Source organism: Canis aureus, chromosome X, assembly GCF_053574225.1.
Source record: "Canis aureus isolate CA01 chromosome X, VMU_Caureus_v.1.0, whole genome shotgun sequence".
Lineage (NCBI taxonomy): Eukaryota > Metazoa > Chordata > Mammalia > Carnivora > Canidae > Canis > Canis aureus.
Window position 1 is genome coordinate 86,031,194 of NC_135649.1, and position 67,240 is coordinate 86,098,433.

At 39.2% G+C, this 67,240-nt stretch overlaps 1 non-coding gene and 1 pseudogene across 1 annotated transcript; one reads left to right on the forward strand and one right to left on the reverse strand.

The window, feature by feature from the left end:
* Positions 1 to 9,439: 9,439 nt before the first annotated feature.
* LOC144309255 (U6 spliceosomal RNA) lies at positions 9,440 to 9,548 on the reverse strand. Its single transcript, XR_013375314.1, has one exon. It is a non-coding gene; the product is annotated as a U6 spliceosomal RNA (small nuclear RNA).
* A 22,695-nt stretch (positions 9,549 to 32,243) lies between these two features.
* LOC144308932 (ragulator complex protein LAMTOR5 pseudogene) lies at positions 32,244 to 55,946 on the forward strand (annotated as a pseudogene).
* The last annotated feature ends 11,294 nt before the right edge of the window (positions 55,947 to 67,240 follow it).

Consider the following 67,240-nt stretch of genomic DNA (forward strand, 5'->3'; position numbering starts at 1 on the left):
GAATTTTGAAGCATGGCTCCATTGTTTGCTTGATTTCATTGCTGCTATGAAGGATAAAGCCATTCTGATAGCTGATCCTTTGTATAAAACCTTTTTTTTTCTGTTCTAGAAGCTTCCATTAGTTCCCATTGTTTTGAAGTTACCTTGATGTAGGTGTATTTTCTTCAATTGTGCTTTGCTTTAAGTGGGTCTTTTTATCTGACAATTCATGTCCTTGACTTTGGAGAAATTCTCTTTAATTCTTTCAGTGATGATTTTCTCACCCCTGCTTTCAATATGTTTTCTTTTTGTAACTCGTATTTTCCAGATGTCATACCTCTTGGTATGGTCCTTTCATTTTCTTACATTTCTTTCCTGACCATCATTCTTTTTTTGTCTTTCAATATCACTATTGCGTGTTTCATTTCTGCTACCATCTTACTATGTTTTTACTTGCCAAGAGTTCATTTTCGTTTTCTATTTTAAAAATAGAACTATGGGATCCCTGGGTGGCGCAGCGGTTTGGCGCCTGCCTTTGGCCCAGGGCGCGATCCTGGAGACCCGGGATCGAATCCCACATCGGGCTCCCGGTGCATGGAGCCTGCTTCTCCCTCTGCCTGTGTCTCTGCCTCTCTCTCTCTCTCTCTGTGACTATCATGAATAAATAAATAAAATCTTTAAAAAAAATAAAAATAAAAATAAAAATAAAAATAGAACTATATTCTTGTTTCATAGATACAATATATTTTCCAATCTCTTTTAATATATTAAGGATAATTATTTTTAAAGTTTTCTTTTCCTTGCATAGATTATATTTCCTTTAGGTTGCTTTCATCCCTTTGTGTGTTTACAGGTCTGTTTGTTTTGGACTCCATCTTCTGTATTAGAGGTTTTCCTGTGATGTTTGTTTGACCTTGTTTGAGTGCCTATGATTAAAAGTCTAGGATTAAAAGTTGATTGAAAGCTCTGACCCCATGAATGGGACTTGTTGACTTTGAGCTTTACTGTAGAGTAATTTGAGTGCATCATTTGGGGGGTAATCCCTAAGGTCAGTATCTTTAAGTCTTTCTTCATAGATTGGCTGAATTCCCCAGAGGGAATTAGAGGAGGATCATCTAATTGGAAGGTAAGTGTTTGGCTGTCAGAATTTTGTGATCCAACCAGAGAGGAGGACTTGGGAGAGACGGGGTGGACTCTCAGTATTTAGCATTTAGGGATTTGGTCACCTATCTCCTTGGTTTGTACCAAGTACTTCTGTCTTCCGATGTACCTATTGTCTGCAGTGCAGAGGCCTCTTGTTGATTTGTATAGGGAATAAACCTCCATATTTCTGTCATTTTAGGGAAGAACAGTTGCTTTAGCTTTCAGGAAAGCTTCATAACTTTCTCTATAAATGTTATGGATATAGGGATGCCTGGGTGGCTGGCTCAGTGGTTGAGTGTCTGCCTTCAGCTCAGGGCATGATCCCGGGGTCCTGGGATCGAGTCCCACATTAGGGCCCCTGCATGGAGCCTACTTCTCCCTCTGCCTGTGTCTCTGCCTCTCTCTGTGTCTCTCATGAATACATAAATAAAATCTTTACCAAAAAAATGTAATGAATATATTGGATTTATTTCTATATATCTTTTCTTGCTTTTCTTAGTGGTATATTTTGAAACATGTTTTCTATCTGTTACTATTGTATAGAAATGAAATTAATTTAATTTAACTTTAAAGATTTATTTATTTATTTGAGAATGAGAGAGAGCATGAGCAGAGGGTAGGGGGAGAAGCATGCTACCCACCTGAGCAGAAAGCCTGTCACGGCTCTCAGTCCCAGGACATTGGGATCATGACCTGAGCCAAAGGCAGACCTTAACTGACTGAGCCACCCAGGCACCCTGAAATGGAATTAATTTTAGATCTCTCCATTTTAACCAACCATCCTCAATTATTCTATTAACTCTAATTATTTGTCAGCTAATCTCCTTGGATTTTCTGTGTTAGCAATCCACTACTTTTCAAATAATGATTATTTTTCCCCCTTTTCAATCGTTATAACCTATAAACGTTATAAGTTCTCTTTCTCCTTTTACTTAAACAGGATCCTTAGTTTGGTGTTAACATAAGGTGGTAATAGTCCTTGAGTTCTTTCTGATCTGATTTTAAAGGTGAAGTTCTTATGTTTCAGATTTAGGTATTTGGTTGGTTTTTGGGTTTTGGTAAATAATTTTATTAAGTTATCTTTTAATCCTAGATCATTAGGCAATTTTATTCCAAATAGGTATTGAATTACATTGAATGCTTTTACTGCATTTAGTAAGATAATTTTTTTCTCTCTTAATCAGTGAATAAAAATCATGAATTTTCTAATATTAAACCAACTTTGCCTTGCTGAGATAAGCATAGCTTAGTTATGATGTTTATCTGTTCTGTTCATTGGTAGTTCATTGGCATATGATTTGTTTAGGGTTTTTATATCTGTGTTGGTAAGTGAAATTATGCTGCTTGTAGTATTCCTTTCTTGTACTCTTTTTTTTTTTAAGATTTTATTTATTGATTCGAGAGACAGGGTATGAGGGGGGAGAGAGAGAGCATGAGCAGGGGGGAGGGGCAGGGGGAGAGGGACGAGCAGACTCCCCGCTGAGCAGAGAGCCTGATGCAGGATTCAGTCCCAGGACACTGGGATCATGACCTGAGCGGAAGGCAGATGCTCAATCACTGAGCCACCCAGGCATCCCCTCTTTCTTGTACTCTTATCTGTGTTTGTTATCAAGGTTATACTAACCTCGTAACATTGGAAAGCTGGAGTGTTTCATATTTCTGTTCCGTGGAAGAATTGTCATGATTTTGGAAAGAGATTTTTTTTTAAGATTTTTATTTATTTATTTGAGAGAGCTTATAATTTTCTTATTTATTTATTTATTTATTTATTTATTCGTTTATTTATTTAAATTCAATTTGCCAGCATATAGTATAACACCCAGTGCTCATCTCATCGCATGCCTTCCTTAATGCCCATCACCCAGTTACCGCATTCTCCCCCAACCCCCTTCTGCAATCCTCTGTTTCCCAGAGTTAGGATCTCTCATGGTTTGTTTCCTCTCTAATTTTTCCCCACTTAGTTTTCCTCCTTTCCCTTATGGTCCCTTTCACTATTTCTTATATTCCACATATGAATGAGACCATATAATAATTGTCTTATACTTTTCAATATATCTTGCCTGCTAGTCTTTTATGGTCATACTTTCCTCCAACTCACCATTGCTAACTCCTGGTAGTTACAAACCTGTTCACCATTTCTATAATTTTATCATTTTGAGAATGTTATATAAATGGACTCGAATAGTACATCATCTTTAAGACTGACCTTTTTCTTTTTTTTCTTTTTTAAAGATTTTATTTATTTATTCATGAGAGACACAGACAGAGAGAGAGGCAGAGACACAGGCAGAGGGAGAAGCAGGCTCCATGCAGGGAGCCCATGATGATGGGACTCCATCCGGGGACTCCAGGATCACGCCCCAGGATCATGTCCCAGGCCGCGCTAAACTGCTGAGCCACCCAGGGATCCCCCGAGACTGATCTTTTTCACTTGGCCTAATGCCCTTCAATCCATTAGCATTGTTGTGTGTATTGATAGTTTGTTCTTTTGTATGGCTGAGGAGTAGTCCATGGTATTGATGTACCAGAGGGTTTTTTTTTTAAACTATTTATCTATTAAAGGACATTTTAGTTGGCTCAAGTTTTGACTATTACAAATAAAGCTGCTATGAACATTTGTGTATATATTTTCTTAAAAGATTTATTTATTTTAGAGAGAGAGAAAGGGAAGGGGCAGAGGGAAAGGGAGAGAGAATCCTCAAGCTGAGTATCTGCTGAGCACAGAGCTTGACATGGGGCTTGATTCTCAGACCCTGAGATAATGACCTGAGCTAAAATTAAGAGTCAACTGCTTAACAGACTGAACCGCCCAGGCTCCACTTGTGTACACATTTTTGTGCAGACATAAGTTATCATTTCCCTGAGATAAATGCCCAGGAGTCCTTTTGCTGGATGATATGGTAAGTATATGTTTAGTTTTCTAAGGAAATTGCAAACTATTTTCCAGAATGGTTGTACCATTTTATAATTTGATGGTAAAAAGCAAACAATCCACTTAGAAGATAAAGAAAAGCAATGAAGTGATATTTCATTGAAGAGGATGTACAGATATAAGCACATAAAAAGATGTTCAACATCACTAGCCAATAGCACTGTTAGAAAAGTAAAATATGGGGCAGCTGGGTGGCTCAAGGGTTTGAGCGTCTGCCTTCCACTCAGGTTGTGATCCCAGGGTTCTGGGATCAAGTCCCACGTCAGGCTCCCTGAGAGGGGCCTGCTTCTGCCTCTGCCTATGTGTCTGCCTCTCTCTGTGTGTGTCTCATGAATAAATAAATAAAATCTTAAAAATAAATAAATAAATAAATAAATAAATAAACAAAATCTTAAAAAAAAGAAAAAGAAAAGAAAAGCTAAAATATAAACAATCAAAGACAGTATCAAATGCTGGCAAGGATGTGGAGAACCTGGATCTCTAAACATTGCTGGTGAGAATGTAAAATTATATATATTCTATATACAATTCCATTATTAGATATATTTTACAATTATTTTATCCAGGTATATATCTTAGTTTTCCATTCTTATAATAGTCTCTCAGAGTTTTAAATTTCGATGAAGTCCAATTTATTGACTTTTTTCTTTTTTTATTTACTTTTTAAAAAAATTTTTTTTTATTTATTCATGAGATACATGCAGAGAAAGGCAGCGACATAGGCAGAGGGAGAAGCAGGCTTCCTATGGGGAGCCTGACTCAGGACACTATTCCAGGACCCGGGATCATGACCTGAGTCAAAGGCAGATAGATGTTCAACCACTGAGTCGCCCCAGTGCCCCCCCCCCATTTTTTTTACATGTTTTAAAACTTTTTTCTATTTAGAACTGTGCTTTTGGTTTCACGTTTGCCTAGCCTCAGATCCAAGGATTGTTCCCATGCTCTCTTCTAAAGTTTTATAGTTTTGTCTTTTGCATATAAATATATCATTGATTTTGAGTTGATTTCTATAGAATTTATGAAGCTTAAGTCGAGGTTCATTTCATGGATTGATTGATTATCTATGGATGTTCAATTGCTTTAGCACCATTTATTAAAAAGATGATCTTTTCTCCATCAAATTGCTTTTGCATCTTTGTCAAAAAAAAAATCAGCCAGTCTTGCTTACCCGTTCTATTTTGGGGTTCTGTATTCTGTTTCATTGATTTATGTGTATATTCCTCTGCCCATATTATACTGTCTTGATTACTGTAGCTATATAATAATAATTATATAGAGTGCTCCTTTCCAATTTTCTATTTCCCAACTCTATTTCAAAATCCTTTTAGCTCTTCCAGTTCCATTACCTTTCCAAATACATTTTAGAAAATTTTGTTTATATCTACAAAAAGTCTTACTGGGATATTAATAAGAATTGCATGAAACCTGTGTATCAGTTTGGGGAGAAATGAAACTTTTATTATGTTGAATTTTCCAATCCATGGATATGCTGGCTTTCCATTTATTTAAATATTTTATTTCTGTCATCAATGTTTTGTAGTTTTTAACATAAAAGTATAGTATATATTTTGTTATATTTATCCCAAAGTATTTCTCTTTTATTTTTGAGTGGTTGTAATGGTATTGCTTTTCCTTTTGTTGTCCACATGTTCATTGACAGTACATAGGAATACTATTGATTTTTATATGTTGATCTTGTTTCCTATGACCTTGCTAAATTCACTTATTAGTTCTAGGAGTTTTTATGTAGATTTCTTGGCATTTCCTATGTAGATCATCATGTCATCTGAAAATAGGGATGCTTTGGTTTCATCCTTCTTGATCTGTATGGTTTGTATTGCCTGATCGTTCTGGCAAGGATTCCAGTATTATGCTGAATAACAGCAAAAAGAGCAGACATCTTTGCCTTGTTCTGGATCTTAAAAGGAAATCATTGTCTTTCACCATGTGTTTCACGGCAGCTATAGGATTTTTGAAGGCATTCTTTATCAATTGAGGAAGCTACTCTCTATTCCTAATTTTTTTTAACATTTTATTGATTTATTTGACAGAGAGAGAGAGGGAGCACAAGCAGGGGGAACAGCAGAGAGGAAGAAGCAGCTCCCTGCTGAGAGGGAGCCAGACATGGGATTCAATCCCAGGACCTTGAGATCATGACCTGAGCCTAGGGCAGATATATGCTTAACCGACTGAGCCACCCAGGAGCCACTCTATTCCGAATTTTCTGAGCATTTTTATCATTAATATGTGTTGAATGTTTTTTGCATTATTTTTATTGAGATAAAATTAAAATTTTATTGAGATAAAACATAACAAAGAATTAATTATTTAAACCATTCAAAGTGTACAATTCAAGGTTCTTTTTAGTATATTCACAATGCTGTGTAACTATCACCACCATCCAACTTCTCAACTCTCTTAATACCTTAAATAGAAATCCATACACATTAAGCAATCACTCTCCATTCCTCCTTCCCCTCAGCCCCTCGCAATCACCGATCTACTTTCTCTGTATATAGATGTATCTAATATGGATGTTTTATAAAAATGGATCCACACAATATGTGACTTTTGTGTCTTTCACTTAGCATAATGTTTTCAATTTCATTCATGTTGTAGCACGTGTCAATATTTCATTCCTTTTCATGACTGAATAATTTTCCATTGTATGGATATCTCAAAGTTTGTTTATTCATTCACCAGTCGATGGACATTTGAGTTGTTTCCACTTTTTGGCTATTATGAATAGTACCGTTATGAACACTCGTGTTTTTATGTGAACATAGGTTTTCACTTCTCTTGGGTATATATCTAGGAATGGAATTGCGGGGTCATGCAGTAACTCTGTGTTTAACTTGTTCATAAACAGGGTGAGTTTTGAGGTAGGCAAGATTAAGGCAAACTTTGTGAGCTGATCTTCCAAGGAGCTACCAGGTGAGTCAAAGCAATTAATTACAATTCTTTGTAAATGAAGTCTGTTTTGCCCCCCTCCACGCCACTACCAGGAAAGTGGGGTGTTATTTTCAGGCTGCCACTGGGCTTGGATTGGGGGATGTAACCATGATCTGTTAAAATTCCACAAAGCTGGGCAGCCCCTGTGGCTCAGCGGTTTAGCACCACCTGCAGCCCAGGGTGTGATCCTGGAGACCCTGGATCGAGTCCCACGTCAGGCTCCCTGCATGAAGCCTGCATCTCCCTCTGCCTGTGTCTCTGCCTCTCTCTCTCCTCTCTGTGTATTCTCTTGAATAAATAAATAAAATCTTTTTAAAAAATTCCACAAAGCCACTATTCTTACTGAGATTTGGCTTTTTTGTTTGTTTTTTGTTTTTGTTTTTGTTTTTGATTAAACACTCTCCTTGTCACTGTAAGCTTTTAGTTAGTTTCCAGAATTCTGAAAAAGTTGCTTTTGCCAGTTTTTAATTGCTTTTATGGAAGGGCAGATTTGTGAAATTCCTCTCTTCAACATTTTTGCTGATATCCTCGAATGATAAATTTTGTCAAGTGCTTTTTCTGCATCAGTTGATATGATCATTTCACTTTTCTTCTCTAGACCATTTATATGGTGGTTCACATAGATTGATTTTCAAATATGGAACCAGCTTTGCATCTCTGGAATAAATCCTCATCATTCATGATGTATGACTATTTTTATATGTTGCTCAATTCTATTTGATAATACTTCATTAAGTACTTTTCTGCCTATATTCATGAGAGCTGTTTGTCTGCAGTTGTCTTTTTTGGGACTGACTTTGGTGTCAGGATGATACTACCTCATAAAATAAGTTCAGAAAGGTTCTCCTTTCTATTTTTTGGAAAAGATTTTACAAATTTGGTGTTCTTTTAAAAATGTTTGATAGATTTCACCTAGAATTCATGTTTGCTAGAATTTATGTGAGCCTGGGGATTCTTTTCTTGGGAGTTTTAAAGTTATAAATTTCTATAGTTGTTAGAGGGCTACTCAAATTATTTATTTCATATTGGGTGAGTTGTGGTACTTCGTGTTTTTTGAAAAATTGCTCTATTTCATCTAATTCACCAAATTTATGTGTAGAGTTGTTCATACTATTTCCTTATCATCCTTTTGATGTTTGCAAGATCTCCAGTGATATCCTATGTTTCATTTCTGGTATTAGTAATTTGTGCCTTCTCTCCTTTGGTGTTTGCCAGTCTTGCTAGAGATGTGTCACTATTATTGTTCTTTTCAAAGAATCAGCAACTTGTTTTATTGATTTTCTATATTGTTTTTTCTGTTTTCAATTTTATTGATTTATGCTCTTATTATTGTTGTTTATTTATTTTTTTATTCTTTGGACTTATTTTGTATTCCTTTATGAAGTTTCTTAATATTAGGTGACGGTTTTGAGATTTTTTTTCCTTTTTTTTAATGTAAGCATTTAGTGGTAAAAAAAAAAAAAAAAGCACTGGTATAGCAGCATCTCAAAAATTTTGATATGCTAGATTTTTATTTCCATCCAATTCAATGTATTTCTTATTTTCTTGAGATTTCCTTTTTGATCCCTGGATTATTTAAAAGTATACTATTTGTTCTCAAGTGCTTAGATATTTTCTGTTATCTTTCTGCTATTGGTTTCTAGTTTGATTCTTTGGTAATCAGAGAACACACTCTGATTTCCATTCTTTTAATTTTGTTGAGATTTATGGTTCAGAATATGAATGGTCTTGTTCTATGTTCCACAGATAATTTGTTATTTTTTGCGTATATGATAAAATGTTTCTATTTAGAATTAGCCTGCTGGACTCAGTTTAGATGATCCCGATTTTGTTGGCAATATCCAAAGTGTCAGAGTCAGAAGCCAGGTGAACATATGCCTTCTTCCCTTTATCAGGCTTGATTGGATGTTGACCTTGGAAACCTCAATGTTGTAGAGCTTCTTCACAGCCTGTTTGATTTGGTGCTTATTGGCTCTGACATCCACAATGAACATTGTGTGCTGTTGTCTTCTATCATTTTCAAGGCTGACTGTGGTCAGGGGGAAGTTGATGATGGTACAATAGTCAAATCTGTTTCTTTTGAGGGTGCTCTTCTAAGGATATATTGGCTGCTTTTAGAACTATAGTGGCTTGGGCCACTAGAAGTTGAGTGTTGTGTGAATATCCTCCACCCATTCCTTCTTCTTTTCTGGATACCTTTCAGCACTGCTCTCTTGGCCTTCAAAACCTTGGCTTTAGCTTTGGAAGGGGCAGGGGCTTCCTTCTTCACTGTCACTGCCATCTTTTTGCCATGGACACTTTAAAAGAATGTTTATTCTGCTGTTATTGGGTGGAATGTTATATAAATGTTAATTAGATCCTGTTGGTTGATGATGTGTTAAGTTCTTATATATCCTTGTTGATTGCCTAGAAGTTTTATCAGTTGTTTATAAGAGAGGTGTTGAAGTCTCCAAATGTAATTGCATGTCATCCTTGTGTGGGGGCCATGCTAATCTTCTCTGTACCATTCCAATTTTAGCATATGTGCTGCTGAAGTGAGCACTCTCCAACTGTAATTGCATTAATTTTTGCTTTACATGTTTTCCAGCTCTGTTGGTTTATGCGTACAAATTTGGGATTCCTATGTCTTCTTGGTAGACTGGCTCTTTTATCATTTTCTAAAATTCCGGGATCCCTGGCTGGCGCAGCGGTTTGGCGCCTGCCTTTGGCCCAGGGCACGATCCTGGAGACCCGAGATCGAATCCCACGTCGGGCTCCCGGTGCATGGAGCCTGCTTCTCCCTCTGCCTGTGTCTCTGCCTCTGTGTGTGTGTGTGTGTGTGTGTGTGAGACTATCATAAATAAAAATTTAAAAAAAAATAAAATAAAATAAAAAATTAAAAAATAAATAAATAAAATAAAATAAAATTCCTTTCAGGCAGGTAATTTTTTTGCTCTGAGGATGATTTTGTCTGATAATAACATAGCCACTCCTGCTTTCTTCTAATTGATGTTTGCATAGTGTATATATTTTTATTCTTTTAATTTTAACCTATCTATATGGTATTTGAAGTGAGTTTCATGGTTGTGTTTTATGTTTGACTCTACTCTGTCAATCTTTGCCTTTCAATTGCTGTAATTATACCATTTACATTTAATGTAAATAATGATATGTTAAGGCTTTAGTTTGCCATTTTAATTTTTGTTTTCTGTGGATTGTTTGTTTCTGTTTCTTTTACCTGTCTTCCTTGGGTTATTTGAACATATTTTAGAATCTCATTTTGATTTATTTGTACTTTTTAAAAATCTTTAATAGCTTGTCAAAAAAATTATAAAAATAATACAGGTTCATTATAAAAAATTCAAATAATACCTAAAATAAGAAGTAAAAACAGCTCCATTCTTCTGAAGAGGTGCAAAATAAAATAAGGTATCATTTTCCAAACTACAGGATAGGTAAGATTAAAAGAATGATGAAGCAATGATGATTGTGGAAAACCAATTATCCCTGCCTACATAGAGACCAGGTAAAAGGAAACATAAACACAAACTTCAAAAAATGTTATTAAAAAGAATGATAATATCCAGCACTGGTAAGCATGTAAGCCAGGGCTTCTCAGCCTTAGTACTATTGACATAAATCTTTGTCGTGAAGGACTGTACTGTGTGTTGTAGGGCATTTCACAGCATCTCTGGCCTGTAACACTAGATACCAGTAGCATCTCTAACCCTGTCCCCCTGACCCTAGAGTATTTTTTGAGTATATCTCTTTCTACAGAGTTTTAATGGTTGCCCTAAGTATTACATACTTATACATAGATGAGTTTTCATACTCTACTGATGGCTACATTTTACCAATATATAAATCTTATCTTCCTGTGAATTCCTTTCCTCCCTCCCATTTGTAATTATTTTAAGTATTTTGTGTACATACACTGAGAACCATATCACATAATGTAATTTTTTTTTTTTTTTGCTCCAAAAGTAAAAATTCAGAAAATTCAAGAGAAGGAAACTATTTTATTTGCCTATATTTTTACTATTCTTATTTTTTTATTCCTTGTTGATATTTTAAATTCTTATTTTTTATCATTCCTCTTCTTTTTCAAGAATTTCCACTAGCTATTTTTTTAGAGTAAGTCTGCTGGTGACAAATTCTCTTAGTTTTTCTTTATTTGAAAATATCTTGATTTCCCCTTCATTCCTAGGAGTATTTTAACTGGTTATAGAATTCTAAGTTGACAGTTATTTTCTTATAGCACATAAAAAATTTTGTGCCACTTTCTTATGACCTACACAATTTCTTTTTTTTTTTTAATTTTTATTTATTTATGATAGTCACACACACACACACACACACAGAGAGGCAGAGACACAGGCAGAGGGAGAAGCAGGCTCCATGCACCGGGAGCCCGACGTGGGATTCGATCTCGGGTCTCCAGGATCGTGCCCTGGGCCAAAGGCAGGCGCCAAACCGCTGCGCCATCCAGGGATCCCCCACAATTTCTGATAATAAATCCATTGCCAAAAAAAAAAAGAAAAGAAAAAAATCCACTGCCGTTTGAATGATTTTCCCTATAGATAAGGTATCATTGCTCTTTCATTGATGTCAAGATTTTTCTTTATTTTTAGTTTTTTGAATTTTGATTATCATGTGCTGTGGCATGAATTTCTTTGAGTTTATTCTGTTTAGAATTCATTAAGCTCCTTGAATTTGTAGGCTTATGCCTTTTGCCAAATTTGAGGAAATCAGCCATGATTTTTTCAAATGCTTTTTCAATCTTACATTTTTCCTCTTCTCATAACTCTAAAGACGTGAATGTTAGATCTTTTGTTATAGTTTTACAGTTCCCTGAGGCTCTATTTATTTTTTCCCTTTCCTTTGTATAGACTGGGTAATTCCTATTGTTCTTTCTGTTTATCAATTCCCTTCTCTATCCCCTCCATTCTGATGTTCAGCCTATCAAGTGAGGTTTGTTTTTTTTTTTTTTTAACCTTGGTTACTGTATATTTCAGTTCCAATGTTTCTGTTGGATTCTTCTTTTTATTTCTTTATTGACACCATTTCTTTGCTTAAACTTTCTATTTTTTCATTTGTTTTAATCATGTTCATAATTGTGTTTTGAAGTAATTTTGAAACGGCTACTTTAAAATCCTTCTTAGATAATTTTAGTTTACCTATTGGCACCTCATTGTTGGCATCGGCTGACTGTCTTCTTATTCCAGTTGAGATTTTCCTGGCTGTTGGATCATTAGTCATTTTAGATTGTAGCCTGAACATTTTTAGTGTTATGTTAGGACACACTGGATCTTACTTAATTCTTGTCTTAGTAGACTTCCTCTGACACCATGCTTTAAGAGGAATATGGACACAACCTCTTTCCGGCCAGGTTGTGAGCAGAAGTCCAGATGTCCCCCCTCCGCCTCTATTGACACCCTGGGGTTGGAAGTGGGACTTTGTTGCCACCAGGTGGTGGTGAAAGTCATGATTCTCTACTAGGCCTTCTTTGAAACCATTCCAGCAAGGAGAGACAGGGTAGGGTTCTTTCTTACCACCAGGTGGGAGTGGAAGTTCTAGTTCCTCATGTGATTTCCACTGGCATTATGGGAGATACTTCATTGTTGTCTGCCTGGGACGAAAGTCTAACCACTTGATCTTACATTTTACCAACCTGGCAGAGGCGTTGAGTCACTTCATTAAAGCTTGGCGAGAGTGTTGAGTGGTGGGACCACTCAACTCTCCCCTTGGCCTTTTCTGGTGTGTTGAGTAGTGGGATGAAAATCTTTTCCAAGGTGTTTGGATGGAACAGAGTGGTTGTTGCCCAAAAGTTTTCTTGCTAGGTCGCCCCTTTCCTGGTTCTATGGTTAGAGAGAGAAAGCTTTTTTAGGGTTTTTTTTTTTTTTTTTTTTTTTTGGCCTGTGTCTGCTGGCATTTCTGTGTTGATAGACACAGGCAAAAAGTATGCCTAGGGAGCTCATTACTGTGTCATTCCTTGAGTCCCTAGGTTCCTAACTGGTCCCCATTTGAAAGTCATATATATATATATAGTATCCAGGCTATACTTTGTGGGAGAAATAGGGGGAAGGGTGTTTGCTCTTTTTGATCAAGACCAAAAGTGTTTATTTAACATTATTATTTTTTTTAAGATTTTGTTTATTTAGTCATGAGAGACACAAAAAGAGAGAGGCAGAGACACAGGCAGAGGGAGAAGCAGGCTCCATGCAGGGAGCCCAACGGGGGACTTCATCCCAGGTCTCCAGGATCACACCCTGGCCTAAGGTGACACTAAACCACTGAGCCACCTGGGCTGCCCTCTAATTAACATTATTAAATATATAACATTTTCATTGATTTTCAGTTTAAGAATTTTATAATTTTCTTATGATTTTTTTTTAACCAATGGGTTCTTAATTTCCAAATACACGGGATATACTCTTTTGCCTGTTTTTTTTTAAACCTATTTGCTTCTGGGTAAGAAAGTTATTTAAAGGACTGTGCTTCAGTTTTTCTCCGATAAAGTGGAGGTAATAATAGTTCTAATCTCATAAACTGTGCAGATTAAATGAATCTGTCCATGAACTTTCCTAAGAAATCATAGATGTGCTCCCCTTATCACTTTTTTTCCTGATTCTTCTTCCATATAATTCCTTGGGTTAAGATGCTGGATTGTTTCTTTTTAATAAAAGTTTTATTGAAATATAAATGATATACCATGCAAATCACCTATTTAAAGTATAAAATTCAATAGCTTTTAGCATATTCACAGAGTTGTGCAAACATCACACAGTCAATTTTAGAACATTTTCATCATCCCCCAGCAAAACTCATTAGCATTCACTCTCCTCTCCCAAGTATCTAGACCTAGGCAATTACTAATCTACTTTATGTCTCTATGTATTTGCCTATCCTGGACATTTCAAATACACAGAATTATACAACATGTAGTCTCTTGTGGCTGTCTTCTTTCACTTAGCATCAAGATCCATCCATGTTGTACTGTGTATTAGTGTTTCTTTTTAAAATACCAAATGATATTCCATTGTATGGTTATGCTACATTTTATTTACCCATTCATCAGTTTATGGCCATTTGGGTTTGTTCCACTTTGGGGCTATTATGAATAATGGTGCTATGAACATCCAAGTACAAGTTTTTGTATGGACATATGTTTTCTTTTATCTTGGGTAAATTCCAAGGGGTGGAATTGCAGGGTCTTGGTAAATCTATGTTTAAACCTTTGAGGAACTGCCAGACTTTTCCATAGCAGCTATATCATTTCACATTCCCATCAATAACATATGAAGGTTATAATTTCTTCTAATCCTCACAAACACTTGTATTTTATCTTTTCATTAGAGCCATCCTAGTGAGTATGAAATGTGATCTCATTTTGGTTTTGAGTTTTATTTCTCTGATGGTTAATGATGTTAGTATCTTTTCATGTGATTTTTGGCCATTTGTGTATTTTTTTGGAGGAATGTTTATGGAAGTCTTTTGCCATTTAAAAAACTGAGGAGAAAAATAAATAATAAATAAATAAAAATTAAAAACTTGGGGGAGGGGTGCCTGGGTAGCTCAGTGAATGGGCATCTGCCTTCAGCTCAGGGTGCCATCCGCAGGTCCTAGGATCAAGTCCCACGACAGGCTCCCCACAGGGAGTCTGCTTCTCCCTCTGCCTATGTCTCTGCCTCTCGCACATTCTTTTTTTTTTTTTAAGTTTTATTTATTTATGATAGTCACAGAGAGAGAAAGAGAGGCAGAGACATAGGCAGAGGGAGAAGCAGGCTCCATGCACCGGGAGCCCGATGTGGGATTCGATCCCGGGTCTCCAGGATCGCGCCCTGGGTCAAAGTCAGGCGCCAAACCGCTGCGCCACCCAGGGATCCCTGGAAGAGTTCTTTGTATATTATTTTGAACACAAAATCTTTATTAGAGATATGATTTGTAAATCTTTTCTCCCATTCTGTTTGATTGCCTCTTCACTTTCTCAATAATGTCCTTTGATACGCAAGTTTTTAATTTTGATGAAGACCCATTCACCTATTTTTCCTTTTGTTACTTTTGCTTTTGGTGTCATGTCTAAATCTAAGGTCATGAAAGAATTACTCCTACATTTCCATTGAAGAGTTTTATAGTTTTAGCTATTAGATTTAGATCTAATAATTTTTGTATATGGTGAGAGGTAGAGGTAGAGGTGCAACTTAACCCTTTGCATGTGGATATCAACACCATTTACTGAAAAGAATATTCTTTCCAACTGAATCATCATGGTACACTTATCAAAAATCAATTCATTGTAAATGTGAATGTTTATTTTTAACTCTTAATTCCACTGGTCTATCCTTCTGTTAGTACCACATTGTCTTGATTACTGTAGCTCTGAAGCAAATATTGAAATTTGGAAGTTTGAGTCTGCAAAATTCGGTCTTCTTTTTAAAGATTGTTCTTTTTAGAGATTTTAAAAAGATTCTTCTTTTTTTAAAAAAAAAATTACAGTGGCTATTCTATATCTCTTGAATTCCTGTATGAATTTTAGGACCAGCCTGTCAATCTCTGCCAAGAAGTCAGCTAGAATTTAGATAGGGATTACACTGACTCTGTAGATCAATTTGGGGAACTATTTTGATCTTATCAATATTAAGTCTTCTGATACATGAATATAAGTTGTCTTTCCATTAGTTAAATCTTCTCTAATTTCTTCCAGTGGAATTTTATAGTTGTCAGTGTACAAGTTGTGTACTTTCTTTGCTAAATATATTCTTAAATATTTCATTCATTTTGATACTGTTAAAATATTCCCTTGAACCCTAAGCATGAGGGCCATATCCTAGGAATGGCAGGCAAAAGGTGGAAGGAGTCAAGGCACCCTACACACCTGAGTACCCAAAGAGCTCTGTGCCTATTACAAAGAGGTGAGAGAAATTATGAGGAAAAAAAGATGTCTATCTTGTACAAACATTTGTTATTTTGGGTGAGCTGTCACTCACAGATGAACTTGTTTTAATAAATCTAACCTATAAGTACAGGGGCAAGATGGCAGAGGAGTAGGGTCCCCAAGTCACCAGGTCTCACCAACTTACCTAGATAACTTTTAAATCATCTGAAACACCTATGAATTTGATCTGAGATTTAAAGAGAAAACAGTTGGAATGTTACAGAGAGAAGAGTTTGCGCTTCTAACAAGGTAGGAAGGCTGAAAAATAAATAAAAAAGAATCCAGTGGGGGAGGGGCCCTGCGAGGAGCTGGGCTAAAGGGGGTGGCGAGAGCCCGGGACAGGAGAGCCCAGGCCAGGAGAAGCAGGAACTTTAACAATCTGCCCCAGATTCTTCCCAGATGGAGAGGCGCTCAGCAGGGAAATCAGGCAGGATCCAAGACGGGCCAATGGAGCCTCCAATCTCCCGGGGTCACTAACAGAGGAGGGGTGCCTGGGGGAGAGCACACCGCACACTGCGAGCCCATCTTGGTAAAGGGCTGGAGTATGCCCGGTGGGGCCTCGGGGTCATTTGGGGGGGCTCCCGGTGGAGGGGGCTCAGTGCAGAGTGGCTCCCGGTGGGCTCCCGGTGGAGGGGGCTCCCGGTGGAGGGGGCTGCACCCTGCTGCCTTTGGGGGCTGCGGCCGTGGGAGCAAGATTCCAGCAGCACAGGCCCCGGATCCCAGAGCACCAGGGGACACAGCCCAGGATCCTGTGCTCCCCCTGGGACAGGCGGAGGCAGGGAAGCCACAGGACAGTGAGGACTCTCCTGCCACCAGGCACCCCTGAGCTGTGCAGATCAGTGCCTCCTGCCGCCCTGGGAGCACCCAGGCCAGTGTGGACTGGGAGACTGCAGTAGTTACTGCAGGACCTGACTCCAGAGATGGAGAGCTGGCCACCGCCAGTGTTGTTGTTCCTCCCAGTGTCACCCTGTGCCTGGGATGGAGAGGGGCTGCCAGTGGACAGAGGCCTCATGGGGTCAACAACTACCACTGAGCCGTGCACCTAGCAGGGGGCGGGGCAGCTCCCCCAGGTGCACACACCTGAGAATCAGCAGAGCAACCCCTCCCCCAGAAGACCCGCTGGAAGGACAGAGGAAGAGGAAGTTCTTGACCCAGAAGCACTGGAAAGCTCCAGGGGAAGTCGAGGAATTCAAGTATATAGAACCAGAGGGAACCTCAACTTTTTTTTTTTTTTGCTTTACTTTTTTTTCCTTCTTTTTCCAGTACAACTCGCTTTTAGCCACTCTGCACTGAGCAAAATGACTAGAAAAAAGAACTCACCACAAAAGAAGAATCAGAAACAGTCCTCTCTGCCACAGAGTTACAGAATTTGGATTACAATTCGATGTCAGAAAGCCAATTCAGAATCACAATTATAAAGCTACTGGTGGCTTTGGAAAAAAAAGCATAAAGGAGTCAAGAGACTTCATGAATGCAGAATGTAGATCTAATCAAGCTGAAATCAATTGAATGAGATGCAATCCAAACTGGAGGTCCTAATGACAAAGGTTAATGAGGTAGAAGAAAGAGTGAGTGACAAGGAAGGCAAGTTGATGGCAAGGAAGGAAGCTAAGGAAAAAAGAGAAAAACAAAAGACCATGAGGAAAGGTTAAGGGAAATAAATGACAGCCTCAGAAGGAAAAATCTGCATTTAATTGGGGTTCCAGAGGGTGCCGAGAGGGACAGAGGACCAGAAAGCATATTTTAACAAATCACAGCTGAGAACTTTCCTAATTTGAGGAGGGAAACAGGCATTCAGATCCAGTAGATAGAGAGGTCACCCCCTAAAATCAATAAAAACCGTTCAATACCTCAACATTTAATAGTGAAACTTGCAAATTCCAAAGATAAGAGAAAATCCTTGAAGCAGCAAGAAACAAGAGATCCCTAACTTATATGGGGAGAAATATTAGATTAAGAGCAGACCTCTCCACAGAGACCTGGCAGGCCAGAAAGGGCTGGCAGGATATATTCAGGGTCCTAAATGAGAAGAACATGCAGCAAAGAATACTTTATCCAGCAAGGATCTCATTCAGAATAGAAGGAGAGAGAAAGAGCTTCCAAGATAGGCAAAAACTGAAAGAATATGTGACCACCAAACCAGCTCTGCAAGAAATATTAAGGGGAACCCTGTAAAATAAAGAGGAAGCCCAAAGAAATAATCCAAAAAAATAGGGACTGAATAGATATTATTCAGTCACTAAATTCATATCTTTCGATAGTAACTCTGAATGTGAATGGGCTTAATGATCCCAACAAAACACGCAGGGTTTCAGACTGGATAAAAAAGCAGGACCCATCTATTTGCTGTCTACAAGAGACTCATTTTAGACCTAACGACACCTCAAGCCTGAAAATGAAAGGTTGGAGAATCATTTACCATTCAAATGGCCCTCAGGGATCCCTGGGTGGCGCAGCGGTTTGGCGCCTGCCTTTGGCCCAGGGCGCGATCCTGGAGACCCGGGATCGAATCCCACGTCGGGCTCCCGGTGCATGGAGCCTGCTTCTCTCTCTGCCTGTGTCTCTGCCTCTCTCTCTCTCTCTCTCTGAGTGTGACTATCGTAAATAAAAAAAAAAAAATGGCCCTCAAAAGAAAACAGGGATAGCAATCCTCATATCAGATAAACTAATGTTTATCCCAAAGACTATAGGAAGAGATGAAGAGGACACTATATCATAGCTAAAGGGTCTATCCAACAAGAAGACCTAACAATCATGGATATTTATGCCCCTAATGTGAGAGCTGCTAAGTATATCAATTAATAACCAAAGTAAAGACATACTTAGATAATAATAAATACACTAACTGGGAAGCTTCAACACGGCACTTTCTGCACATGAAAGATCTTCTAAGCACAACATCACCAAAGAAACAAGGGCTTTAAATGATACACTGGACCATATGGATTTCACAGATATTTACAGAACTTTTCATCTGCATGCAACTGAATACACATTCTTCTCAAGTGCACATTGAACTTTCTCCAGAATAGACCACATACTGGGTCACAAATCAGATCTCAACTGATACCAAAATATTGGGATTGTCCCCTGCATATTTTCAGACCATAATGCTTTGAAACTTGAGCTCAATCACAAGAAGAAATTTGGAAGAAACTCAAACACATGGAGGTTAAAGAGCATCATGGTAAAAGATGAATGAGTCAACCAGGAAATTAGAGAAGAATTAAAAAGATTCATGGAATCTAATGAGAATGAGGGAGGATACAACCATTCAAAATTCTTGGGATACAACAAAAGCAGTCCTAAGAGGGAAATACACTGCAATACAAGCATCCCTCAAAAAATCGGAAAAAACTCAAATACACAAGCTAACCTTGCACCTAAAGGAACTGGAGAAAGAACAGCAAATAAAACCTACACCCAGCAGAAGAAGAGAATTAATAAAGATTCGAGAAGAACTCAATGAAATAGAGACCAGAAGAACTGTAGAACAGATCAACAAAACCAGGAGTTGGTTCTTTGAAAGAATTAGTAAAATAGATAAACCATTAGCCAGCCTTATTAAAAACAAAAGAGAAAACTCAAAAAAATAAAATCATGAATGAAAAAGGAGAGATCACAACCAATACCAAGGAAATACAAACGATTTGAAAAATGTATTATGAGCAGCTATACACCAATAAATTAGGCAACCTAGGGAAGCCCCGGTGGCACAGCGGTTTAGAGCCGCCTGCAGCCCAAGGTGTGATCCTGGAGACCCGGGATCGAGTCCCATGTCGGGCTCCCTGCATGGAGCCTGCTTCTCCCTCTGCCTGTGACTCTGCCTCTGTCTCTCTGTCTCTCTCTCTCTCTGAATAAATAAATAAAATCTTTAAATAAATAAATAAATAAATAAATAAATAAATAAATAAATAAAGCAACCTAGAAGAAATGGACACATTTCTGGAAAACCACAAGCTACCAAAATTGGAACAGGAAGAAATAGAAAACCTGAACAGGCCAATAACCAGGGAGGAAATTGAAGCAGTCAACAAAAACCTCCCAAGACACAAAATCCAGGGCCAGATGGCTTCCCGGGGGAATTCTATCAAACATTTAAAGAAGAATCAATACCTATTCTACTAAAGCTGTTCCGAAAGACAGAAAGAGATGGAATACTTTCAAACTCGTTCTATGAGGCCAGCATCACCTTAATTCCAAAACCAGACAAAGACCCAACCAAAAGGGAAAATTATAGACCAATATCCCTGATGAACACAGACGCAAAAATTCTCAACAAGATACTAGCCAATAGGATCCTACAGTATATGAAGAAGATTATTCACCGTGACCAAGTGGGATTTATCCCCTGGATACGAGGCTGATTCAACACTCATAAAGCAATCAACATGATAGATCACATCGACAAGAGAAAAAACAAGAACCAATATGATGCTCTCAATAGATGCAGAGAAAGCGTTTGAAAAAATAAAAACATCCATTCCTGATTAAAACTCTTCAGAGTGTAGGGATAGAGGGAACATTCCTCAGCATCTTCAAAGCCATCTATGAAAAGCCCACAGCAAATATCATTCTCAATGTGGAAACACTGGGAGCCTTTCCCCTAAGATCAGGAACACGACAGGGATGTCCACTCTCATCACTGCTATTCAACATAGTACTGGAAGTCCTAGCCTCAGCAATCAGGCAACAAAAAGAAATAAAAGGCATTCAAATTGGCAAAGAGGAAGTCAAACTCTCCCTCTTTGCAGATGACGTGATCCTGTAGTAGAAAACCCAAAAGACTCCACCCCAAGAATGCTAGAACTCATACAGCAACTCGGCAGTGTGGCAGGATACAAAATCAATGCCCAGAAACCAGTGGCATTTCTATACACTAACAATGAGACTGAAGAAAGAGAAAATAAGGAGTCAATCCCATTTACAATTGCACCCAAAAGCATAAGATACCTAGGAATAAACCTAACCAAAGAGGTAAAGGATCTATACCCTAAAAACTACAGAAGACTTCTGAAAGAAATTGAGGAAGACACAGAGATGGAAAAATATTCCATGCTCATGGATTGGAAGAATTAATATTGTGGAAATGTCAATGTTACCCAGGGCAATTTACACGTTTAATGCAATCCCTATCAAAATACCATGGGCTTTCTTCAGAGAGACAGAACAAATCATCTTAAGATTTGTGTGGAATCAGAAAAGACCACGAACAGCCAGGGGAATATTGAAAAAGAAAACCAGAGCCGGGGGCATCACAATGCCGGATTTCAAGTTGTACTACAAAGCTGTGATCATCAAGACAGTGTGATACTGGCACAAAAACAGACACATAGATCAATGGAACAGAATAGAGAACCCAGAAATGGGCCCTCAACTCTATGGTCAACTAATATTCGACGAAGCAGGAAAGACTATCCACTGGAAAAAGTACAGTCTCTTCAATAAATGGCACTGGGAAAATTGGACAGCCATGTGCAGAAGAATGAAACTAGACCATTCTCTTACACCAGACACAAAGATAAACTCAAAATAGATGAAAGATCTAAATGTGAGACAAGAATCCATCAAAATCCTAGAAGAGAACACAGGCAACACCCTTTTTGAACTTGGCCACAGCAACTTCTTGTAAGATACATCTATGAAGGCAAGGGAAACAAAAGCAAAAATGAACTATTGGGGCTCAATCAAGATAAAAAGCTTCTGCACAGCAAAAGAAACAGTCAACAAAACTAAAAGACAACCTACAGAATGGGAGAAGATATTTGCAAATGACGCATCAGATAAAGGACTAGTGTCCAAGATCATAAAGAACTTATTAAACTCAACAGCAAAGATACAAACAATCCAATCATGAAATGGGCAAAAGACATGAACAGAAATCTCACAGAGGAAGACATAGACATGGCCAAAAAGCACATGAGAAAATGCTCCGCATCACTTGCCATCAGGGAAATACAAATCAAAACCACAATGAGATACCACCTCACACCAGTGAGAATGGGGAAAATTAACAAGACAGGAAACAACAAATGTTGGAGAGGATGTGGAGAAAGGGGAACCCTCTTGTCCTGTTGGTGGGAATGTGAACTGGTGCAGCCACTCTGGAAAACTGTGTGGAGGTTCCTCAAAGAGTTAAAAATAGACCTGCCCTACGACCCAGCAATTGCACTGCTGGGGATTTACCCCAAAGGTACAGATGAAGTGAAACGCCAGGACACCTGCACCCCGATGTTTATGGCAGCAATGGCCACAATAGCCAAACTGTGGAAAGAGCCTCAGTGTCCATCGAAAGATGAATGAAAAAAAGAAGATGTGGTCCATATATACAATGGAATATTACTCAGCCATTAGAAATGACAAATACCCACCATTTGCTTCAACGTGGATGGAACTGGAGGGGATTATGCTGAGTGAAGTAAGTCAATAGGAGAAGGACAAACATTATATGGTCTCATTCATCCGGGGAATATAAAAAATAGTGAACGGGAATAAAGGGGAAAGGAGTGAAAATGAGTGGGAAATATCAGAGAGGGAGACAGAACATGAGAGACTCCTAACTCTGGGAGACAAACAGGAGGTAGTCGAAAGGGAGGTGGGCAGGGGGATGGGGTGACTGGGTGATGGGCACTGAGGGGGGCACTTGACAGGATGAGCACTGGGTGTTATGCTATATGTTAGCAAATTGAACGCCAATAAAAAATATACAAAAAATAAATAAAAAATAAAATAAATCTAACCAATGATGCCAATCATTCATTTATTTATTCACTCATTCAACAATTATCTATTGAACATATAAAATGTCATAACATTGTGTTAGGTCCTGAATGAGACGAAAAAGACATTTAAATTCTAGCTATTTGGGATGCCTGGGTGGCTCAGTGGTTAAGCATCTATCTTTTGCTCAGAGTGTGATCCTGGAGTCCTGGGATCAAGTTCCATATTGGGCTCCCTGCAGGGAGCCTGCTTCTCTTTCTGCCTCTCTCTCTGTGTCTCTCATGAATAAATAAATAAAATCTTTTTAAAAAATTCTAGCTATTTAAGAACCTCTCAGTGAACATACACACTAATAAAAACTTTTAAGCAATGACAAAATGCCATTTGTCCATTCAAATGGGTAGTATGGACCAGACTTGTCTCAACAAGTTAGAGAACACAGGAGAGAAATTGGAAAAAGAATAGATCCCTGAGGACTGGAGTCTTAGAGGAAGATTTGAGGGAGGAGCCTTGAACTGGAAAAAAGCAGTGGAATTTCAACAAGCAGAAGAGATAGATGCTTAAATATTTCAGATAGAATATTTGGTGAGAAAGAACAATGTTAATGATACCTAGAAGTGGGAGTGAGGAGGGCAGAAAAATTGAGGGGACAGTGGAAAATGAGAGGACAGCAAATGCTCAACTGAGTAGTCTGTGATCTGGGGGAGGACCCTTCCGTAGTGTGAGCTTGACTGATCTGATTTAGTGGCATATCAAGTAGTTAGGGGCACTGGGCCTTGAGTGCAAGCAGTAAGTGGATACATTGGCAATAGAGATTTTTTTTTTAAGATTTTATTTATTTATTCATGAGACACACACACAGAGAGAGGGAGAGAGAAAGAGAGAGAGAGAGAGGCAGAGACACAGGCAGAGGGAGAAGCAGGCTCCATGCAGGGAGCCCCACGTGGGGCTCGATCCTGGGACTCCAGGACCAGGCCCTGGGACTGAAGGCAGCGCTAAACCGCTGAGCCACCCGGGCTGCCCGGCAATAGAGAATTTTAAAACAATATTAAAGCTGACAAGAATTCATTCTGCTTTTTATTTTCACCTTGCACCGACAATTCTAAAAAATGTCAGTGGTAAAATACCCTCCCCACTCTCCTGAAATCTTTTCTGGGTCTGGGGGCAGTGCTGTCCAAAAGAAATATAATCCAAGCCTCATATGTTATTTTAAATTTCCCAGTAGGCACATTAAAAAAGTAAAAAGAAAAGGGCAAAATTAATTTTTTAAAAGATTTTATTTGAGAGAGAGAGACCATGAGACAGAGCAAAAGCTGTAGGGAGGGGCAGAGGGAAAGAGAGAAGCAGACTCCCCACTGAGCAGGGAGCTTGATGCAGGGCTCAACCTCAAGATCCCAGGATCATGACCTGAGTCAAAGGCAGATCCTTAACTGAGCCATCCAGGTGCCCTGGTAAAATGAATTTTAATAATATATCTAATCCAGTATATCCAAATACTACCATTCCAATATGTAATCAATATAAAAATTGTTAAATGTTTTGTATAATTTTTTCATACTAAGTCCCTGGAATTTGGTGTATATTTTCCACTTACAGCACATCTCCATTTGGACTAGCTACATTGCAAGTGCTCATTAGTCACATGGTTAATGGCTACTATGTTGAACAGAGCTTGCTTAAGGTCTAAACAGAAACTGTGGTTATGGTTATGTTTTAATAATAAGTCAAAAGCCTCAAATTAGCACGGTTTTATTACTTACCATCTAATAAATATTGTATTCTACATGGAAGTCAGTTCGGAGAACTCCCAGTTACATGGTCAGACCCCAAAACCTATGGATTCAGGTAGTATATGCATTTGTATGGAGAGTAAGTTTTTTTCCTCCCACTAATAATTTGTATTAGAAAAAATAAAGTTACATGAGAAGTATAAACTTTAACAATAATTATCTGTTAACATAACAATTAAGAATAAGAGTAAGCTTATCCTGATCTATCGTGCATGTATGTCTTCTTTATATTCATATGAAACATTTTGTATCTTGCTGTTCCTTTTTTTTTTTTTTTTAATTTATGATAGTCACACAGAGAGAGAGGCAGAGACATAGGCAGAGGGAGAAGCAGGCTCCATGCACCGGGAGCCCGACGTGGGATTCGATCCCGGGTCTCCAGGATCACGCCCTGGGCCAAAGGCAGGCGCTAAACCACTGCGCCACCCAGGGATCCCTTGCTGTTCCTTTTTTTTTTTTTTTTTAATTTTTTTTTAATTTTTTTTTATGATAGTCACAGAGAGAGAGAGGCAGAGACATAGGCAGAGGGAGAAGCAGGCTCCATGCACCGGGAGCCTGATGTGGGATTCGATCCCGGGTCTCCAGGATCGCGCCCTGGGCCAAAGGCAGGCGCCAAACCACTGCGCCACCCAGGGATCCCTCCTTTTGATTTGAGATTCTTTTTCAGTAATTTCTGCTCCTCCCTTTTAAAGTTTATTTTTTTCCCTACTTGTTGTTTTCTAACTTCTTGAACTACTTTTAGCCTTTCATCTTTTCTTTTTTTTCCCAGGTTTATTGAGATATAACTTACACATAACATTGTGTAAGTTTAAGATGTACAGCATTTTGCAAATCAATCAACGTGATACACCACATTAACAAAATAAAAGGGGGCAGCCCCAGTGGCTTAGCGGTTTAGCGCTGCCTGCGGCCTGGGGGTGCGATCCTGGAGACCAGGGATTGAGTCCCACATCTGGCTCCCTGCATGGAACCTGCTTCTCCCTCTGCCTCTCTCTCTCTCTTTCTCTGTGTGTGTGTGTGTGTGTCTCATGAATAAATAAATAAAATCTTTAAAAAAAAAAAGAAAGAATAAGAACCATATCATCCTCTCAATATAAGCAGAAAGAGCATTTGACAAAATACAGCATCCATTCTTAATAGAAACCCTCAATAAAGTAGTAATAGATGGAACGAACATACCTCAACTTCATAAAGGCCATATATGAAGAACCCACAGCTAATATCATCCTCAATGGGGAAAAACTGAGAGCTTTTCCTCTATGACCAGGAACAAGACAGGGATGTCCACTCTCACCATTACTATTTAACGTAGTACTAGAAGTCTTAGCCTCAGCAATCAGACAACAAAAAGAAATAAAAGGCATCTAAGTTGGCAAGGAAAAAGTCAAGCTTTCAATATTTGCAGACAACATGATACTCTATGTAGAAAACCCAAGAGTCTCCACCAAAAAATTGCTAGAACTAATATATGAATTCAGCAAAGTTGCAAGATATAAAATCAATGTACAGAAATCTGTTGCATTTCTCTACACCAATAATGAAGCAATGGAAAAAGAAATCAAGGAATTGATCCCATTTACAATTGCACCCAAACCCATGAGATACCTAGAAGTAAACTTAACCAAAGAGGTAAAAGATCTGTACTCTGAAAACTAGAACACTTATGAAGAAAATTGAAGATGACACAAAGAAATGGAAACATATTCCATGGTCATGGATTGGAAGAACAAACATTGTTAAAATGTTTGTGCTACCCAAAGTAATCAACATATTTAATGCAATCCCTATCAAAATACCACCAGAATTTTTCATAGAGCTAAAATAAACAATCCTAAAATGTGTATGGAACCACAAAAGACCCTGAATAGCCAAAGCATTCCTGAAAAAGAAAAGAAAAGCTGGAGGGATCATGATTCCTGATTTCAAGCTATATTACGAAGCTATAGTGATCAAGATAGTACGTTACTGGTGCAGAAACAGACACATAGATCAATGGAATGTAATAGAGAACCCAGGAATGGGCCCTCAACTCAATGGTCAACTAATCTTCAACAAAGCAAGAAAGAATATCCAATGGAAAGAAAAAGACTGTCTCTTCAACAAATGGTGTTGGGAAAACTGGACAGCAACATGCAGAAGAATGTAGCTGGACCATTTCCTTGCACCATACACAAAAATATATTCAAAATGGATAAAAGACCCAAATGTGATACAGGAATCCATTAAAATCCTAGAGGAGAATACAGGCAGCAACCTCTTTGACCTTAGCCAGAGTAACTTCTTACTAGACACTATGCTGGAGGAAAGGGAAACAAAAGCAAAAATGAGCAACTGGTACTGCAGCAAGATAAAAAGCTTCTGCACTGCAAAGGAAACAATCAACAAAATTAAAAGGCAGCCTATGGAATGGGAGAAGATATTTGCAAATGACATATGTGATAAAAGGTTAGTATCCAAAGTTTATGAAGAACTTATCAAACTTAACACCCAAAAAACAAATAATCCAGTTAAGAAATGGGCAGAAGACATGAATAGATATTTTTCTAAAGGAGAAATCCAGATGGCCAACAAACACATGAAAAGATGCTCAGCATCACTCATCATCAGAGAAATGCAGATCAAAACCACAATGAGATACCACCTCACACCTGTCAGAACGGCTAAGATTAACAACACAAGAAACAATAGCTATTGGTGCAAATGTGGGGAAAGGGGAACCCTCTTGCACAGTTGGTGGGAATGCAAACTGGTGCAGCCACTCTGGAAAACAGTATGGAGGTTCCTCAAAAAAGTTAAAAACAGAAGTAACCTACAACCCAGCAATTGCACTACTAGGTATTTACCCAAAGGATACAAAAATACAGATTCAAAGGGGCACATGCACCCCAATGTTTAAAAGCAGCATTATCAACAATAGCCAAACTATGGAAAGAGCACAAATGTCCATCGAGTAATGAATGGATAAAGAAGATGTGAAATACATATACAATGGAATAGTACTCAGCCATCAAAAAGAGTGAAATCTTGCCATTTTCAATGACATGGATGGAACTACAGGGTATTATGCTAAGCAGAATAAGTCAGAGAAAGACAAATGCAATATGATTTTACTTATATATGGAATTTATTAAACAAAACAGATGAACATACAGGAGGCAGAAAAAAAAGAAAATCCTAAACATTCTCCTTTGGACCTTCATTAACAGATGAAAGGACTCCTGGAGTAGGGTAAAGAGGATGGGATTCATAATTAGAGAATCTGGGTTTGAATCTCACCTTTTCTTTTTATTTATTTATTTTTTTAAATTTATTTATGATAGTCACACACAGAGAGAGAGAGAGAGAGGGAGAGGCAGAGACACAGGCAGAGGGAGAAGCAGGCTCCATGCACCAGGAGCCCGACGTGGGATTCTATCCTGGGTCTCCAGGATTGCGCCCTGGGCCAAAGGCAGGCGCTAAACCGCTGTGCCACCCAGGGTTCCCTCACCTTTTCTTTTTAAATTGAATTTCTTGACAGCTTCAATAAACAGGATTTTATATGATGTAACCACAATAGGGAATCCCTGCGTGACGCAGCGGTTTGGCGCCTGCCTTTGGCCCAGGGCGCAATCCTGGAGACCCGGGATCGAATCCCACATCGGGCTCCCGGTGCATGGAGCCTGCTTCTCCCTCTGCCTGTGTCTCTGCCTCTCTCTCTCTCTCTCTGTGACTATCATAAATAAATAAAAAAAAAAAAAGGAAAACAGTGTGTTGATGCATTTATAGGTTGCAGATTACCACAATAGCATTAGCTAACACCGCCATGCTGTCACATAGTTACCATTCCTTTTTGGTGCTGAGAACATTTAAGATTCATTGGCTTAGCAACATTCAAGTATATAATACAGTATTATTAGCTAAAATCACCATGCTGTACATCACCAGAATTTATTAATCTAATAACTGGAATCTTATACCCTTTGCCCAATATCTCTCAATTCCCCCACCCTTCAGCATCTGGAAGCCACCATTCTAATCTCTGGTTCTGTGAGTTCACCTTTTTTATATTCCACATATAAGTGAGATCCTACAATATTTATCTTCTGTCTGATTGGAGAGTAAGAATGTAATAGTTCGGGGATCCCTGGGTGGCTCAGCAGTTTGGCACCTGCCTTTGGCCTGGGGTGCGATCCTGGAGTCCCGGGATCGAGACCCAGGATCGAGTCCTGTGTCTGGCTCCCAGCATGGAGCCTGCTTCTCCCTCTGCCTGTGTCTCTGCCTCTCTCTCTCTCTCTCTCTCTCTCTGTCATGAATAAATAAATAAATAAATTTTTTTAATGTAATAGTTCATAATTATCAGAATTTAGGCACAGTTTTTGTCTCTAATTACTATGATAATGCATATTCCTGAGATTAAAGAGTTGATTAGCAATAAGCAATGAGGGGCACCTGGGTGGCTCAGTGGTTGAACATCCGCCTTTGGCTCAGGTCATGATCCCAGAGTCCTGGGATCGAGTCGCTCATCAGGCTTCCTGTGGGGAGCCTGCTTCTCCCTCTGCCTATGTCTCTGCCTCTTTCTCTCTCTGTCTCTCGTGAATAAATAAATAAAATCTTCAAAACAAAAAAGAAATAAACAATGATAGGCGCATCAATAATAGGCACTCACAACCTGAGTGGCATAGTTGGTTAGGTGTCCAACTCTTGGTTTTGGCTCAGGTCATGATCTCAGGCTCATGAGATCAAGGTCTGTGTGGTACTCAGTGTTCAGCATAGAGTCTTGCTTAAGTTTCTCTCTCCTTCTCCCTCTGCCCCCCTCCCCACCCTCTCACTATCTCTCTCTAAAATAAATAAGTTTTTCAAAAAAGGAAAAAAAAAGAGACATAAGCAATGATAGCACAGTAATTATGAACCAGAAGAAGATGAGATGGTTCAATTTGATCCTTCTGGGTTTATCACTTGGAGTCTGTATTTGTTTTTAAAATTTAAAACAAAAAAACCAATAAAATAAAATAAAATAAAATTTAAAACAGTGAAGCAAAGTGCAAACTGTGGTATTTAACATTTGCTAGTAAGTGAAAATATTAATTCCTACATGAAATATTTTAGTTATTTGAATCATGTTGCTAAAGTCGAACTGTATTTTATTTATTTATTTGTTTATTTATTTTTAAAAGATTTTATTTATGGGATCCCTGGGTGGCGCAGCGGTTTGGCGCCTGCCTTTGGCCCAGGGCGCAATCCTGGAGACCCAGGATCGAATCCCACGTCGGGCTCCTGGTGCATGGAGCCTGCTTCTCCCTCTGCCTGTGTCTCTGCCTCTCTCTCTCTCTCTCTGTATGACTATCATAAAAAAAAAAGATTTTATTTATTTATTCATGAAAGACACAGAGAGAGAGAGAGAGAGAGAGAGAGGCAGGGACACAGGCAAAGGGAGAAGCAGGCTCCCTGCAAGGATCCTGACATGGGACTTGATTCTGGGTTTCAAGGATCATACCCTGGGCTGAAGGCAGTGCTAAACCGGTGAGCCACCCAGGCTGCCCGAACTGTATTCTTTTTAATCATTAGTTGTTTATCTTAAAATGAAAGAAAGACTCAAGTAAATCATGACATATTTTCTCAGAGACAGATGGGTATGCTAAAAAATTATGTACTCTAGCTGTCAGGTTCAGCACGTAGGTGACTTCATCTGGGTTCCCCAGAGAAACAAAAATAGAATATACATTTTATTATAAGGAATTGTATTATGTGATTATGGAGGTTAAGAAGTCCCAAGACCTGCAGTTGGCCAGCTGGAGACCCAGATGTACCAGTGGTATAGTTCCGGGCTATCTCAAGGCCTAAGAACCAGGAGAGTTGATGGTGTGTTCCAGTCTGAGTCTGAGTTTGAAGATAGGAGAAGACTGACATCCCAGCTTAAAGATGGGCAGAGAAAAAATTCTCCTTACTCAGCCTTTTGTTCTATTCACACCTTCAATGGATTAGATATGGCCCACCCACATTAGGAAGGGCAATCTGCTTTACTCAGTCTACCAACTGAAATGCTAATCTCATCCAGAAATACCGTCACAGATACCCAAAAGAATATTTAACCGGGTATCTGGGCACCCAGTCAAATTAATACATAAAATTAGCCACCAGAAGTGTAGGTTACTGGTTTGACCAGAGAACATTTCTTTATGCATCCCTTCTCTCTGCTCCATACATATTCCTTTTTTATGATTATTATTAACAAAACTCTGGCCTCCACCCACATACTTTAAAGTAGTTCAAATCATCAGCTGTGTCCAAGTTAGCACGGAAAATTTCTCATTATTGCCTCCTAAAGCAAAACGCCCACAGCCTCTGAGAACATTACTCTTGATGAACTCATCCTTAGCCACTGCAATTGTGAAAACACTCATTCATACATAAAGAGAAGACTTAATCAGAGCAAAAGCATGTACTTCGGTGCCCTACAAAAAATGCACTGTCTCAGTGCAAATGTGTTCAAGTAAATAATTGTAGCCTAGAGAACCCTTGTACTGAAGCTAAGAAATTGAGAAATAAATCAGACCATGTGTAAATTCTGTGACTTGAAGGACAAATATCATTTTTAGAATCAGAAGTTTGACATAAGACATTCTAATTATGTGACCTTGGCTATTTTATAGGATAAATCCTTCAGCCTAAAACCAGAGTATATAAAACTGGTATAACATGATTAGTTTATAGGATGGATGTCACAGTTATCCTGTATCTCTATTAATACAGAGAAGGTCCTACTGTATGCCCGGCTGAATAAGCATATTCCCTCTGAAGCATACATAGTGAAGCCCATATGCTTCCTTGGGGAATTTCCTTTCCATTTATGAATGTTTCTTGGCTCTCAATAAACAACACAGGCTACATTTTGTTTGTGTATGTGTCTGACCTTACTAGCTTCTTTTTCTCTTTTTTTCATTTAGTTTTCTTGCTCTATCATTTATTGTAGTAGTATATGTTTACTTCAGTGGCATTTATTATAGTCTCTAACTTAGAGATCTTTATATAGATCTTTCTCAAAGTCGTTGAAACCATAAAAAGCATCAGACTGTAGGTACTCATATCAAACCATAAATCTTTATTTTTTATTCCTAGGCAGATAGACTTCCAAACGATTCTAGATGACAGGTTGGGCTCTGAAATGATTAATCTACCCATTCTTTCACACATAGCTATTTGTATGAAACATAGTCTTTAAATAGACATATTATCAATAGGTGCAACCTTTAAATGCATGAAGAAGCCATTGCAACGTGACTCTCTTTTTTGGATCTGTGATCTTATGATCTTTCAGACACCACTCTCCTCATCCAGAAAAGAATTGTTCACTTGCAAGAGGCCCTTGGGCATAACATGACATTTACAATACATAGAGTGTGCATTTTATGTTTATTTCTCATGTATTTCCTTTGGTTAAAAACTAATGTGCAATCTACAACATCCAAATAAGTGATTTGACATATTTTATACAGCACATGTTCAAGTAATTAATTTTCTCATGGAAATGTCATACCATTTAACTCATAGTTATGAGCCAAATATTTGTGCAGTAGTTTGTAATGAATATATGCATAATCACAGATTGCCCTATTTTCTTTGTACTCAAATGTAATTTAAAGGGACAGAATCAGGGTGTAGCACACTTCTCATTACTTAATGCTTGATGCATATTAGGTTCTCAATAATTCCTTGTTGGATGAGTAAATAAATGACTGACCATTTTGGCAGATTTTATCAAGCCCTATGAGTTTACAATCTTGGTTAGACTTATTGGAGCTTTATTACTAATGACTGACACAATTAACTGCGCGTGATGGATTTTGAAAATACTTGGTTGCTACAGAGTGCAGCCAAGGTAATTATTGATCTATATGAGCAAAAAAAATGCCGTAGAAACCAACATATACTCCTCAAGTAGGGAAAACCTGTATCAGATTATTTCCTGTTGCAGGTAACAGAAATAAGGCTTAAACCGGCTTAAAAATGTCAAAATGCCCAATGGTAATGCAAGCTCAAGGCACCATTTGAGCAGCACTCTGCTTTCCTTCTTTCAGTTCTCTTAGCTCTGCCTTCCTTCATGTGTTTTTGTTTGTTTTCTTTGTTGTCCTCAGTCTGACCTCTTTCATGGTCGCAAAGTGGCTGCCAGTACCAGCATGCTCATCATGTTCAGTGGGAGATGACAAGAAAGCATCTCCCCGAACCATGGCCAAAAAGTCCTTTCCTACAGTGTGATCAGGTGGGTTAAGGTCACATGGGTGCAGTTGCTTGGGGAAGGCCATCCACTGATTGCCTTTAAACTTGGATTTCTGGACCAATCACTGGCTAATGTAGTGCAATTGCCTTGAATAGCTGAGAGCAATCAAGACCTATTACTGGAGCTAAGGAAGGGGTCTTGGGTCAGTTGGGCTCTGTGGAGGTGAGGAGGATGCTTGAACAGAATTGGGTTCTGTTCAGAAGGACAGAGGGAAATAGATACTGTGTATGTAAATAACAGTGTCTACCCCAATACAGCACTTCTTTTAGAAATTACTATTATTATATTTCTTTATAGGTTTTTCTTTTATTAAAGACTTTATTTTTCTACAGCTGTTTTAGGTTCACAGCAAAATTGAGAAGAAGGTGCAGAGATTCCCCACATACCAACTGCCCCCACACCTGCCTAGTCACTTCCACTATCGACATTCCCCACCAGGGATCCCTGGGTGGCACAGCGGTTTGGCGCCTGCCTTTGGCCCAGGGCGCGATCCTGGAGACCCGGGATCGAATCCCACGTCAGGCTCCCGGTGCATGGAGCCTGCTTCTCCCTCTGCCTGTGTCTCTGCCTCTCTCTCTCTCTGTGTGTGTGTGACTATCATAAATAAATAAAAATTAAAAAAAAAATTCCCCACCAGAGGGGTACATTTGTTACAATTGAGGAACTTACATTGACATGTCATTATCACTCAAAGTTCATAGTTTACATTAGAGTTCACTCTTGGTGTTCCACATTCTACGGGTTTGGACAAATATATCATGACATGTATCCATCATGATAGTATCATACAGAAGATCTTCACTGCCCTAAAAATCCTCTGTGCTCTACTTATTCATTTCAATCCCCGGAACACCCCTTCCTCAAAGAGGAATTAAAGTAGTCATTCAAAGACAAGTATTCCTCTATCTCCACAAAAATGAGGATTGATTCTTTCCTAAAGATATACTCATCAGTGAATTAAGGAATAAGGACAGAATGAGAAAATGTAGTTTGTCCTTCTCAAATGTTTATGCTTTTTTTTAATTCACTTTCTTCTTGATTGGTATGCATCAAAGACCCCATCGTGCTTTAGTTCTTTTCACCTGTGACCTATTCTCTTACTCTTTCTTTTTAAGAGTGATCAGCTTCTTTGTATCCTCTCCGGGGAAAAAAAAAAAAAAGTCTAAGAATCACCAAAATAAACCCTTTATCACTTCCTGTAGGTTTTGCACCTTCTTCTGCTAAACTCTATCTGGGCGGAAAAAAAGAAGAAGAAGCCCCACCACCCCCATCAGTGCTTATTGAAAATACTGTGGACTTGTCAGTTGCATTTTGCAGGAATCTTAGTTCTCCCACGGTTATTTCACTTTTTCTGAAATTACTTAGATTAGTGAAGGTTAGAAAACCCTGTGCCTATGGCCTGGATATCATGGTTGACCACATCTGGTTTAAGAAGCAACCAGTGGTGGGGCTCCTGGGTGGCTCAGCCAGTTGAGCATTGGACTCTTGGTTTTTGGCTCAGATCATGATCTCATGGGTCTTGGGATGAGCTCTTTGTCAGGCTCTACGCTCAGCAAGAATCTGCTTGGGATTTATTCCCTCTTCCTTTCCCTCCCTCTTTGCTCTCCCCTCATCCCCACTTGCACGTGCTCTTGCTCTCTCTCTCTCTAAAATAAATAAATAAATCTTAAAAAAAAAAGGAAGGAAGGGAGTTATGGGTCATCAGCCCACTGGAGGGCAGGCTAACAGGGTTCTGGTCACTTGGACAAAGGAATAGAAAGCAAGTGAGAGATTTGCTAAACCAAACAGAGGGACTTTGGGAAGAAAACAAAGCAGACTTCCAGGATCCATTCACTTTCCAGGCAAGGCCGTACAACCCTTTGGGTGACCATAGTAGACAAAAAGCTACAGCCTGTGGTTCTCTGGAAGAATTATTGCCTTTTCTTCACGGTCCTGCTCTGTGTAACTGTCAGAATCAAACATTTAGGAAGGCAGAACTTCTTATATGGAAAGAAGAGGAGTGCTTTCACTTTAAATCATTTTTAACTCCTCCATTTTTTCCAGGCATATGCTGTAGGAAACATTCCCTATGAAAAACTGAGCCATTCTTACGTAGGATTTTGCATCCTGCCCCTTTCACATTTAAGAACTTTCCCACAGTATTGGTCTTCAGAAAAATGATTTTTTACAAAGGTTTTATTTGGGATGCCTGGGTGGCTCAGTGGTTGAGCATCTGTCTTTGGTTTAGGCCCTGATCCCAGGCTCATAGGGTCAAGTCCCACGTCGGGCTCCTTGTGGGGAGCCTGCTTCTCCCTCTGCCTGTGTCTCTGCCTCTCTCTCTCTCTGTGTGTCTCTCATGAATAAATAAATAAAATCTTTAAAAATAAATAAATTAAAACAAAAGGTTTTATTTATTTATTTGACAGAGACAGAGAGAGAGAGCACAAGTAGGGGGAGTGGCAGGCAGAGGGAGAAGCAGGCTCCCCACCGAGCAGAGAGCCCTCTGTGCGGCTCAGTCCCAGGACCCCAGGATCATGACCTGAGCTGAAAGGAGATGCTCAACCAACCGAGCCACCCAGGTGCCCCAGAAAAATTATTTTAAATAGTGATGTTATAAGCCACATAATGTAAGTGCCACAGTTAATAATTACCTCCTTTTTAAAATTCTTTAAAACATATCTCTTAAAATGGAGACATCATTTAGACTGTGAAATGCATAGATCTGAAGCATACAGTTTGATGAGTTTTGACAAATGTAAAACACACCCTTGTCAAGGTAAGGAATACTTCCATCACTCCCAAAAGTGCCCTTAGGCCTCTTTCCGTTCAATAATCTATCTCCCCACAAGGCTATTCTGATGGCCCTCACCACAGATTCGTTTTGCCTATTCCTGAACTTCATCTAAATGGAACTATACAGTACATACTCCATTCTGTGTAGCTTCTTTTTTGTTCAATTATTTTGAGATTCACCCATGTTGTGTTTATCAGTAGTTGTTTCTTCATTATTGCTAGTCATACTCCATTGTATGGATAGATAACAATTTGTTTATTCTCCGTTGATGGATATTTGCCTTGTTTCCAATTTGGGTCTATTATGAATCCTACCACTCTAAACACTTTTTTTTCAAGTCAATTTTAGAGGGGGTGAGAAATGGTAAGAAATGACAAATCGGTCAGTGATTCTTTTTCTTAGACTAGAAAGAGAAGCAAGGAATGCAGTTAAAAGACTGGGAAGGGTAATAAAAACTGGAACAAAAGAATCTTTTGAGAAAGATATTGTGTGGGAGGATTACTTTAAAAAGAAAAAAGAGAAGAATTAAAGTGGACAAGGATAGGAAAAAGCAATACATAAACAAACAAATGAAGGAAGGAATGATTTTTTTTTTTGTAAGAAATGCCTGTAAGAATTAGAATAAGTAAAAAGAGTTAGAACCACGGACCTTCTGTTTTTAATCATGGCCTTCGAGAACTCCTGAAACCAAGACAAACTTATGAGCCTCTTCCACACGGACTTTGGCCCCTCCCATGTTCCTGATGCTCTAATGTTTTACATGAACGGTTTCTACAGGCAACCTCCTTTCCCTTGCCTGCCAGACAGAGGAGTGTTCAAAGCGGCTTTGATCAGGGCAGCACACTCAGGGCAGTCTGTAAGGGAGGAAGCCGGGAGGCTTTTTAATTTAAAAATAAGTGCTGCTTTGTCTCCCATGTTTCCTTAATTGAGGCAGAAGCTGAATCTAGGACACAGCCTGGTGGGAGATTGGCTATGGCACAGTCACGTGGAGACCAGACTCGCAGTGAGAATGGGATGGTGAAGTGCAGAGAGGCAGAATGACACGTATGTGCGTGAGTGTGTGTGTGTGTGTGTGTGTGTACAGTTACAGGGAAGTCTGCTCAGCCGTCAGGCCTGTCAGATTAAGATGTCTGAATGGACTACAAGGAATAGAAATGCTAAATCCACATTAGCTGTGTTCTTTGATTTTTGTGGACATGTTGCAAAGGATTGCAATGGCTTTAACCAGGAATGGAGGAGAGAGACAGTCCAAGACGGCTGGAGTTCTTTCTGTCTTAGATTTTACAGGCCCGAGGGTTGAAATTTTCTTTCGTACTGTGGTGTTGCTGACATTTTGACCTAGAATATTTGTTTTCTCTTGAAACCAGAGAAGGGGCACAAAAATGTTGATAAGAAATCAGAGGAAAGACGGATGAGGAAATGTAGAAATCTATGTGAAGACACTGCCGATGGAGTTTTATGGTGCTTTATGGCGCTTTTACCCAGTTCCCCAACCCTGATTTTCAAATCAGTTTGAGGTGAATTTGATGGATAAAAGAACAAAAGGAGGGAAGGGAACAGGCCATGGCTGTGGTCTGCAGATATTGAAAGGTGTTAATATGGGGGAGGGATTTATTTGGTTTATAAATCCCAGAGGGACATAACCAGGAGAAGTGTGGAACAGCTTACAAAAATTCTGATTGAGAAAAAGGACCAATTTCTGTATGTGAGAACTTTTGGAATACAAAATAAAATAAGATACCATGTATTGACACACTTGGAGGAGTACAAGTACAGTGCAAATTCAAAGCATCCTTATGATTCAGCCCTTAAGGGAGATGAGGGTATCCTCACCATTAAAACACACCAAAGCAGTAATAAACATAATTGATTTCACAATGGGTGTGAATCTCAAAATACAAGCCCCAAGTACCCCCCAGGGATTGGATGAGATCACAGTGGACATTGGGGTCCCTTGGGGATGAGAGATATTCTTTTTTTTTTTTAATTTTTATTTATGATAGTCACACACACACACAGAGAGAGAGAGAGAGAGAGAGAGAGAGGCAGAGACATAGGCAGAGGGAGAAGCAGGCTCCATGCACCGGGAGCCTGACGCGGGATTCGATCCCGGGTCTCCAAGATCGCGCCCTGGGCCAAAGGCAGGCGCTAAACCGCTGCGCCACCCAGGGATCCCGGATGAGAGATATTCTTCACACTTCCCCACATTCCCCAAAGCTTACCACTTCTATGTGATGGGCTTATTGTTCCCCCCACGTATATTTACATGTGGAAAAAAAATCCCACATGATCTGTGTGACTGAGGATTATCGGCTTGATTTCAGGTGATGAGTTAGAGCAGACATTAACCTCTCAAGAAACTTGGTGAATTTTCATCTCTTAGATGTTAAAAGATATCGTTTGCAGGAATCAGGCCGGAGTAGGGGGTGTTTCCACGTTGAGTGTTTGGGAGAAATTGGAACAATGCCCTTAAGTGTGAAAAAATATTCTCTTTGGGAAGCTATTTACTATGGAAAGTATAGCTTTATGTTTCATCCTGTAGCCTGGGGGGCAGGCCTTGGGGGGTTTGCAGTCATTATAATCTCATCCACTTCCAAATTCATCCCATATTCCGAGCCCTTTACACCTGTTATCTTGTCAAATACAACAGCCCAAGGGGGAGAACATTACCAGTGAGTAAACTGAGGCTCTGAGATAATATATAAACCTGGGCAGTCACAGAATTCGGATATAGACAGCTCGGGATTGGAATCCAGCCATGTCAGATTCCAAAGGCTATGCTTGTCTTCCCCCATCTTTATGACCCAAGACCCAAGGGGATATTGGTTGCTTTCCTTCCTGCACTTCATCACTGTTTGTGTTTTCATTTGGGATCTCCCAGAAGTGATCCTGAAATAAGGATTTGGAAGCAGGTAGTTTATTCAGAAGGTGATCCCAGAGAAGTGGGAAAGGAGGGCAGAGAACAGAAAGCAACAGAAAGCATAGTCCATCATTGGGCGAGTTGTTACTGTGGGTCATTGTCCTAGCCCTGTGGGGGAACTTTGGAAAATGAATTATTCTGCCTGGGGGGGGACTAGAAAGTCGATGTATTTTTTTTTAACTGACCTATCACTGACATATAAACTGATATTAGTTTTAGGCGCATAACATAATGATTCGATATTTGTATACGTTGCAAAACGATCACCACAATAAGTCTAATTAACATCTGTTACCTTACATAGTTACATTTTTTTTCCTGTGGTGAGAACTTTTAAGATCTACTCTCTTAAAAAAAAAAAAAAAAAAAAAAGGATCTACTCTCTTAAAGTTGTATTTATATGTGGTCAACTCCTGTCCATCATTTTTTGAGGTTGCTAGGAGGGGATGGGGCATTAATTCCTGGCAGGGAAAGCTGGCTCTGGTGGTCAGAGCATGCCCTCAGCCTAAGAAATGAAGGTGCTGGAAGTAGAAGTCAGGCTGGTGTGCACTGAAGTGCCAAGGGTGAAGGCAAATGAAGTATAGATGCTTGGGGACCATGGACCTCTGCAGTGACCAATGCGCCAGCTAACTTGGTGTTTAGCACTAAGCCTTAAATGAGGCCAGTGTGGCTCTGCAGGGCTCGAGTATCTACCCCTGCACCCCTATATGAGAGCTGCAGGCAACCCAGACACCATTTTGCCAGAGGGTAAAGCTACTGTGTCATGCACAGAAGGAACAATGGCATTATTATTTTTTAACCAGAGGAGCTTCTCTTAGACGACTCAAGACTGCCCAATAACGCAGCAATGTGCTCACCATTTATAGGGAGATACAGAAGCAAAATATATGAAAGTTACTGGAAAGGATGGGGGTACGAGAGGATGCTTTGATTCTTTTAGATGCTGTGTTCTAGCCATTTATTCTGGATGCTGCATACTCTACGGGGCCCTCCCAGGTCTCTTAGCAATTAACATGTGCCATTAAAATCTTATCTACAATTATATTCTCCAGTCTAAATTCTAGCTTCGAGTTTTGCCTGATATTTTCTTCCCCGAACACATGAGTTCAGAGGCCTGTGAAACAGACAAACCCCATAGGGGATTTGATATCCCAAAGCACACTGAATATTTTACCAAGAGGTGAAACTTTAAAATGAATTCCTGAAACATAGCGCTCCTTTTATACTGAAGCTCAAACTTAGAGGCTGGTACACCGTTGCTGTTAAATAGTTTGGCCAACACTTCTATTTTTGTAACAAAGAAGTTGTCCTGAAAGAACCCAAGGAAGTAACAGGGCTCAGTGACAGGATGAAAGGGTCTGCCTGAAGCCATAGGAGCCACCTTTGAGACATAGAACATAAGGACACTTTCAGAGAAAATGAACCGTCCCTACTTTTCTTGGGCTATTTTTTAAAAAAAATCTGGAGGTTCTAGTATTTGAATATGTGAATCCAAATGTAGCATTGTCTTCAGATAGCATTGTATGACTTGTCCAAAATGAGAAATTAAGGTGTGCCACTTAAAGAACTGATTTTCGGGCACCTGGGTGGCTCAGTGGTTGAGCACCTGCCTTTGGCTTAGGTCATGATCCCGGGGTCCTGGGACCGAGTCCTGCATCGGGCTCCCTGCATGGAGCCTGCTTCTCCCTCTGCCTGTGTCTCTGACTCTCTCTCTGTGTCTCTCATGAATAAATAAATAAAATCTTTAAAAAAAAAAGAACTGATTTTCTTCCTAATAAAACTTCAAATTCTTCATCATATAGGGCATACTCATATAGGCAAACACTCTCTGGGACTAAAGCATACAATTGTAAACGAAGCATTTTGATGATTTTTTAAATTTTTCCAGGACATTTAGGAAAAGTATTGAGTCCTTTCCTCAGGGAACAAAGTCAACTTCTGGTCTCCCAATGATGCAAGTTTTATATAAACAGGAAGTCGAGGCCTTAGGACATCTCTGATATGTGAAAATGATGTTTCCTCTTATACATTTTCACCCCTATGTGTATAATTTTATATAACAGGGATCATATGTTATGTGTTGTCCTATGACTTGTTATATTTGATGAACAATATGTGATAGATTTTTTATTGCCAATCACGACCAGTTGTCATCTTAATGGCTACATACCATTCCAGTTGGATGGATGGAATGCTATAGACTAACTGTTTATGTCTGTTGAAACCTAATCCTAATATGATGGTATTTGGATGTGGGGGTCTTTGGGAGGTGATATTAGATCACAAAAGTGGAACCCTCATGATTGAGTTTAGTGCCCTTATAAAGAGATCCCAGAGAGCTCCCTGTTCCCTTCTGCCATGTGAGGACAAAGGAAGAAGATAGCTGTCAGTGAACCAGAAAGCAGGCTCTCTGGACACCAGATCTGCTGGTGCCTTGATCTTGGACTTCCCAGCCTCCAGCACTGTGAGAAATAAATTTCTGCTGTTTATAAGCCACCTGATCTATGGTATTCTGTTATAGTGGACTAAGACAGATTTATTTAGCCAACAGAGACAGGAGGAGATGCTCAACAGCACTAATCGGGGAAGTGCAAATCAAAACCACAATGAGATATGGCCTTACACCTAATCTGAATGGCTAAAATCAAAAAGACAAGAAATGGCAAGTGCTGGTGAGAATGTGGAGAAAAATGAACCCTCCTGCACACATAGGAAAATCTCTGAAAACTGAGTAAAAGTTAACCTTCCGAAAAAGACTTCTACATATATAAGGGAAATCTCCATTTGCAAGGGTGTCTCCCTCTCTTTAATAGGAAGAGGAGAATGACTAAACCTCTAGAAACTCTTAACAATGAAGAAAGCAATGACCTAAATCTGCATAACAACCTTACCTTTATTTACTGTGTTTTTCTTAATAACTTCACATAAAGTGTTCCTTCTATTTAAGAGGGACCACAGTGGTGATGGGGGGGGCGTGCGGATAACAGGAAAAAAGAGATTAGGCTCAACTCTGAATACAAAGGACAAGTGGAGATGATGGCCAAGGAGCAGGGTAGGGGTAAGTGGACAGAAAATTACTAGAAGGAGTAACATCAGGGGTAAGGAACATTCTGGCTAAACTGATTGGACAGGATTCCTGCCTTCAGGCAGACCAGAATAATAAAATATGGAGGGTGAGGGATGAGGAATTTGACCTGATATTGAGAGTGGGGATTTTTGCTAAATTGACCTAGCAGGGTTCTTATTAAAACGAATCTCAGTGGACCAAGGGAAAAAAAAAAAAAAACAAATTTCGGGCCTAGTTGAGAAGAGTGCCCAGAGGAGCCTGACTCACGTTTGGTCAAGGAGCGAGTCTTTGTCAGAAGTAGGGGGGATCCCTGGGTGGCTCAGCGATTTAGTGCCTGCCTTTGGCCTGGGGTGTGATCTGGAGTCCCGGGATCGAGTCCCACGTCAGGCTCCCTGCGTGGAGCCTGCTTCTCCCTCTGCCTGTGTCTCTGCCTCTCTCTCTCTCTCTCTCTCCTTGTGTGTCTCTCATGAATAAATAATAAAATCTTAAAAAAAAAAAAAGAAATGCAGTAAATCTGCCTTCATGTGTCATTCAAATCTATGTCTAAGGGACTCATTCATGGTGAAAACAGAGCAGCTATTGATCATCCTCTATACTGTTGTGTTTCCTGTGCTTGAAAACTTTTTTTTTTTTTAATATCCCCACCTTCCATTTTTCTTTCTTCTTAACTAATCATGTAATTGATCTATCACAGCCACTAACTCAGGAAACGAACAGGTGGGCCCTGGCACTGCCACTGCCACCTGCTTCATTCTGGGGATCCCCAGGGGGCTGGACACATCAAAAGCCCAGCTCCTGGCTGATTTGCCAACACTGTTGCCGGAACAAACTCAGATAAATTCATTGCAAGAGAAGCCAATAATTCAAGAAACTCGGGTTTGGAAAAGAGAACAGGAGAAATTTATTTTGGGTTCCAACAGCCGGGGGAGGTGGCAGGCTCAAATCTTAACAACCGCCTCTCTACCAGCAAGATGGACATCTAGAGTTTTATAGAGAGAGGCTCAAGGGGCATGTGCAAGAGAGTGTGCAGAGAGCACATGACCATGGGTCAGGGTGTTATATATTCAGCCCATGATCATGGACAGAGAAGGGGACACGTGAAGTGTGGTTCCTAGGCATTCTGTTGCTATCAGGGTTTTTCCGTTCTGGTGGTTGGAATGTTCCAGTCATTGCAAAATTGTCAATGCCTCAAGAAAGTGTGATAATAAATAAGCACAATGGGTTTCAGTAAGACCACGAGGTAAGCAGTCTTGTCTATTTCTGTTTTGTTTTTTTTAAAAGATTTTATTTGTTTATTTATTTTAGAGAGAGGGTGGGAGAGTGAGTGGGGAAGAGAGTCAGAGGGAGAGGGAGAGAGAGAATCCCAAGCAGACTCTGTGCTGAGCAGGGAGCCCCGTGAGGGGCTTCATCTCAATACCCTGAGATCATGACCTGAGCCAAAATCAAGAGTCAGAGGCTTAATGTACTGAGTCACCCAGGCCCCTTTTGCTGGTTTTAATTGTTGGGGTCTATGACAGAGCAAGAGGGTTCACCAATAACGCAGTTCTTAAAGCTTAGTCCTTTCTTTTAAATCTTGGGCCTTTGAATTTTAGTAAAGTGTGTTGCCCCTTTAGGTTAAAGTTTCTTTTTCAGAGAAGTTACAGAAACATGAAATTGTCCATCTGCAAGTCGTTGAGAGAGCTAACAATCTTTTTGCCTTTTTTTTTTTTTTTAAAGATTTTTATTTATTTATTCATGATAGTCACAGAGAGAGAGAGAGAGGCAGAGACACAGGCAGAGGGAGAAGCAGGCTCCATGCACCGGGGGCCCGACGTGGGACTCGATCCCGGGTCTCCAGGATCGCGCCCTGGGCCAAAGGCAGGCGCCAAACCGCTGCGCCACCCAGGGATCCCTCTTTTTGCCTTTTATGTTCAATTCTCGGTTCCTATATTGCTGAGAGCAATCATTACTGTTTTCTCTATTTACTTTTTTTGTTTTCCCAAAAAAATCAACATTCTTACTGATGAGTGTTCCAGAAAGTTGCCCAGAGTATGTGGTCAGGACAGAAGTGAGGCAAGTCAGGCCCTTTGGCTGTAAGTACTTAAATATGGTTTTGACCGGAGGCCTGCTCTGGGGACCATCACTGACCTATTCTTTTGAACAGGGAGATGTTCACAGTAAATGATGTTGACTCTAGGGAAAAAAGAGTTGCTTCTGGAAGAATACAGGGTTCACAAATATTAAAGGAACACTTTCTCTTGCAGGGATTGTGGCCAACAATTCTCTCCGGTGGGAAGGGAATTAACTCACAGCATCAATCTCCTAATTAGAGCAGCCATAGCAATGGTCCTCAAGAGAGGAAGGCATGGCGGAAAATCACCTAGGGAACTATACACATCATTTCTCCCCCTTTCCCTACTTACCAGTCTGCTGGGGGTGAGCATGTCTGGATGGCCCAGGGGAAGTGGGCACAGGTGGTTTTGAGAAGTTTCCCAGGCAACACAGAGAGGCAGGTCTCTCTCACTCCACTGGGAATCACTAGGCTAAAGAAAGACCCAATGTTATTTATGAAAGTTTGAAATATATACTGTTGACTCTACTTCTAGGAATCTATAATGCAGAAATACTTGTACGCTCATTCAAAGATAAATGCACAAAGATGGCAATTATAGTACTTTGTAATAATAATAAAAATAATAATAGTAATGACAATCTTAAAGTCCATCAGTAGGAGATTGTTTAAATGTACAGTTTAGCCATACTATGGAATTCTATACCTTGGTTAAAAGAACAAGTTAACTCTTCATGTACTAACAAGAACGATCTCCAAGGGATATATTTGGGTGGAAAAAGTGTGTTGCGCAACAGTATGTATAATGTGATATTTTGTAAAACCAAACAACCAAATTGTGCGTATATGTGTTTTGGTATATAAAAGAATTCTGGAAAGAGATACACAAATTCTTTTTTTTTTTTTTTTTTAATTTTTATTTATTTATTTTATGATAGTCACAGAGAGAGAGAGAGAGAGAGGCAGAGACACAGGCAGAGGGAGAAGCAGGCTCCATGCACCGGGAGCCCGACGTGGGATTTGATCCCGGGTCTCCAGGATCCCGCCCTGGGCCAAAGGCAGGCGCCAAACCGCTGCGCCACCCAGGGATCCCGAGATACACAAATTCTTAGCACTGGTTATTCATGAAGATGGGAGTAGAATAGGGTGGAATTTTCAATTTTTTAAATGGACTTTGGCATTGGTCCTTTTTTACAACTCACATTTTTTTTTTTCAAATGCAAAAATTAGTTGGAAAAAAAAATGCCCCATAAAGAGGTGTTTTTGTTTGGTTGGTTGGTTGGTTTGGTTTTTGCCTCATATGGTCTTCAGTCTCCTTTCCATCAAAGCTTCTTAACTTGTCCTCACCATCACTAGTTCCTCACATTCACACCCACACCCACACTGCCATCATGAGCAGCCTGCGGCACATGAATAAGGGGAAGGAAACAAAAGTTCAAGGTGTTTTTTTAAGATTTTATTTATTTATGGGGCAGCCCCGGTGGCTCAGCGGTTTAGCGCTGCCTTCAGTTAGTCCAGGGCCTGATCCTAGGGACCCGGGATCGAGTCCCACGTTGTGCTCCCTGCATGGAGCCTGCTTCTCCCTCTGCCTGTGTCTCTGCCTCTCTCTCTCTCTCTCTCTCTCTCTGTGTGTGTGTGTGTGTGTCTCATGAATAAATAAATAAAAATCTTTTAAAAAAAAGATTTTATTTGTTTATTCGTGGGAGACACAGAGAGGGTCAGAGACATAGGCAGAGGGAGAAGCAGGGTCCTTGCAGGGAGCCCGATGTGGGACTCGATCCCAGGACTCCGGGATCACACCCTGAGCCAAAGGCAGATGCTCAACCACTGAGCCACCCAGGTGCCCCGAGTTCAAGGTGTGTTCTATAGGGGATGGTGAAAGGGAAGTGACACAAAGCATGTATTGTGTGACTGGCCACTCTTTGCTAGACAATATATATGTTACTCAAGATGATCCCAAGAGATAGCATTTTATATATGTTGTCCAAACCAATCATAGTCTCTATGTTTTGAATACAGCTTAAAATGTGGACTTGAATTAGGAGTAATTCTATCCTTTGGTCAGGCCCTCCTAATCCCCCATTGGGATTAGCTAACATTGTCCTAATCAAGACCCAAAGGACTCAGGAAGAGTTTTTTAGCTCCCTCCTAACTGCCTCTAACAATTTAGAGAGAGGGCCTGGTCCAGGAAGAGAGCTATTGCCAGAGATAGCTACAAAGAGTCTGGGCTAGGTGTGGTAAGGGGGGTGGGGGGGCTCACCAGGGTCTGTTTGTTCCAAGTCCTCTCTGTGTCCTATTGCATCTACCTGGCATGACAAATATTTGTTTACCAAACATTTGCTCATCTCATCTTCCTATAAATTTACTTCCTCTGCTTTGAAGCCCCAGACCCTGCTCCCTTCTCCTTAGCTCAGGATGACATATAAATCTCAATTGCCTGACTATCTTTGGGCCTCTCATGTACTTGTGGGGATCCCATAAGTACAAAATTAAGTTTGCTTTTCTTCTGTTCATCTCTCTATGTCAATTTAATATGTCAATTTAATAGACCAGCCAAAAGAACCTAGAATGGTAGAATAAAAATTTTTCCTCTTCTACACTTGTATACCAGATGTTTTCTAGATATTTGTAAGGTTTAAAATTTGTTTGATTTTCCTATTAGACTTTCAATTCCTTGAAGGTTGTGACCTTGTTTTCTTTATTATTTGTGTACTTGACACCTAGAAGGCATATGATGTACATTAAATAAATGTTTATTCCAAGAATAAATAAAAAATAAATACATAATCAATCAAAATAAGTTTTGGGGGATAAAGATCTGAAGAAGAGCATATATAGGAAGTTTCATTATTTGAAATAATCTCCCAGGAGTAAAAGTTGAAGGTAATTGATTTGTAAGGTTTGGGCATCAGATAATCTAGAAGAATTATCAGGAAGTGAAACATTCATTTGAATAAAATGTGATTATCACTGATTTCAAATACTTACCTGCCTGAGAAGCTTTGATTTTGCTTTTATATAGGATTATGTGTTACATACACAAAAAGCACACAGCAAACCAAGAAAGAAAAGTAAAAATCAGAGCCACAAGCAAACTAAAAATGTAGTTACTGTTCCACATGTGACAGATGAGGTGTGGACTTTAAAGAAACAACTGTGACTGGAGTAAAGAAGAAATGTTGTTCAGCGGTGTGTTTTACTGTTCTCGCCCTGAGTACTCGCATGTAGAAAACCAATGTTAGGAGCCAGCGAAGAAAATTTAATGGCTGAAGAATGATTTTAAAATAGAACATTGACACTAGGCCATAATACTTTCTTGTAATTACTCATCTGGTTAAGGACTTCAAAAGTATTAGCCATGGAAAGCCAGACAAATATTTGCAAATATTTGCAACTAAAATGTCTTAAAATGTCTAGGCCATGTTCGGTACTATGACTGTTTAAAACACACACACATACACACACACACACACACACACACACACCCTCAAGCCCAAATATGTAAAGAGTATGCATACTCATAGGCCATTGCTTCAGATCTTAAAAGACTGGACTAATGAATGACACAACCTGTGGGGAGGAAAAATACGAGAAAAATATTGCCCCTACTACAGAAAAGAGTTAACACAGATATGATGCCTAACTGCTTATCCTTAGAAAGGTCTCCTTTCAAGGTTGGCCCATGATTGGAGTCTGGGAACTTGAATTTCGGGAGAGTTCCCACCATTTCCAGAACTGATAAGAGTGGCTCGCTGGGCCTAAACAGTTTGTGCAAACATTAAGGTTTATGCTTGAACACCTGCTTTCCTTCTGAGAGGCTGGAATTTGGGTACGTGCCAGGCAAGGGGTGCCTACGTGACCACCCCCAAATAAAAACCCTGGGGGCTCAGTCTCTAATGAGCTTTCAGGGTTGGGAACATTTCACACGTGTTATTGTAACTTGTTTGTGACTCCACTGGGAAAGGACTTTTGGAAAATTGCACCTGGTCTCCCTGTGTGTTTTTTCTCTTTGCTGACTGTGCTTCATGTCCTTTCACTATGATAAATCTTAGCCCAGACTACATGCTGAGTCCTACGAGTCCTCTCAGTGAATTATCAAACATTTTGTGGTCTTGGGGATCCCTGACACACCCTCAGACACCAGATGCAGACGCTTTTATGATCTCATATGAAAATTATTCTTACTGAATATTCTCAGACCCTGTTGTAGCCTATCTTCCTTCCTCTTTTGGTGCACTGCAAAGATCCAGTTAAAATAGAACCCGCTTTTTTCTTTTTAATATTTCATTGTTAGGCACACAGTGCTACAAAACAAAATATAGTTAAAAGTTGAAATTTCCTTCCAGGGCAGCCCGGGTGGCTCAGCGGCTTAGCCTCTGCCTTGGGCCCAGGGTGTGATCCTGGAGACTGGGGATAGGGTTCCACATCGGACTCCCTGCATGGAGCCTGCTTCTCCCTCTGCCTGTGTCTCTGCCTCTCTCTGTGTCTCTCATGAATCAATCAATAAAAATTTTTTTAAAAATTTCCTTCCAAGGAGGTGGGCAGGGGCTGGGGGTGACTGGGTGATGGGCACTGAGGGGGGCATTTGATGGGATGAGCACTGGGTGTTATTCTATATGTTGGCAAATTGAACACCAATAAAAAATAAATTTAAAAAAATTTCCTTCCAAATAAGCCAGCTGGTTCTTTTTTTTTTTTTTAAGATTTTATTTATTTATTCATGAGAGACAGAGAGGCAGAGACACAGGCAGAGGGAGAAGCAGGCTCCATGCAGGAAGCCTGATGTGGGACTTAATCCGGGCGCTCCAGGATCACACCCTAGATTGAAGGCGGCGCTAAACCGCTGAGCCACCTGGCTGCCCAGGCCATCTGGTTCTGTGTAAACTTAAAGTGTCTGAATATTGTAATTGTCTTAGCAAGAAAGTCTGTAGGTTTGCACAACCCTTTAGGGATATTTTGTTTTGATGTCAAAATACCTGACTACTTTCTAAAAAGCAAGGTTTCCTTTTCTCTCTTTTCCACCCAGCAAATCTCTACTCAGCCTCCAAGATTCAGTTCAAATGTTACCTCTTCAGTTCAACCTTCTAAACTCCCCCAGGCTAAGTGGGTCCTTTATTTTTTCCACATTGTATTTTATGTCTTGCTCTTCCACAGAGTGATCACATTACATTAAGGTTGGTTATCTCTTTCTCTTCTGAACTTTGAGGTCAGGACTAGGTCTTTCCATCCATCAGTTCCCAGATTATTACCTTAGCATGTGGCAAAAAGCGTGTACCCAGAAACAGTTTGTCACATAATATTAAATGAATTACTAGGCATCTTTTTGGTTCATTGCTTAATTTAAATATGTTTGTGGGACCTTATATTCATTGTGGTACTCTGAGATGTAATTCAATGGGATCATGGTTTTGAAAATTTCTTGAAAAAGTATACGGTGCTAAATTGCTCTTGATTATTATTATTAGTCATCATCATGGTAGAGAGTTTGTATTATTATTATAAAAACTACATGTCTTGGCATTTTGAAAATGCGAACTTGAGAATCATTGCTCTAGCTCTTGCTATAGAGCCAGACAGTATGTGGTTACACAATATTTTACCTTTTTAGAAAGCGACCAAATATGATCATGGAGGAAGCAGATAAAGGGGAGCAGAACATGCCACCCCAAAATATGCCTTTATGGCATAAAGATTATTTTAGGCTGGTTATTTTTAAGAAACTGTAGATACAGAAGAAGCTCTGAAATGGGAGCAAAAGCTTCCCTTTTGTGAGAGATGTTTACATGTATAAGGGAAATCTCCATTTGTAAGGGTGTCTCCCTCTCAGTACCAGGAAGAGGAAGAGGACTCTAAATCTCTAGAAACTGATCAGTGGGGAAGGCAGGGACTTAAATCTTCACAAGAACCCTACCCTTGTTTACTGTCACCTACTATAACTGGCTCCCCCACCCCAAAACATTTCTTTTATCTTAGCTGAAGGTGATATTTTAAGATGGTGGCTTGGACCATTTTAGGGAGTTACTCGGTTTGCCTGGGTTTCTACCATGTGTACAGGTGGTATATAGTTATTAAATGTATCTTTGTTTTCTCCTGTTAATTTGTCTTTTTATCATGAGCAGGAGGAGGTCTCAACTAAGAACCTAGAAGGGTAGAGGAAAAACTCCCCACCCACCCGCTCCAGCAAAGGGCTAACAGTTATACTATTTCAAAGCAAACCACATAACAAGAAAGGAATATTGACTAGTGGTGCTGACCTGTTAATGTTCAGCAAGAACCTCCTACATACAGTGGTCTTTTCCTTCTTAAACTGTCTACAGTGTCTGAAGCTGTTGCCTTCCTGTTTCCTGAGATTTCGTCTTTCCCTACTTTCTAGGACACCACCCTGTTATCCATCTTCCAGTTTCACTGCCCCTTCTCTACTTTCTTCTCTGGCTTGCCTTCTTGCCTCCCCCTCTCCCATCATCCCCCCCCCCCCCACACACACACACACACTCCCACCTCTTAAGTGTGTTCATTTAACTCCTATTCTATCCATGGCCCTTTTCTCTCTCCATTCCCTCCCTTGGAAAATAAGATAGTTACAAATTACCAAGCATTTACTATTGATTTTAACCTTATATACTATTGGGGAGCAAAAATTTTCTTCTACTCATCAAAGATTCTTTCAGCTGGTCTAAAAATCAAACTGACTCGAGACAGATTAACAGGAGAAAATCAAACACAAGTTTAACAACATGTATGCCTCCTGTGTTTATGGGAGAGACCCAGGAAAACTGAGTAACTCCCACAAATGACTGAAGCCATCACCTTAAAAACCATCTTGAGCTAAAAACAAAAGAGATGGGAGTCAGTTATAAGGGTACCAGGAAAAACTCAGTAATGAAGGGTAAGGTTGTTATGCAGATTTAACTCCCTCCCTTCTCCACAGAGTTTCTAGAGATTTGTAGATATCCTCCTCTTCCTGCTACAGAGAGGGAGATCCATTACAAATGGAGATTTCCCTTATACATGTAAATGTCTCTTACAAAAGGGTGTCCATGGTCTCTTAAAAATAACCAGCTTGAAATAAGCAATAGAGCTTGGGATACCAAAGTTTGCTCCCTTACAATAGATAGTAGTATTATCCCCGTTATAAAGATGAGAAAATGGAAGCAGAAAGATGTGGAGTAGTCCAAAATCACAGAGCTCTTAAGGGGGAGAGGCTGAGATTGAAACTCTGATAGCTTGGCTCCAGAGTCCAGACTTTTAACTGTTTGATCACTCTGTAGAAAGCACCTACAAAGCAGAACCCTTTGGTTCAGAGTCGAGAAACCAATTGCCAAAACCAATTGCTGGATTTGGAAGGATGGAGGACTAGCTATTTTCTTGTGAATTCCTCAAAAGGATTCCCCGATCAATTTACTTAAAACAGAAACTGCCATTTGCTCTGAAGTTGTGAGACCAGGCAACTGAAAAAAGTCTTGGCAATACTGACTCAACCTAGTTCCTCTTATGATTTTCCTGTCTCTGGTACTGATGCTGCCATAAAGGTGAAGATGAGATATTTGAGCTATGTAACTATATAGTAGTGACCCGTTGAGTCTCTATTTACTGTTGGTGCTACAGAAACATCACTACTGTGTACTGCCCAGTGCCAGACTCGTTATCACCTTTTGTGAAAAATATTTACAGAACAAAAGAACATGTTTGTCCCAGAATGTAAGCTCCTGAGAAGCAGGGAAGGTGGCTCTCCTACATTATATTCTGTAATGTTCCCCCTAAGTAATCCTTCAGTTAGGAGCATCTCTTAAATTCTATTGATTGCAATCAAACTTTTTGGATGGGCACATCTGAATGCAGTAGAAAGCTTATTTCAGGATTTAGGAAATATTTGCATCGCTTTTAAGGAGCTTATTAAATTCTAAAAAGAGCCAATTTAAAAGCCTTTTTATTGAACCAAGAGTGAAAGTAATGAAAACCAATTTTGCACAGTTAAAAAAAAAACAGTGAAGCTCTTAATAATAATTGTTTTTGAACTCCCCATTGCTTAACTCAACACATTTTGTTTCTGAGTAAAACTTTCCTTTCCTCCTGGGAACACCTTAACCAATCCCAAAGTTACACAGTAATTGAAGTTGTTAACTACTCTACCAAATGCAGATCATTTGCTTGGGAGTTTGAATCACTTTTAAAAGCTCACTAATGTTGCTCATGGTGTGGAAACATTCATGGATGGTTCAGAATATTCCTCCAGATTCACTCCAGTTTTGTTTATTTTCCTCAAGTTGCAGTACAGTGTCATTTCAGTTCACATACCCTATTAGATCTAACATATCTAATCCAACTGTATTCTTAGGAAATTATTTCAGGGTGCCTGGATTGTTATAGTCTCTGTTTCCGTCATTGGATCTGTTGCTGCTGGCTCTTTCCAAATGTTGGGACTCTGGGGAATTTACCACTTTCTTCTTCATACCTTGATGTATTCCTTGAAAAAGATTTTTGTTTTGTTTTTTTTCTTAAAGAGCATTTCTCATTTTTATAAGATCAATATGTCATTACCTGATTTACGGATATTTACTTTCTGTGTTTCAGTTCCAGTTCAGACAGTAAACATGTATTGAGTGTCTATTATATGCTAAGATGCCACATTGAGCAAGATGGGGGTCTCCTCCCTTAAGGAGCTTTCAGCTCAGTTGGAGAGAAAAACATACAGGGACAAAAATGTTTATGCTGGTGGTATGCATAGGGGACCATGGTAACAGGACGTGTTCTCTTGGAAGAGAGGGCCTGGGCGTGACGAGGAGGACAAATAACAACTGACCAGGAGGCTGGAGGCAGGAAAGGCAGAGGGGACAGCATGAACAAAGGCCTAGAGATAATAAACAGCACGCTGTGCGTGGCTTGCTGCAAGCCGCACTGGAACTGCTGGTGAAGAACGTGCTGGGCACAGTTGGTATGGAAAGATACTAGACAGCTGTCCAAAGACCAGCTCACGAAGGGCTTTTTTGCTATTCCAAGCCAGCTATGCCATGCTCTACAGCTTGGCAGGAAATGAGGCAGTGTGCAAGGGTTTTAAAAAAGAAAGTGACAGTGGGAATATAAATTGATTCAGCCACTACAGAAAACAGTATGGAGGTTCCTGAAAAAATTAAAAATATAATTACCGTGTGATCCAGCAATCCCACTTCTGGGTATATATCCAAAAGATAGGAAAACAGATGGAGAATATATCTGGGCTCCCAGGTTTATTGCAGCATTATTCATGATAGCCAAGACACAGACAGAACCTAAGTGTCCATCAGTGAATGAATGCATACGAAAGGTGTGGTATATATACACCATTGTATATATATACTATTTTCCAAGATTGAAAAGTGTGGCATGTATATACAATCTTTTTCGGCCACAAGAAAGAAGGAAATTTTACCATTTGCAACAACAGGGATGGACATCAAGGGCATTAAGCTTATTGAGATAAGCCAGACAGAGAAAGACAGTATTTCGAGGTATTAAGTATACATGGAATCTAAAAAAGCTGAATTTACAGAAACAGAGAGTAAAGTAGTAGTTACTGGGGCTGGCGGATGGAGCAATCGGAGACATAGTGATCAAAGGGTACAAACTTGTAACTAGAGGCTGAATAAGTTCTGGAGATCTAATGCATAGCATAGTGATTATAGTCAACAATATTATATGCTTCAGAGACTAGCAAAAGACTAGTTTTTGTTTTTGTTTTTGTTTTTTTTTTCCAAAGAGGCTGGATATTAAATGCACTCACCACAAAGAAGAAATGATAATTATGTCATATGATAGAGGTATTAGCTAAAGCCATGGTGGTAGCCATATTGTGATACGTAAATGTATCAAAGCAACACACAATGTTATAGGTCACTTATGTCTCAAAAACTATTTTCAAAATTAAAATTAAATAAATAAATAAATAAATAAATAAATAAATAAAATTAAAATAAAAAATAAAAATACTTTTTAAAAATAGAAAACAGGAATGCCTGGGTGGCTCAGCAGTCAGCTCAGGGCGTGATCCCTGGGTCCCAGGATCGAATCCCACATCGGGGCCCCCCACAGGAAGCCTGGTTCTCCCTCTGCCTATGTCTCTGCCTCTCTCTGTCTCTCATGAATAAATAAATAAAATCTTAAAAAAGAATAAAAATAGAAAACAAATTTAACAATGTCAGATTTACCATTTAGGTAAGTCATTCAGGTGGCACTGGGTATGGATGTGAAGTCGGCATGAGTAGAAGCTAAAACCCAGTTGGGAGATTTTTGCAACGATCTATAGAAAAAGATGGCTTGAACTGAAGCAGTGGTAGCAGGGCTGGGGAAATGGGTGGTGGGTTTGAGGTATATTTAGTAAGTGGAACTACCAGGGCTCAGTGTCTGGATGGCGAGAGGAGAATTCTAGTATAATCCTTAGGGTTCCAGCTCTGTGTCCTTTGGTAGATGAAAGATAGAGAACATTTTAGGGGAAAGACTGATGAGCTTTGTTTTGGACTTTTGGGGTTATATGTATCTGGGGAACATCCAAGAGAGCTTGCACAGCAGGAATTTGGATAAAGTACTCTAAAGTTCTGGGCAAGGATGCAGATTAAAAGTGGTGTGATTAAATCTATGAGATCACGTAAGATCAATCAGAAAGCAATATGCAGTGGGGCACCTGGCTTGCTCAGTTGTTAGAGCATGAGACTCTTGATTTTGGGATTGTGAGTTCGAGCCTCACATAGGGTGTAGAGGTTACTTTACTTTTTTTTTTTAATATTAAAAATTAGGGCAGCCCTGGTGGCTCAGTGGCTTAGCGCCGCCTTCAGCCCAGGGTGTGATCCTGGAGACCCGGGATCCTAGTCCCACGTCAGGCTCCCTGCATGGAGCCTGCTTCTCCCTCTGCCTGTGTCTCTGCCTCTAACTCTCTCTCTGTGTCTCTTGTGAATAAATAAATAAAAACCTAAAAATAAATAAATAAATAAATAAATAAATAAATAAATAAATAAATAAATAATATTAAAAATTTAAAAAGGAAAGCCATATGTGATAAGTTATGGGCTGAGGGTGGCACCCTAGAAAGAATCCAGTAGATCAGGGGAGGAACATTAAGGTGACAGAGGAACATTATCCCCGGGGAGTGAAAAGAGGACCGGGAGAGGGCAATGCTATTGAAGTGAGGACACTAGAGACTTTCTAGAAAGAACTGATGGACAACAGTGTCAAATGCCTCAGGACAATCCACAAGGGGAAGGAGGGAAAAATGTCCATTAGGTCTGGCAGTTGGAGAGTCATTTGTAGCTTCTGTCAGTGCAGGGGGAAAGCAGATATTCCAGCCCTGGTCTGTGAGAGGGAGCGCCTGTAACTAAGGGGAGATTTTTTTCTCACTCTAAGCGAGTCCAAGTCTATCAAACTGTTTAGTATCTCCATTGCTGGTAGGAGGATTGTTTCCTGCCATTTCACTGAGTGGGTAGCCCCAGAAGGATTCCAGACTTGTCTGGGCCTCAGGCTTCTTTCTTGGTCCTGCTGGTGATAGACTTCCATAGACTCCTGGTTCATCACATATCACTTTCCCTTTTTTAAAAAAATACTTTTAATTTTTTTAAGATTTATTTTTATTTATTTTAGGGAGTGGGGAGGGGCGGAGGGAGAGAGAGAATCTGAAGCAGACTCCCTGCTAAGTGTGGAGCCAGACTCGGGGCTCAATCTCATGACCCTGAGATCACAACCTGAGCCCAAACCAAGAATTGGATGCTTAACAGACTGCACCACCCAGGATCCCCAGTTTTTAATGTTGTTTTGTTTTGGTTTGGTTTGTGTTTTGTTTTGTTTTTTAGTAAACTCTGCCCAGTAGTCTCCTGGTTACCAAGGTCCAAAAATGATTCAATCTGGGCAGGGCAGCCAGCACCATCATCGTCTGCTCATCACTCTGGTTCACAGCATCCCCTCCATCTTTGGACCCCTGGAGTTCTTTACTGCCTTCAAATCCAGCTGTATATTTTAAAGGAGTTTGTTTCAGTAAATAGACAGATGGACAGACAGAAGGAATTTGTTGTATTTTCATCCAGGCTTCATATATGTCCCCTAGTTGGGGGTTTTGAAGAATATCTACCATCTAGTATTGCCAGAAATGGAAACACAGATCTGTTTCTGAACATTGAAATACACAGCATGGGGGATCCCGAGCCAGGTAGTCGACGGGTGGGGTGGAGGCCCCCTTGGAGCAGCACTTGAAGGACACACTGAAGAATCCATTGTTGAGTCCTGTGCACAGATTCACAAGGATTAATCTGGGCAGCTGGGGGACCCTGTCAGATGAGCATGCTGGGGTGATACCTGTTCTAGCTCAGCAAGCAGCTAAGCTGACCTCAGCCCCCACTGATATTCCTGTGGTGTGTCTAGAATCAGATAATGGGAACAATATGATCCAGGAACATGAAGGCATTGCAGTGGCAGCGCATGAAATGGCTTCTTGACGTCTGATATCAGTTCTCCAGCAGTGCGTCATAGGGGCTTGATCCTACCAATATCAATTATCTTGTACAACTACTAAAGTAGTCAGGCCATTTATTTAGTGTGCATTGGGCACTTTTCTATTAATTTTAGAGTAAGCTGCTTTTTGACAGTCAATGGACTGACTTATCAAAATATTAGTAAGAAGGGATCATGGTTTGGGGCAACTGGGTGGTTCAGATGGTTAAACATCTGCCTTCGGCTCAGGTCATGATCCCAGGGTCCTGGTCCTGGGATTGAGCCCCATGTCCTGGTCTCTGCTCAGGGGGGAGCCTCCTTCTCCCTCTCGCTCTGCCTGCTGCTACCCCTGTTTGTGCTCTCTCTCTGTCAAATAAACAAAATCTTAAAAAAAAAAAAAGATCATGTTTTGAAGCAGCAGGTCCAGGTCACTTTGTACAGAGAATTTTCTTATGTTCAATAAATCTGGTCAGAGGAAAAAAATACACTGCATGTAACAGACTATTTCCTTAGCTCCAAAGCTTTCTTATTTTGTTATTGTATTGCCTTATCTTTTTTAAAAATAAATTTTAATTTTAACTCCAGTTACTTAACATACAGTGTTATATTAGTTTCAGGTTTATCACCTTATCTCGAGCTTTTTGTTTTATAAAGCTCTTCTAAAACACTCTTTGGGGTTGTGTGTGTTTCTCATGAATAAATAAAATCTTTAAAAAGTAAAAATAAAAAAATAAAGCGCTCTTTGGGACTTCTTTCCTATTCCTTGTCATGTATCATTTATTTGCTGTGATGCTAAGTTCGATTTTCTAATATTTCATTTAAGATTTTAGCATCTATGTTCATATGTAAGATTGACCTGTAATTGATTCTTATTCTCTTTTCCTTTCTCTTCCTCACTCCCTGCTTCCCTTCTTTGTTTCATAGCGCTCATTTTGTCTGGTCTTGTCAGTTTTAGGTTATACTAGTTAGCATTACAGAAAGAAAACTGGCAATTTTTTTTTTTAAGATTTTAAAGATTTATTCATTTGCAGAGAGAGGGAGAGAATCCTCAAGCAGACATCCTGCTGATCTCAGAGCCTGATGTGGGGCTCAGTTTCAGGACCCTGAGATCATGACCTGAGCCGAAATCAAGAGTCAGACACTCAACTGACTGAATTTCCCAGGCACCCCAAGAATTGGTAACTTATTAAGTTCATTAACAGTATAACAAGGGGGGGCACCTGCGTGGTTCACCTGCGTCTGCCTTCGGCTCTGAGCGTGATCCCAGGGTCCTGGGAACATCTGTTCTTTGAAAGTTTCTCTCTTTGGGCAGCCCTGGTGGCACAGCAGTTTAGCGCCGCCTGCAGTCTGGGGTGTGATCCTGGGGACCTTGGATCGAGTCCCACATCGGGCTCCCTGCATGGAGCCTGCTTCTCCCTCTGCCTGTTCCTCTGCCCCTCTCTCTCTCTGTGTCTCTATGAATAAATAAGTAAAATTTAAAAAAAAAAAAAGAAAGTTTATCTCCTTGAAGAGATATCTTTTTTTTTTTTTTAAGAGATATCTTTTATTAAACTCTTGGGGCTTGGTGACTTTTGAGCAGTAGATCTTGATTATTTTTTACATTTCTTCAATGGTAGTTCGTTTATTCAGGTTTTCCACTTTTTAATTTTATAATTATCATCAAGTAAAATTGACTGTTTTTCTTTTGATGTACGGTTCTAGGAATTTTAATACGTGTAGATTTGTGTTAGTCTTACCATAATCAGCATACAAAACACTTGTAACACCCTCAACCTTTCTTATACTCCCTTTTACAGTCACACACTGCCCCCACCTCTAACACACACACACACACACACACACACACACACACACACCCGGCAGAACATAACTATTGTTCTGTCTTTTCAAAAATGTCATAAAGGGACGCCTGGGTGGCTCAGCAGTTGAGCGTCTGCCTTTGGCTGAGGGCGTGATCCTGGGATCTGGGGATGAAGTCCTGTATCGGGCTCCCTGCGAGGAGCCTGCTTCTCCCTCTGCCTATGTCTCTGCCTCTCTCTCTGTGTCTCTCATGAATAAATAAAATCTTTTTTTAAAATGTCATGTAAATGTCATCATACAGTATAGAACCTTAAATCAGGCTTTCTCCACTTAGCACAATGCTTTTAAGGAACACCCAAGGTGTTGCATGGGTTGGTAGTTCATTTTTATAGGTGAGAAGTATTCAATTTTATGAATATAACACCATTAGTTTATCCATTCACTCGTTGCAGAACATTTCTGGTGATTTCAAATTTTAGCTATCCTGGCTAAAGCTGTTACGGACATTTGTACACAGGTTTTTAGCCATGTAAGTGTTCATTTCTTTAAGGTAAATGCCCAGGAATGGAGTTTCAGGGTCATATTATATGTTTAATTTTACAAGTAACTTTATAAGACATTTTCCAGAACAGCTATACCATTTTGCAGAGAGGGAGGACAAATGAAAGGGCACCTCTCTTTAGGAAGAAAATCAAAGTAATGAGCAAAGTGCTCCATAATTTGGTAGCTGGGAGCCAAGGGAGGGATTAGCTTGACAGTCTGCTCCTACCATTTTCTCTCCTGGAGCTTGCCAGTAATCATAGGTGAAATTGTTTTCTAATTGCATGTACCAAACCTTGGCTCTCTTTTTCCTTTTTCTTTTCTTTTTTTCTCAGATGCCAAAGTTGGTAGAGCATTGGAAATGGAGAACTTTTAGAAAAATATTAGGACAAAGAACATTTCTTTATTGTTTTAACACGTATGGTTATATATCCAAATATTACTCTCTCAGCCTCTGATCTTTCTGTTTGTAATACAAAAATTTAAGAATAAAGTGTCATTTTCCAGCAACAGTTATGTGCCTGCTACAATACTAAGCACCTTATGTATATATCTCGTGTACTGCTCATGACGATCTTGTTTACAGATGAAAAACTAGAGCACAGAGAGGTTAAGTGGTTTCCCCAAGATCACTCAGCTAGTAATACTAGTAGCGGAGCTGGGGTTTGAACATATGTCGTTCTCTAAATCTTGCCATTTATATCAAGTCATTTGTCTTTATAAGATAGTAGCACTAGTAAAAGGGGCTGTTTTCCAAGATTTATTCCTCACTTCTCTGCTTTGCAACATTATTTCCCATCAGAGAACTCGTTTTCCATTTTAATAGTCATCTCCATGTAGCCTACTCCTAAACATTCTGTCTTCAATCCTAACATCTGCTTTAAATTTCTTTAAAAGTTAATATCAAAGATGTGGAACCGGATGTTGCTAATAGATATCAGCAGGCAGGGTTGCATAGTAGCCAAATGTAAAGGCCTTGGATGTGGACTGCCAGGATTTAAATGCTGTTTCTACCACTTGCCAGCTGAGTAACTGAGGTAAGCTACTCAAACTCTCTGTGCCTGTATTCTCCTGTATAAAAAGAGAGTAAGATAAGTTTGCTTTTATGTCTCAAGTACTTCATTTTTTCTTTCAAGCACATCTTCCCTCTTTTTAACCCCCCCGCCCCCCGCCATAAAAATTCGATCTGGGCTCTTTCTTGTTTCATCAGCCTCCAGAGCTCTTCCATGATGTGTTTTGAATCTATCCCTTTGTTTCCAATTTCTCTGCCACCACACTTTACCCTGTGTCTGAATGACTTCAAGAACCTTTGTTTTTTCTCTTCTTTCAGATTTTTCTCTTTTAATCCAGCCAGTCTTTTATTAATATAGCACACTTTGACTATTTCCTGCTTATCTGTGATTTTTTATTAAACTTTTTTTTCTGATGATGAATTATCAAAAATCCGACTTCTATACAACAGAAAAAATTAAAGACTCCCAAACTTCCTCTAGGACATGTTCATGATTTGATGCACATGTTATTTATTTATTTATTTATTTATTTATTTATTTATTTATCTATTTATTTTTGAATGCAAATTTTAAATGCAATTTTTAAAAAAGATTTTATTTATTCATTCATGACACACAGAGAGAGAGACAGGCAGAAGGAGAAGCAGGCTCTGTGCAGGGAGCGTGATGTGGGGACTCGATCCAGGGTCTTCAGGATCACGCCCTGGGCCGAAGGCAGCACTAAACTGCTGAGCCACCCGGGCTGCCCAATGCACATGTTACTTAATACTGTACAGAACCATTATTAAAATTAGGGGCATATTTTCTTTACTATTATACATAACCACCGGTAACATTTTGGTGCATATTTCCACTGTTAACAATTTGTGCATATTGCATGTAGTATTTTCCATAATCGGTATTACTGTTTTGGTGCATATCCTATTTAATATGATACAGAAAGCTTTTCGACGTTATCTCTTAACCAAATGCATTGTTGATATATTCCCATGGTAGCGATATAGATGAGTATCATTGTTTTTAAAAAATGGATTTTATTAAATATTGTTTGAACACAAAATATTTATGAAGCACGTGTAAGGTATAAAGAATTTTCATACAGTGAATACTCATATTTATACCACCCTGTTTATGAAATATTCTCATTACCTTTGAATTCCTGTTGCCTTCCTTCTCAAATGTAAACCTTATTATATATTTCCATTTATCATATTCTTGCTTTTCATTTTATAGTGCATATATGTTTGTGTAGCTAAACAATATGTTTGCTTTTGCATGGTTTTGAAATTTATATAAACAAATCATTCAGCATACTGTCTTCTGCAACTTGATTACCCCCTCCCCCACCTCCCTTCACTCTATGTCTCTTTTGGGATCCTGTGAATGACAGTAAGGAGAATTGATATCTTCATGATATTGAGTCTTCCAGCCTATGAATGTAATGTATATCCCCATTTATTTGGGTCTTAAGGAATGCCTTCCAGTGTCATTTATCATTTTCTCCCTAAATGTCTTGCTCATCTTTTGTTAGATTTATTCCTAGATATAGATTATTTTTTGGTGTTATTCTAAATGGCTTTAAAAAGTTAGTTTTCTAACTGTTTGCTATTAGTAGATAGAATAGCAATTAATTTTTTAAAAATGAAACTGCTTATTTAAAATCTGGAAACAAAAAAACTTGGAAACAGGAAAGCAATACATTTATTGTTTATGTGACATAACTGTAGTGAAATTCTATAAATTTGATTGGGAATGATGGACACAAACTTCAGGATAGTATTATTTGGGGAAGCAGAAAGAATAGGATCAGGAGAGGCATAAAGAGGACATTAGTGGTATTTATAACATTTTATTTTTTTGGAGCAAATATGGCTAAATATTAAGATTCGTTTAGGCTGCATAGCAAGTATATGAGTGATTGTTTTATTATCTTCTGTGCCTTTTTGAAATATGTTATAATTTTAAAAATAAAATATACAATGTTGACTATATGCTTGAGATAAATCACTTTTATGACAGATGACCTCAGAATATATTACTTCCATTGATTATTCTAAATTGGACGTTGTAAAGTGGAGGCTGTGTGCTGAGTCCAACCTCCAGATGTGATTGTTTTTTGTGCTGAATGATCAAACTAATGAACCAGCCATGAAACACCAAAGATTTTACATTAGAATCTGGACTTCAGAATTCCCATAAAAAGTTAGAAAATCTGACAATGCTATATTTCCATGTGGCAAGAGTCAATTAGATATGAATAAGTAGTGGCTGTCTGTTTATTGACTGTTATGAAAAATTTCAAACATTCTCAAAGAGAGAGGAGCATAATGTGCTCCCAGACACCCATTGTTGAAATTTAATCATTATTGACTCATGGCCAATTTTGTTATATCTGTTTTCCTTGATCTTCTGACCCTTGGATTATATTGAAGCCAATCCCAGACACTTTATTATTTCATGTATTTCATGTATAAGAATTTTAGTATTTATTTCTAAAACGGAAATAATTTTAAAAAACATAACCACACTGTTATTGTCATACTTGTAAATATGTAACAGTAATTCCTTAATATAATCAAATATCCAGTTAACTTTCAAATTTTCCCCATTTTGTCAACTTTATTTTACAGTTTGTTCACCTGAGAACTCAATTCTTATAAATACATTGCATGTGCTTGAAATTTTATTTTTTTTAGAGAGAGAGAGAGAGCAGCAGCAGAGGGAGAGAGAGAGAGAATCTTAAGCAGACTCCATGCCCAGTGTGGAGCCAGATGTGGAGCTCAACCTCACAACCTTGAGATCATGACCTGCACTGAAATCAAGAGTCAGATACTTACCGAATGACCCACCCAAGTGCCCCATGCTTAACATATTTCTTAGATCTCTGTGATCTGGTAGTGAGATCTAGACCAGCACTGTCCAATAAAATCTTCTGCGATGACCAAATGTTCTACATCTGTGCTATCCAATGTGATAGTTACTAGTGATATTATGGCTATTGAGCACTTGAAATGTGACTAGTGCAACTGAGGAAACACATTTTTAATTTTATTTAATTTTAATAGTTAAAAATGTTTGCTAACAGCTTCATTGAGAAAAAATTTATGTACCTTAAAGTTCACCTTTTTTTTTTTTAAAGATTTTATTTATTTATTCATGAGAGACACACAGAGAGAGGCAGAGACATGAACAGAGGGAGAGGCAGGCTCCCTGCATGGAGCCTGATGTGGGACTCAATCCCAGGACCTCAGAGATCAAGACCTGACCCAAAGGCAGATGGTCAACCATTGAGCCACCCAGATGCCCCAAAGTTCACCTTTTAAAGTGTATAATTCAGTGACTTTTAATATATTCATAAGTTGTACATTGATCACCATTTATTCCAAAACATTTACATGACCACTCAAAGAAACTCATTAGCATTCACTTCCCATTCTTCTTGCCTCCAACTCTCGGCACCCACTAATCTACTATTTTTTTCTGTGGATTTGTATATTTTAGATATTTCACATGAGAAAATCATATAATACATAGCCTTTTGTGTCTCATATTTTTCACTTCACATAATGTTTTCAAGGTTCATCAACTGATACATTAATAATATGTATCAGTTGATTCATTCAATTTTATGGCTGAATAATGCTTCATTGTATGCATACGCCATAGTTTGGTTATCCACTCATCCATTGATAGACATTTGGGTTCTTGCTACTTTTTTTTCTTTTTTAAAAATATTTTATTTATTTATTTGAGAGAGAGAAAGTAGGGGGAGGAGGAGAGGGAGAGAGGGAGAGAGAAAATCAAGCAACTTCATGCTGAGCATAGAGCCCACACTGGGCTCAGTCTCACAATCTTGAGATAATGACCTGGGCCAAAACCAGTTACTATGAACATTCATGTTTAAGTTTCTTTGTGGACATATGTTTTCCGTTCTCTTGAGTTTATATCCAGGGATGGAATTTCTGGGTCATATGGTAACTCTGTGTTTAGCTTCTTGAGAAACTGCCAAATGGCTTTCCAGAGCAGATGTAATATTTTACATTCCCATTAGCAGCATATGCAGGTTCCAGATTTTCCACATCCTCACCAACACTTCTTATTGTCCATCTTTTTAGTGTAACTCATCTAGTGGGCCTGAAGTGATATCCCCTTATGGTTTTCATGTGCATTTCCTTAATAACTAATGATACTAAACATCCTTTCATATGTTTACTGGCCAGCTTCTTTGGATAAATATCTATTCAAATCCTTTGCCCATGTAAAAATTAGGTTATTCTTTTTTGTTGAATTGTAAGCATTCTTTATGTGTTCTCAATGCAAGTCTCCTATCATATATATGGTTTGCAAATATCTTCTCCATTCCTTTGAGTTGCCTTTTCACTTTCTTGATGATGTCCTCTGAAGCACAAAAGTGTTTAATTGTCCAATTTATCTATTTTTCTTTTGTTGGTCGTGCTTTAGATCTCATAGCAAAAAACAAAAACAATGACAGAAAGGAAGAAAAGGAAAAAAAAAAACTCGAAAGCTGAAAAATATTGCTTAAACTAAGTTGAAGATTTGCTTCTATATTTCCTTCCAAAAGTTTCATAGTTTTAGCTCTTACATGCAGGTCTCTGGTCCATTTCAACTTAATTTTTGAATATAGTGCAATGTCCATATATTGTACAGAGTATGATGTGTGGCATGTGTACAAATTCATTCTTGTGCACATGGTTATCCAGTTATTTCAGCATGATTTGGTGAAAAGATTATTCTTTCCCCCATTTAATTATCCTGACCCCCTTCTCAAAAATCAGTTGGTCATAAGTGTAAGAATTTAATTCTGGACTCTCAATTTTACTTTGTTAATCTGTTGTATAACTTTATACCAGTACCACACTGTCTTGATCATTGTAGCTTTGCAGTAAGTTTTGAAATTGGGAAGTCTGAGTTCTTCAACTTTGTTCTTTTCTTTTCTTTTCTTTTCTTTTCTTTTCTTTTCTTTTCTTTTCTTTTCTTTTTAATTTTATTGATTTATTCATGAGAGACACACAGAGAGAGAGAGAGAGAGAGAGAGGTAGAGACACAGGAAGAGGGAGAAGCAGGCTCCATGCAGGGAGCCCAATGTGGGACTCGATCCAGGATCCCCAGGATCACGCTCTGAGCCAAAGACAGACACTCAATTGCTGAGCCACCGAGGCATCCCTGTTCTTCTTTTTCAAGATGGTTTTGGCTATTCTAGGTCCCTAGCACTTCCATATGAATTTTCAAATCAGCTTGCCCATTTCCACAAACACAAAAATGGAATTATGATAGCAATTGCACTGAATTTTTTGATGAATTTGGAGACTATTGCAATCTTAACAATATTAAGCTTTGCAGTCCTTGAAGTATGTAACTTTCCATTTATTCAGGTTCTCTTTACTTCGTTTCACTGATGTTTTGTAGTTTCCAGTGTACAAATCTTGCATTCATTTTGTTAAATTTATTCCTAAGTATTTTAGTCTTTTGGATGCTATTACATATGGAATTGTTTTCTTAACTTCATTTTGAAATTAGTCATTATTAATATATCAAAATATAATTGATTTCTTTATTTTAAGATTTTTAAAAAATTTATTCATTCATGAGAGATACAGACAGAGAGGAAGAAACATAGGCAGAAGGAGACGCAAGCTCCCTGCAGGGAGCCTGATGTGGGACTCAATCAAGAGACCCTGGATCATGACCTGAGCTGCAGGCAGATGCTCAACCACTGAGCCACCCAGGCACCTCATGATTTCTATATGTTGATCATATATCCTGTAACCTGACTAAACTTGTTTGTTATTTCTAATAGTTGTGTATTCCTCTAATGTGTGTGTATTCCTTGTGATTTTTCTGTACACAAGATCACATCTATGAGTAAGGATAATTTAATTTTTCATTTCCAATCTGGATGCCTTTTATTTTATTTTATTTTAACCTAAATGCCTTGGTTAAAAACTCCAGAACAATGTTGAATAGGAGTGGAGAGAGTGAACGTCCTTTTCTTATTTCTGATCTTAAGGAGAGAGCATCTAGTATTTCACTATCAGTTGTGATGTTAACTGTGGTTTTTAATATATGGCTTTTGTTAGGTTGAGGAAGTTCCCTTCTTTTCCTAGTTTGTTGAATGTTTTTTATCAAAAAAGGGTGCTGGATTTTGTCAAATGTTTTTTTCTGTGTCTATTGAGATGATCATATGGTTTTTATCCTTCATTCTATTAATATGGTATATTACATTGATTGGTTTTCAGATGCTAAGCCAACATTGCATTCGTGGAATAAATCCCATTTGGTCATGTGTATAATCCTTTTTATAGATTGCTGGATTTGGTTTCCCAGTATTTTGTTAAGGATTTCTGTGTGTCTATTTGTAAGATATTCCTAAGTTTCTTTTCTTCTGATGCCTTTGTCTGATTTTGGTATTAGGGTAATACTGACCTAATAGAATGGGTTAGGAAGTGTCTCCTTTTCCTTTATTTTTTGGAAGAGTTTGTGGATTGGTGCTAATTCTCCTTTAAATGCTCAGGATGAGGACCTGAAATGTGGAAGTAACCCAAGTAAGCACAAAATAATGAAGAGTGTCAGCTTTCAGGAGCTCAGAAGAATGGGGCAATGCTATTTATGAGGACATCAGGACAAGGGACACCTGAGAGGCAAAGCTTCAATGAGGAGAAAAGGAAGTTCCCGCAGAAATACTGTAAAAGGCATTCCCTCCTGCTGCCAAGGGCTCTTGCATCTTGTAGAAAGGCTCTAGATTGCAGGGTGACCTCATTCCTCAAAAGAACTTCTCCAACTGGGCAACTATTTCCCTGTTCATAGGCCAGTTTGAGCTTGCTCAGAAATGTTAGCTCTGCTGGCCTCCCCTGTGCTTTCTTCATCCACGGGTGTGTGTAACACAGATTCTTTGAACATCAGTAACAGTTGCTGCCCAGCGCTGTTCCTGACATGCCCCAAAGTGTCTTAGGTTATTTCGGGGGGTGTCTTGCAATTCTAGGAACTAGTTTACTTTCAATTTATTTTAAAAAGTGATATCTGCCATTTCAGATGTTACTTTGTGGTAGATGTGTCAGGGGAGGCAGAATGGGAAGATAAATGTCATGGAAAGAAAACAAAGCAAAAAGAAAAAAAAGTTGCAAGATATAAAATATCGAGGCTATCAGGACTGGGGTGTTTAGAAGTGTTCACTTTGTCCTAACCACAGAGTTATACCAGTGTTTGGGAGAAGTTTTGCTACCCCGGAATAGATGCTCAACAAATATTTTTATTTTTTTAAGGGTTTTATTTATTTATTCATGAGAGACACAGAGAGACAGGAAGGCAGAAACATAGGCAGAGGGAGAAGCAGGCTCCTCCTGGGGAGCCCAATACAGAACTCAATCCCAGGACCCCGGGATCACAACCTGAGCTGAAGGCAGATGCTCAACCATCCAGGTGGCCCTCAATAAATATTTTTAAATGAAAAACTATTGAATCAATGAATGTAAGACTCAATGGGTATATGGGAGTGAAGGCAGTATTTGTGGAGTATCTAGAGAAATACAAAGGTGCAGGTATCAGTATGTCCCAAAGAAGAGGCATGTGTGAATGGCAGGGCAACAGATGGATGTGTGTGACAGACTCAGGAGTTAGATTTTTCAGACAGCTTTAATTTAACATATTTTGTTCTGTTACTCCCTTGAGAAGTCATTCATAATGGAGCTACTTTTCTGTTTGGAAAATATCCTTCTTGTTGAAGGCAGACACCTCTAGTGTGTGGAATGTGGCTGTGACCGGGCAGTGGTCAATGTGTGAGCTGTGCCATAATATAAGGGACACAACTTGGAATCAGTAGGTAGGAGTATCAGTTCTACAACTTGGCACATAGCTGGGATCACCAGAAACATTTATAAACACGTGAGGGAACTCTTTGCTGTGAAGGAAACTCAGCCAACACAAGAAAG